Here is a 72,089-nt window from a genome sequence, read left to right on the forward strand (position 1 = left end):
ATACAGTTCGTTTAAAATATAGTCGAGTTGGTGCCCAATCGTCGTCGCCAAATTCCGAGGGACTACTTTTTTTAGCCTATTTGCGGGAATGAGTAACATCATTGGATATGGTCGACACCGCACAAGGAGTATATATGTATATATAGAGAGAGAAACTGGCTATTTAATCATTGTTCATCATTGAAAACGTTTGCGCTTCCTCTAAATGCTTTGCTTGTAGAGTAAATTAAACACAGATCACAATTTGCACCCTAGAAGAGCCGAGATCAGTAGTTTTGAAATGAATATCACCGTTACAGATATTCCTAAGTCTGCGATCCCACGGAGTAAAATTTATTTCAAGACTGTAGATTTAGAACACTACTGGTGTGCCGCATGCACAAGGAACATATGAGATTTTCTATGTCTAAGAAAGTGTTTTTAATCTGTCGCGGTCCACCCCAATACAAAACTCATGGCGTTTTCCGTTTATTTAATATTTTATAATGCCACTTTTACAATAAAGAAATTTTTAGTTACGGATTCACTTCTATATTCTATCTTTAGAATCTTGTCGTTGATGATTATATAATAAAAACCAACTCGTTTTCCTCAGAGGTGTCATTGTTCCATTCGAGAACAAAAAAAGTAATTATAATCGTCTTCGCGGCACAAGAATATGTCGAGGAAAATTTTGGATTTAGGGAGAATAAACACCGTAGAACAAAATGCAATCGCAAACGCCTTAGCGACTTTATTTTTCAGCGGTCAAGGGCCGGGTAAACGTCCACAGGCATAATAACTATTAAAAAATGAACTGCTTTCGAATTTACATAAATTCATTTGCACTTCTCTATTTTGTTTGAAACGTTAGTCAAACGTTAGTATGTAATTGTTTCTTATTTTCAACACACAGTAAATAATTTTTGCATCGCTCAATAGTGATGAAGTAAACAATTGATTAAAATTTTACGTGTCTTATGCAAACGTTTAAGCAGAAAATACATTAATAAAGCATAGGTTTATTGCTTGTTTAGTTTTACTTAATATTTAGTTTGACTTTGCCAGGTATTGCAAACTGAGCTGAAAAAACGAGTATGTATGATGATTGATGACCAACCACTATTTGTCTTTATACATACGACAGTGAATGGCGAAGTTGTACTTCGAGGCGTTTCATGCCTAAACAATCTAAGCAATGACGCTATGAGACCAACACTCTTATAGCGCCATCTTAATATATAACAACCTGTCCATCACAAAAGCATTTTTTCAAAGCAAAAAGAGGGGTGGGGGGCGCGAAGTTTGTAAAATTTTTCAAAGGGGGGCGCGGTTCAAAAAGTTTAAGAACCACTGGACTAGATTGACGGGTACTCGCATCCAAGACCCAAAACCCCGATTTACAAAAAAAAACATCTTTCTTTGGCCTGATCGCTTTTGGGGGCTATGTGGACACTGTGAAAGACCTCCTTGCCAAGTTTAGCACGGATTAGTTTCCTGTAAAATGTTCGTTTGTTCCCGAAACCCTGAACTTTCGTATCAAGTTTCTTGACGCGCAACGATATCTGACTCCGACTGCGCTTTCGAACTAAAGTGCTCTCGGTTGCCTAATCCTAAATGAGTTTCACGTCGAACAGACAATATTAGACCATGCACATGAAAATATGAGACTATTCATTTAAGTATTTTTATACTCGTAATAGATGACACACATTAAAAAAATGACAAAATGACAGTATACATACTGAAAAGTATTTATTAGTATTGCAGTGTATCAGCACTGTTCAGAACTAAAATTTCATCGTCTACAAAATTATATTTTGCGAAGTAATTGCAATTTAAAAAAAATAGATTAGGCTATTTTATTGAGGTCAAAGTGTAACCTGAAAAGAGATCTAATAGCGATATTTTGAAAGTTGTTCATAGTGAAGTTTTGAATACCACATGACAAAATTTCCATAGTTTCATGAACTGGATTATCTGTTAAATGACTTATTGCTGAAAGTTACAAAGTTGTGAGTTAAATTTTAAACACATATAAATCAGCGAATTTTCAAACTTAAATCCTTTTTGCATCAGTCGATGTGTGAATTTTGTATTTAAATCTTAGGGGAGTGGTTTCTATTAACTATTTGACCTTTGACCCCAAAATGGGAAATTTGTTCTATTGCATTTGGATTGCAATTTTTTGTATATTCGGATAGATTTCAACATAAGAAGCTAAAAATGTTATTATCAATAAAATTCGAAAAAATTGGATTTTAAATTTATTTTTTATCGTTTTTTGGCCATAACTTTTGATATATTTAATGAAAACCAATGATCTTAATACCAATCAATTAGTATTTCAGAGACGCATACAACGATACTTGGTGAGATTGGATTCTTAGAAAAGAAATTGAGAACTTTAAAAATTCGCGAATAAATGGGGTCAGAGAACTAATTATCGCATATCGAAGTTACGATAGGGTTTCATCGATTATCTCTATTGTGCTTTCGATGTCGTTTTTGTTGTATTCAAATATATTGTACTATAATAAGTGTATTACACGTGCTTTACATTACTTTTAGGCAAAAAAAAATAGAAAATATCAATGCACGATGGTGAGGGTCTCGAAATCGCCATAATTATTAAGTTTTCTTGCGATAATTTATTGTATTAGCAATTGAAAGTATTTATATGAGCAAGTTGAAAGTACACTTTGTATTTTGGTATTTCCCACCATTAAATCGAACCATCACCTGAAAAATGAACCGTTCTTTAAAATAAAATATATTCTTTCAAATATAGTTACCATTTCTAGAAAAATTTTACCATTACCATAAACTTATCCCAATAAATGCAATATTTCGTGTTCTGATGACCGCACGTTGCATAATTATATAATTAAAACTGGATAGTCCAGCGGATAAGACCTCAAATATGATGGAATTGTGCACTTTTGAATGCAAGCATGAAACTTGGAACACATGTACAGTATCATCCCCTGATCAATTTTGGGTATGGTGCCATCCAAGAAAATACCTCGTTGCCATGGAAACGAGGCATCATCCGTATTGCTATTAAAGGGAAAAAACATTACTTTAGAACGGATATTTTCAAGATAAATAAACCGATGTGTATATAAGAAGTGAAAAATATGATCAGAAGTGCATTTTGACAATTTCCTATGATAACAGAATACCTGTCACCATTGAAACGAGGTATCGTTATAAATCAAACACGATTATGAGTCGCACAACCTGTATTTTCTGTTATTGTCATGGATCACAAATTAAGCTACATTCACTTTCAAAATGTAATTCCTTTTGTGCTCAATCAACTGCCATCGCCAATGGTATACTTTCAAACTCATAGTCACGTAATGTGGTGAAAATATAAAATATATATCTCATAACTGACGGATTACTGTTATCTTGGAGCTATCATATCGTCATCATATATATTAATAAAGATAAATTCATTCTCTTAACTCTGGCATTAGTATCTCAGTCAGATAAAAACGGAAAACTTGCATTACATTTCAGCTCAAACTTGGCTGGAATCGTTGAATATTCTAATGCCTATCTATATCTAACGTCGCCTTATGTAAGTGCTACAAAGAGAAATAAATAGGAAAACGATTGAAATAATTATATTTTCCAAAAATATATTCCACAAAGACTCCCCAATAACTAGTGGGGGCAATTTTACTATTTAGATATATACTCCTGCACTTTTGGATGCAAGCATGAAACTTGGCACACATGTACAGTAGCATCCCCCGATCAAGTTTGCAATGTCAGTCGTTATTTCCGCAATCCCCATCACAGAAACATAGTGATGTACATGCTAAATCAGCACGAAAACATTTGCAGTGAGCAGCACAACCTTTCTTGCAGCCACAATGAATCAGCTCTGTGCAAATTTTTGCTGCTTCAGGAATAGTCATCTATCATGGTAAAAATTTGTCTCTTCCATTTTCCATCCCCATCTCTGTGCATCAGGTGAATTTTGTGAAACCTCTGTTGCTTTGCTCCATACTTCTTCAATCATATATTGAACCTCTTAAACGTCTTTCATTTATTAAACCCTCAAAATGGAAGCAAGGCGCTTTGTTTAACGTCTGTTTTTTAATGTTCCCAGGTTTGCTTGCAGAATTTCCCGTTCCATGATCTTCAAAAAGACTTACACGTTCAATGATCTCCAGTTAGCATCGAAATTCCCCACATCTGCGATTAGTAAAACAAAAATTTAATTTATTTCACAGGATAATATAAAATACATCTTTACAGAAAAATTATTTGACTAAGTTAAAAATACATGACTGGGCCACGCTAACGTTATTTGATCTAAAATTCATTTTGAGCAAAAAATGATTTTGGTGATTTGGTTTGGTAAAATACAATAATGTACCTGTATAAATGTTTGGCTCTCCAGAAGTAAGTGAACCAAGATGGCGGACACCGGTACGTAGTATGTGTACCAGGTTAAGGTTAGGCGATAATTGTATTCTGATTCCCCTTAGTACTATTTAGTACTATTTCAAGGTCGGGGACTAGCCAAGTGAGTCCCGTAGTATATGTTCCTGGAATTATGGCCAAACCCTAACGTTGTACACATACAATAATGTTCCGCCATCTTGGTTCACATACTCTTGCAGTACTAAATGTTTCATATTCATGTACATAGATAGAAACCAGGAACCAGTTTATGGGACGACGTCGCTTCTTTTTTGTTAGCTTTCAAGCAAAATATAAATAAAGTCGGCAATAGTCAAGCATGTTGTTAGGGATATGGAATATGTTGCAAAAATTGTTATCATATGTATTATTAGTTAATTTTCTGATTGAGCAATGCTAGAATGTACAGAATTGATTGGTTTGAAAAATTTAATCTTTAATGCTCAAAACAAAAATTAATCAGGTGTCTATGAAACTAATGGATATTTGACATTATAATATTTTTTTAATAAATTATATTCACCTTCAAGTAACGAATTGAACTTTGGCAACTTCATTCACAAGTTGTGGCAAACAGTGATTAATATCCAGTCGTTGAAATAAAACTATTATTATGCAACTTACTAAATGGTTGGCAGAACAAAACAACATAATAAAGTTTTTATATATGGTCGATTGAACTGATATATCAGCAAACCCTGAAGAGAAACTCTAAACTAATAATAAACTCTTCTAATAATATCACCAAAAGACTCTATTCTGTCGCTCTGGAGAGGATTATCATGTGTGCTCCATATATTCTCATGGCTACCATAATTATAGGTAGTGAGATACCCTGCACACATGACGTGATATCCCCATCAATTCGAATAATGATAGGAAATGCTTGTCAAGTACAGTAAGGCGAGCAGGATCCTTATGCACAAACTGAATTCATCCTTTATTTGAATCAATAACTAAAACCGACTTCTCATCGCTCCTGACTAAGCAGATACATACTATATATGACGTAGTAGGTCCAGTCTGCAAGTTTGCACATTTAGGGTGAAATTTACCATAACAGTATCCCAAGTTCCAGATGTGTTTCCGGCGAATTATTGGAATACAATACGATAGCGAAAAATTTTTCCTGTTAATCCTCGAATTCTTGTCAGAAGATAACCGGGTTCAAAAAGAGAAATCATGATATATTATATTTGTAGCCCCAAATTAGCAAAAATAACTACAGGATAGATAGCTGGTCCTAGAGACTGTCGACAAGAACCAGAATCACAAAAAGTTTCAGACTTTTTGTTCAAAGAATTCCTGAAGAAAATAAAGCCCAAACTATTTGTGCGACAGCAAAATGTGGCCCAAATATTTCCGTCGCCCAAATACAGCGAAAATAACACCGTGTTGTCGACCAAATCGATAAAATAGGAATACATATATATAAATTGGATTTTTGCTATTTTACAACCGAACGTTATAAATATATTCAATGGGTGCAATTGACTTTAACATAATTTTGGTAGCCTAATTTAGAATACTGAGTCACCACGTGCTATTGTTGTCAGTCGGTTTTGGCGTGCTCGTTTCAAACTAATTCGATAAGAAGAGAAGGCTGAAGTTTTAATTGCAGTGCATGTTATGGATTCTTTCAGGATCGCAATAATATATGTAAAGTTCGACTGGCAATATTATAGTAGCGTAAGATACTATTTTCCTCTAAAAGAAGAAATCTAGTATCAATGATTAACGTATTGCAAACCATGTCAAGTCAATCAGTACATTTGTGATCATGGCAATTCTAATATATTGTATTCGAAATTCATAGAATGTGAAAATAGTGGTAAAGTGTAAGAATTATAACAAAAAAGGTCAAAACATCATCAATTTACAACTTTACTCGAAGAATATAAATCAGTACATAGACATATTCTTTTTATTCAGTTGGTAATCTTGGGGATAATACAGGGCTTAGCATTCAGTTTCCGAGATGATATAGCGAAGAGTTTATATTACGTCTGCTACTCGTGAAAAATGATTAGGGTGCTCGCCGCACATGAAGTTTGTGCATTCCTTCCATAATATGCAGCCAGATCAAAGAGTGTGTGTTGGTATAAGCAAATTTACTGAAAGCAAGGTTACGCGCATCACTCAAAAATATAGAAAATAATCTCTAAAAATAATCTAATAAAATAAAGTTACAGAAGACAAATGAAGTTGAGAGAATCACTGATACTTCACTGTTTTCGCACCTTTTAGCAAGGTTTCTAGTGCTTTTTGCTGCAACACGAAATAAAAACTTCATCACAAAACTTAGATTTTGAAATGTTTGTTTGTCGAGTACAAAATTTATGACGATTGTAAAATTCGAATTATTCGTTTGCTGAATATGAAAATATTTATAAAACTTCGAATTCTAAACTCTGTTTACCGAATATGAGATAATAATCTTTACAGCTATTTGCAAGTTCACGAAATGTCTCATTTCAGCACTTGTTTCAGTCCTATAAATCGTTTAAAAGAATTTGAGACAAAATAAGCATATGGTTTGCCTTGAAGTGGTGGGAGTGACGGTGTCGTAGCAATTGTGTTCATCAGACATTGGGTAAAAATTACTAATCGAGTACGCTGTGAACAATCAAATGGAGATAAACAAGAGAGTTATGTTCAAATTATGGGTACTTAGCGCAACATACGGCAAAATTGTGATGACGTCATATCACACATATCATGTTCACTAACGTGTCCAATAATGCAGATTGCAGCCAGCCTTGCACATTGGATACGACGGCAAAATAAATGACATGAAAAAGTAAAAATCTAAAAGTTTGATATCAAGCCCTAGCGGTCTAGATTCACGTTGGATGGATCGTGTACAACATAACGATTTGTATATTTGAAGATTGAAAATGTAGTTATGATAAGTCTCCGCGGTCATTTTCTCACGGTGTTTCGTATTTTCCCTTTGAACGAGGCTTTACGGTAACTGTATCTCTTACGTAAAAACCTGGAACTTGCGGCTTTGGTAAAAATATACTGCTAGACCAAGCAGATTTCGAATCTAAAATACTTAATCCACAACAGCCGTGTATAGAGGCAGGATGTGTGGTAACTACATATGCGTGTTATTTGGGTTTTTAAAAAACTTCGAAGTCTTCTCAATATCCACTGCATATTTTAATCTGTCTCATGTTCATTTTAGTCGGTTCATATATCACTCGATTCCTCACTTTTACGCTTTAAATTGAGCAAATTGACATTCGAGATGTTTATCTTTATTATATGTACGTTTTGACAACGGATAAAATTACTTATCTAGAATTAAAAAAAAGTCGGTGATTGGACAACCATCTTGATTTACAAGTTTACGGCAGACAATAATTTCCACTATAGTTACACTTTAATTACTCATTGTCATTGAGATGTGTATAACAACTGATTCATTTCAACACATTTTTCTTAAATGTGTGATAAATATTATAAAAATACATTCGGTTATTATCGATTGTTTGAGCAAAAATTCATTTCATTTTAAAAGTATTCTAAGATATTAGGAGGAAGTAACAATCTACCACGAAGGGTAATTCATACTTTAGAAAGGATATATAAGTCCATAATATGCACAATTTTTTACGGTGGTGAACGAGATCCGTCAAAGATTTAGGCTAGAGCGAAATGTTAACAGAAAAACATGTTTCTGCCAGGGCCCAAACCACTTTTCGGGGACCGTTTGCAAACGCGATGACCATTACACTATGGAAAGACACCAGGGTCGGTTTTAAGCCGATTCGACGACAAACCCCGGGTACAGGCGTTTTCCTATGTAGAAGTCGGCACGTTCGCCTAACACACGAACAATTATTGTTAAGTCTCTCAAGAGTATTGTTCATTAAAAGATGACCCACCGGCGTATACGTTTCTGTAGTGTAGTGGTCATCACGTTCGCCTTACACGCGAACGGTACGTATCGTTTTCAAAATTAGTATTTATCTAGTTAGTGTTAGAAAGGATTTGAAAATTGGAATTTCTAGCGCAAACTTCTTTTTTAATTTTGAGTGGTAGCGAGGGTGATTATTTTTTCCCCTAAGATCCGAAACTTTGAAACGAACGATTTCATGGCATTTGAAGTAAGACACAAAGTGGTAAGGACGTCTTTTTCAACACTATTTCGCTATATCCTAAATATATCCTAAATATATCCTATATCCTATTGGGTTGCCAAATTTTGTGCTGGCGACGCTCTTACCGACGTAAATAAAGAAGATTATTACCAAAAACATCAATTCTTATCGATACGTGGAAGTATAAGGTTGGGATTTCAAATTTTCACACATTCACACATTCATTTCTTGTAGAAACTAAGCATAAAGAACAGACAGGCTATGAATGGGATGTTTTGTACAAAGCTTCCACCAACGCTAAAAATGAAAAAAGAATTTAAGCATTCAGTTATAAATGCATATTGCTCCGAACATTACAATTGTAATTTCTTCCAAACCAACTGGATAATTATAAGTTTTTGATTCGAAACATGTCAGGATTGTTTCTATCAAATCTTACATTTTGTGTATTAGTGGCGGAGGCTTTGTACAAAAGATTCAATGAGAGTTCCCATAAGATTTGAAAGCAGAATCATGAGTATTTTGCTAACTTCGTGAAGTGAGATATCTTTTGAACCACGTTGGTAGAAAAATATATCAGTAATTATATTCGACATATAAATGCGAAATATATATTGTATTCCAGGCGGAGAAATTGTTTGCAATCCAAATCGATGAAGAATTAATTAATCTGACGGGCACAACCAGCCTTCCTTTCATTTCACTTATTATTATACTCTGGTGCTGACTCTCTGTCTGGTTTTTGCCACTGACCCCAAGTGCGGTAATAATTACCTGGTATCCGAGTTTCTTCATGTGTGTTGCCGGCGGTCTGATTTGTGCCACTGACCCGGTCCCACCAAGATTAAATGGCTTCTTGACTTCCTTATTGTGTTTTTGGCTACTCTGCTTTCTGCCGCTGACCCGGTCCTTCCCACACTGCCTAGTTCACAACTAACTTCCTTCCCGTGCCATGGCCACTCTGTCTTTCCCGCTCACTGTACCTTGTTTCTGACTACATGGCTGTTGCTTTGGCCATTCTGTCTGTTTTCGCCACTAACCCTATCCTTTTCACGCTAACACCTATTTGAGTACCACGCCCTCTTGCCAGGTACCCAGTCCGTGTGGGTTATGAGATTAGTAAATCGGTTATGCTGTCCAGTTAGTCTAATTATCAAACATGAAATCATTTATTGATGCAACCCAGCGTTTTTTTTTTTTTTTTTTTTGTGAGGCATAACCCCAGTGGAACATTTAAGAAGCTTGAGGAATTCAATAGTGCGATAGTTTAGAATCTAAACTTTAGATCCTCTTGTGTTCTTTCTCAGCTTGGAAAGTTTGGAGAGAGCCCTCAAATGATCAATGAAATTGTGCATGAATTAATAAAATCCGACAGTCGATGTTATGGTTGACACGAATCATCCAACTGAGCCAAGTCGGGCCAATTTTTCCAGCCAGTAAAATCTAGGCTAGCCCTACCCGCGTCCAAAGTTATGAAGTTGAGACGTGGAGCCCTAGTTTTGTGAAGAAATGTTTGATCCATGGCTGCAAAAATTATATACCATGAGATTTTTTCCGCCGGCAGTGGGAAAACCTACAAGGAAGACATCTTTTTCATACAGCGTTTGCTTAGGGCTAAATTGGTCGCCATGTCAATCACGCCATCGTAAAGTCGTCGCCCAACTAACGACCGTTGAATATCGCGTCACCGTCGGCCTAAAGCTGACTAACTTTTTGCGGGTGGTGGCATTTTCGTTCACCGTCGGCATAGCTTTTTGATTGTCAGGTTCAAGTCAATATCAAGTTCACAGCTTTAGGATTTGCTGTAGGTGTAGGTAAACATCTAGGCCTGAAGGATAATGGCAAAAGGTCAACTTTTCTTCCTCCAACTCTGCCTGGTTTTACTTTAAAATGCGGAAAAAATTACCCATGTTTGCTAAACTCGATTCTGCGGATAAAAATAATAGGTGGAGCAGATAAATTAAGTAAAGTACTTCATTAATACGTAACATTAAAAGCAAACACTACGTAATGAAAAGTAATCGACATGGAAATGTAAAATGAATTTATTGATTTATATACCCAGCATTTAAATTAAAAAAACTAAAAAAAATATTCAATCATATTTTAGGTATGTTTAACACAATTCTGGTAGTTTTAGCGGCGCATTTTGGGTGAGGCGACATAAAAATTCCAAGTGTTGAGCGGCAAAAAAAGTTTGGGAAATACTGGCTTGGGGTATGGGTGGCGGGAGGAAGCCGCCAGCAATCCTGTGGTACTAAATTATCCCCTACGGGATTTGAACCTGCAAATCCAAGCGGGGTAATCTTAGGATAGAAATCAAGCGTATCCCTAAGGCTTGCATGATGCGCCACTCGACGCGAACGTAATCAACTGCAGTGCACTGGCTGACATAGATTCTAAATACATTAGAATACGTATATAACCTTACACTGGGTGATGAAATCTCAGGATTGTCTTTTACGGCCATACATACCTGTATCATGATCGTTCTTTACCAAGGGATCTAATCTAGAGACAGACTCAAAGTGCTTCATACGGACCTAGGGTCTCCGCGATCTATTCATTTACTCCAAATGGCATTAATAAAATTTAAGAAGCAGCAAATACATCCGAGTTATTAAATACAGTAGTTTCAATTCACTCTTTAATATTGATCGGTAAGTAACAATTTGATTTTGTTACGTTCTTATTGTGAGGCTACGTCAATGACCTCTTCACGAGCTCCATAACACCAAATATTTGAATGGTCTCGACTAGTTGATCTATATATGTTATCAGTTGTTGTCGTCGGTATGCTCTTGTCTTGAGCAGTCAATTATTTACTTCACATAGAACCTTGATTAATGCTGTTGCTGATGTTATGTCTCTGCCGTTTGGTTTGGGCGAAGAAATTACTATTCAGTAGGCATCGAAACAACGACACGTTATGACCTCCCTTTTAATGACATCGCTGGCACGTTATTGTATGAAAACTTGAAATTATTTTTGGCTGCGCAAGTCAATGAGCTAAGATTTGTACGCCAATGCAGAGAATGCATTGATTTAACGCTAAACTTGTACACGCCGGTATTCTTTCATTGAGTTGTAGGAAGGTTAAATTTTTGATGGTATTCACGTGAGCGTTTACTCGACAAATATAAACAAACAGATATAATGGAATTGCTGAATTCTTCGTACTAAGCTTCCGTCACTGATGCAAAACTGTGTGATCTGAGATAAACACCCCTGTCACGTTTTAAAACGTAACGACAACCTGGAGTAATTAAATTAATCAGTTATAACATTTGATTGCCAACAATCAGTTAGCTTTTTTCGTCAAATATTTTTGCGCGGGAAGCCACAAGCAACATCGCTTTTGGTCAGTCACAAATGTTCGTAGTAGGATGAGGTTTGATGTTTTGTAGGATGTATGGATAGGCTGACTATTGGGTTATGACAGTAAGTTCGAAACAATATTCAGGTGAGCTAAATGTTCTTTATACCTATTACTTTCATTGCTATTATATTGCTTTCATTTTACTATTGTATAAGTGGTAAATTAGAGGTTTTCGGGCCTATAAGAATCGGAATTATTAACCTAATACAGAAGTACAGATTGATGGATAATTCTCTTTTGTATCGAACTCACTAACAGCGGGTTCCATCGTTTCGTCACAAATAGGCCAAAATTTAAAGCTATATGGCAATACATAAACTTATCATAATAAGAAACTTAAACGTAATACACTGATCTACATAACCTGCATTCAACATGGTACGCTTTACATGAATGTAATGCATAACTTTTAAAACTTTCGCAAATGTAGCGCAAAATCCATGGTTCAATAGAGATTTGCCGTAGGCCTTTTTACTTTTATATATTATTGTGTATAGATTGGATCTTTGCACAAAGACCCTACCAACGTTCAAAATAAGAGAATGGTAGTAATTATCCAGTTTAAGTTAGGAATGCAGATTGCGCTGGAAATTCAAATTTTTAAATCATTTCTAACCCCAAATGGATAATCACTAATATGTCATTTTAAAACTTGGCTTTGTGCAAAAGATCCGATAGATTCAGTCCCACTGTCCATTAAATATGCTAGCTACAGTTCTGCGACAGTTTATTTATCAATATTTTAACTTTTTTTCAGACTCAGAAATATTAAAAGTTAAAGATTCAAAGACACAAAGTAACGAACGAGGAATATTACAAGTAAATATTATTTGAACAATTTATTGACTCTCGACGCCTATTGATTCCTGTATACCACTGTTTTCGTTCAAATTGGTAAACAATTCGATGCGAGCGCACTACGTCTCAGTTCTTGCAATCAGAGTCAGCATTGTTATGCCACTTATTTGATCGTGTGTTTTCTTTCGAAATTGTAAGATTTAAATTTTCACAAGTTTTAATAATTGTCTTTTGCTTCAAAAGTCCAAAAACGTAAGACCCACGTTCTATAAATATAGTACCTTGTATCAAATTGGTGTACTCTTTGCGACCCCTCAAATTCGTTGCACGCTTCCCTGCTGGAAAGCGATCCCCAGTTTGCGATCCCTACCGTGAACAATGTGGTATTGCTACAAGTTACTTGTCAGAGATAATTAGTCATACATGAAACAGGTATAAAACTTTATTGGGTATTTTATTGTGATTGTGATATTTGCAATTTGTGCAGTTTGAAAACTACACCCGATATGTATATATAAAGTATATATTTGAAATTTAATGGCAATCGCTGAATAAATTTTATTCGACTAAAGTTTTGGATTTTATGAAATTAAATGTCGAAATTTACCCGTTACGTATTTTATTAAAACTAACGTATAATTTTGGAAGAAAATATTCAAAAAAGAGTCTTACTTAAACTAACATATCATTTTAACTAAAGGATGTAATTTCGGTGAAATCAGCGACATAATTGAAAATGACCAAAAATGAACTACAGTGCTGGTTTTTTGTATCTTTAGCATAATCATAGCTTTGCAGTGTCTTTGTCAAATAACATTTGAGTGAATTAACTATACCTGAGAATGGCATAGTTGGCTCAACGAAATTTAGTTCAATTCAAATTTAGAATTGGCTTACACAAAATCACGACCTATATATTAATTTTCAGCGTTTTGAAACACTGCTTGAAAGGTGGCAGGACAATTTATAATTGCACCAGAAGAAATTCGTCGAGATCCAGGTTTTCATCAATGAGCGAGATGGAGGCCTATTACGTCTTAAGAGCAAGTATGTAACCAAATCATTTGAAATCTTCCAATTTACATGTCTATAAATAAATGATATATTGTATTTTTTTTCGGGAAATCTACAGACAAATTATTACCTTTAATATATTGAGTATAAGCTTAGTTTTGTATAAAAGCTTAGTATAAAATTTTCTTAAAATTACAACCTCAAAATTTCATAATAACATGATTTTTTTAATAACACAACTACCGTTTTATTCTGGCTATTGAGTCGGCCCAGTGAATAAGGCGGGGGTCATATTTTAGAAATTAAAATTAGCATTTTTTCGTTCCCGCCCAATAGTCGAGACACAAGAATGCATTTATTGCATTACATTGATTTCTTTTGTCAGTTTAGGCACCAATGCGCGCTCATAATTGTATATGGCAAAATCTGTTTAAACCATACCATGTTCATTTCGTATAATCGCGGAATTAACTGTTGTGTACTACAAATTAACTGTGGCAATATCCGGTGAATAATGGCGTAGTCAGTACAGCGCTGCACGTTCAGTGGGCTAGTTGCTGTGTTGTCCCATCTGCTGTCGTATCGTTTAATCGTCCAACCGAAAGGCCAATTACTATCTTGCAATGTCAGTTTATTACTTATCGATTTTAATCGGTAAGTATGTTAATAAGTATTTGTCTGTCTGTTTGTCTGTCTGTTGTCTGTTAGATGCACACTATATCTCACGAAAGCGAGAATCTGCTCCAGATTTTGCGTGTATATTCATCATATCTCGGACCAGAAGCGTATAACTAGCGAGTTATTAAGTAATTAGTGATGGGACACAGGGTGTCACTATGGAGTAAGAGCGCTGTTTTGGGGATTCCCTAACTTTCGATCGATAAGTCTTCGGTCTCTGACCAATATTCTCGTTTAAAGGTCATTAGGCCAGCATAAATAAAAGGCGTTTCATCGCAATAGGGCGTCACGTTGTGATTACGACAAACAGTGAGAGTTAATCCAGTGTGTATCTGCAGATATACTGAAAGGATTTGAAGTATGCCTCATTAAGTGCAATTCGGGTAAAACACAACCCCAACTTTATAACCATGCGAATATTAAAACTTATTGTTCAACTTGTTGTTTATCATAGGATGCCTATATATACACTAATATGCCTAATTTGTTGAAATCGTAGTCCTGGCCTTTTTTATTAATCTGATGAGCGTTTTTTGCCACAAATGGTAGTCTACACTAACTACCATATTATATAAAGTAATCAGGCTAATTTCCTAAATGTGACTGTGGCTCATCGTGACTTGCACGCACTGGTAGTAAACAGTTGATAACCATGTCATTGATGTTCCTAACTAGTTCAAACTGGAATTTCCAATAATGATATTATCAGAGTGCGTAATACTAACTGTATCAAGATAGCCGTTAATCTTACATCTTAATAGAACTCGCGTCCCAACTAAAATTTCCAAAAGCGATACTGTATAAATTAGAGACATGATTTAGATTGAGAGACATGGTGTCATTTTTTCCCTATTGTTAGTGCGGGTCACGTTATGTCATGGCTAATCATGTGTATTGAGAAGAACTTGATTAATATAAACTGTCCTATATTATCTCTACTGAATGGTGTTAGTTAAATCTTTTGGATCAACTGAAGAAACTGAAAACTCTAGAATTCTTACTTTTATAATCAGATATTAGAAACTTGGGTGTAGATGCTCGATAACCAGTTTGATTCCAAAAATGTTACTATATATATACATGATATCCCACCAAATTGTAAATCAAACTATAGTTAGCATATATTCTCGTTGCTAGTAGTTTTTTGGGGGGAAATCTGTGAATAATTTACCAATGAACTGAAAATTAATATTTTCATTTTTATGTATTTAACTAAAGTATAAGCATAGCTTATCTGTGCTCCTGCCAAATTACATTTTCTGTAACTTATAAATCTAAAACCTAATCATGACATAGTTCGAACAACTATATATAATTCAAATCAATACTATACAAAATTTACCTACATTTTCATCACTTCATATAAATTTCAGCTTTCTGAAACACTTCTTGGAAGCGGGAAAGACAAGCTATCATTATATCTCAAGACATGCGGAGTTATTTGTCCGATTATGCATCACTGAGAGCTGTGGCTGCCTCGAGTCTAAAGAGCAAGTATGTTATTAAAATCTTTTGAATCTTCCTACATTCATCACCATTATTCACGGATCGCCACAAGAAATTTTAAAATTGTTATCTATTTCTATTCTTAAGTATAAGTTAAAATTACTTTACTTGATTTAAATGCTAAACATTTTAATAGGCTCAATACCAGGCATAAATAAATCTAAATTTCACAGATAAATCAAATATATTAAGGATGTAAAATCAACAAACATAGCATCCACTTTGGGGTCGAACACCCTTTTGGTGTTTTTGGAATACTGAAAAAGTCCTAATAACGTACGCGATGGCATTTTTGTAGAATCGCCGATATGTATTGTTCCGCGAGGCCGACAATAACTTTTTTTGTTCTTGTGCGGAATTATGAGTTGCGAAACAAGTTAGAATGCTATAAAAAAAATGCTAAAAATAAATGTCAAAGAGGTGAATCCGCAACCCAATTTCTTGATTGAATACCGGCATTATAAAATAATAAAACTAAAATCTAAAACGGAAGATTTCACCATAAGTTTTGTTCTAGCAGTCTCGCAGCAGATTGAAAACGCTATTTAGACAATGTAAATTTGTGTTATGTTAGGATTTCTTTAAAATGTATACCATATAGTAACTGAAATCGAAACACAGTAAATTGTTCGCGCGATGTACCTTTTATCTATTTTGAAACTACCGATGAAGACCAATACGACTTTTTCTCGGTATGTGACGATATATATATAAGATAATTAATGCAAAATATATCGAACAATTTTTTTTTTGCAATATTTTAAATTACAATCGTTCGTATTTTGTCCATATCTTTAAAATAATTTTGAGTGCCGAAAAAACAAATCAAATTTAACTAACCTCAAAATACGATTCCGGTCTACTTATAAGGGGCATTTTGGGACGTATTTTATTCAGTTTTTAAATAGTAATTTTTCATTTTAATATTCGTAAAAGTTTTCTCGACTAAAATTCGAGAACGCAGAACACAAATGAATTACTATGAAATTACTATGACAAGATATTTTAATTGATCGCACCGGCTATGAATTGAATATTTTACTCGAGAGACAACTTTTTATCCACTGCGATCCTACTTATAGATAATGTCACATTTGAATTTACGCTCGTTGTCATATTTCGACGCTACTGATGTCAAATTTTATTAAGGATGTTATTACTTCTTTGGACAGTCACAAAATTAGCCAAGTCAGTATTTTAATAAGTAATCGAATGGCTCGCGGAGCGCCTAAGTTTCTCTCACAGAGCTCTTTGTCAACCTATGCACTAATAGACCAAGAAAGAAATTTTCGTAAGAGTGTTTGAAGTGTCGTTGTATCGTTGTATAATAGCTGAGTTTTAGGCAGAATATTGTACAATTTCAGCATCTCTTCAAAAATTAGCTGTTTGCATCTAATAATTATATATTCTCTTCAGCTTACCATCTCAAGATTTTGTGGTAACGCTTCCAAATGACCAAAAACTTAATATGAATACGCATTATCGCGATAGTTACCTTATGTCCAAGTATGCCTCATTAAGTGCAATTCGGGTAAAACACAACCCCAATTTAATAACCATGCGAATATTAAAACTTATTGTTAAACTTGTTGTTTATCATAGGATGCCTATATATACACTAATATGCCTAATTTGTTGAAATCGTAGTCCTGGCCTTTTTTATTAATCTGATGAGCGTTTTTTGCCACAAATGGTAGTCTACACTGACTACCATATTATATAAAGTAATCAGGTTAATTTCCTAAATGTGACTGTGGCTCATCGTGACTTGCACGCACTGGTAGTAAACAGTTGATAACCATGTCATTGATGTTCCTAACTAGTTCAAACTGGAATTTCCAATAATGATATTATCAGAGTGCGTAATACTAACTGTATCAAGATAGCCGTTAATCTTACATTTTAATCGAACTCGCGTCCCAACTAAAATTTCCAAAAGCGATACTGTATAAATTAGAGACATGATTTAGATTGAGAGACATGGTGTCATTTTTTCCCTATTGTTAGTGCGGGTCACGTCATGTCATGGCTAATCATGTGTATTGAGAAGAACTTGATTAATATAAACTGTCCTATATTATCTCTACTGAATGGTGTTAGTTAAATCTTTTGGATCAACTGAAGAAACTGAAAACTCTAGAATTCTTACTTTTATAATCAGATATTAGAAACTTGGGTGTCGCTGCTCGATAACCAATTTAATTCCAAAAATGTTAATATATATATACATGATATCCCACCAAATTGTAAATCAAACTATAGTTAGCATATATTCTCGTTGCTAGTAGTTTTTTGGGGGGAAATCTGTGAATAATTTATCAATGAACTGAAAATTAATATTTTCATTTTTATGTATTTAACTAAAGTATAAGCATAGCTTATCTGTGCTCCTGCCAAATTACATTTTCTGTAACTTATAAACCTAAAACCTAATCATGACATAGTTCGAACAACTATATATAATTGAAATCAATACTATACAAAATTTACCTACATTTTCATCACTTCATATAAATTTCAGCTTTCTGAAACACTTCTTGGAAGCGGGAAAGACAAGCTATCATTATATCTCAAGACATGCGGAGTTATTTGTCCGATTATGCATCACTGAGAGCGGTGGCTGCCTCGAGTCTAAAGAGCAAGTATGTTATTAAAATCTTTTAAATCTTCCTACATTCATCACCATTATTCACGGATCGCCACAAGAAATTTTAAAATTGTTATCTATTTCTATTCTTAAGTATAAGTTAAAATTACTTTACTTCATTTAAATGCTAAACATTTTAATAGGCTCAATACCAGGCATAAATAAATCTAAATTTCACAGATAAATCAAATATATTAAGGATGTAAAATCAACAAACATATTATCAACTTTGGGGTCGAACACCCTTTTGGTGTTTTTGGAATACTGAAAAAGTCCTAATAACGTACGCGATGGCATTTTTGTAGAATCGCCGATATGTATTGTTCCGCGAGGCCGACAATAACTTTTTTGTTCTTGTGCGGAATTATGAGTTGCGAAACAAGTTAGAATGCTATAAAAAAAATGCTAAAAATAAATGTCAAAGAGGTGAATCCGCAACCCAATTTCTTGATTGAATACCGGCATTATAAAATAATAAAACTAAAATTTAAAACGGAAGATATCACCATAAGTTTTGTTCTAGCAGTCTCGCAGCAGATTGAAAACGCTATTTAGACAATGTAAATTTGTGTTATGTTAGGATTTCTTTAAAATGTATACCATATAGTAACTGAAATCGAAACACAGTAAATTGTTCGCGCGATGTACCTTTTATCTATTTTGAAACTACCGATGAAGACCAATACGACTTTTTCTCGGTATGTGACGATATATATATAAGATAATTAATGCAAAATATATCGAACAATTTTTTTTTTTGCAATATTTTAAATTACAATCGTTCGTATTTTGTCCATATCTTTAAAATAATTTTGAGTGCCGAAAAAACAAATCAAATTTAACTAACCTCAAAATACGATTCCGGTCTACTTATAAGGGGCATTTTGGGACGTATTTTATTCAGTTTTTAAATAGTAATTTTTCATTTTAATATTCGTAAAAGTTTTCTCGACTAAAATTCGAGAACGCAGAACACAAATGAATTACTATGAAATTACTATGACAAGATATTTTAATTGATCGCACCGGCTATGAATTGAATATTTTACTCGAGAGACAACTTTTTATCCACTGCGATCCTACTTATAGATAATGTCACATTTGAATTTACGCTCGTTGTCATATTTCGACGCTACTGATGTCAAATTTTATTAAGGATGTTATTACTTCTTTGGACAGTCACAAAATTAGCCAAGTCAGTATTTTAATAAGTAATCGAATGGCTCGCGGAGCGCCTAAGTTTCTCTCACAGAGCTCTTTGTCAACCTATGCACTAATAGACCAAGAAAGAAATTTTCGTAAGAGTGTTTGAAATGTCGTTGTATCGTTGTATAATAGCTGAGTTTTAGGCAGAATATTGTACAATTTCAGCATCTCTTCAAAAATTAGCTGTTTGCATCTAATAATTAAATATTCTCTTCAGCTTACCATCTCAAGATTTTGTGGTAACGCTTCCAAATGACCAAAAACTTAATATGAATACGCATTATCGCGATAGTTACCTTATGTCCAAGTATGCCTCATTAAGTGCAATTCGGGTAAAACACAACCCCAATTTAATAACCATGCGAATATTAAAACTTATTGTTCAACTTGTTGTTTATCATAGGATGCCTATATATACACTAATATGTCTAATTTGTTGAAATCGTAGTCCTGGCCTTTTTTATTAATCTGATGAGCGTTTTTTGCCACAAATGGTAGTCTACAGTACACTAACTACCATATTATATAAAGTAATCAGGCTAATTTCCTAAATGTGACTGTGGCTCATCGTGACTTGCACGCACTGGTAGTAAACAGTTGATAACCATGTCATTGTTGTTCCTAACTAGTTCAAACTGGAACTTCCAATAATGATATTATCAGAGTGCGTAATACTAACTGTATCAAGATAGCCGTTAATCTTACATCTTAATAGAACTCGCGTCCCAACTAAAATTTCCAAAAGCGATACTGTATAAATTAGAGACATGATTTAGATTGAGAGACATGGTGTCATTTTTTCCCTATTGTTAGTGCGGGTCACGTTATGTCATGGCTAATCATGTGTATTGAGAAGAACTTGATTAATATAAACTGTCCTATATTATCTCTACTGAATGGTGTTAGTTAAATCTTTTGGATCAACTGAAGAAACTGAAAACTCTAGAATTCTTACTTTTATAATCAGATATTAGAAACTTGGGTGTCGCTGCTCGATAACCAATTTAATTCCAAAAATGTTAATATATATATACATGATATCCCACCAAATTGTAAATCAAACTATAGTTAGCATATATTCTCGTTGCTAGTAGTTTTTTGGGGGGAAATCTGTGAATAATTTATCAATGAACTGAAAATTAATATTTTCATTTTTATGTATTTAACTAAAGTATAAGCATAGCTTATCTGTGCTCCTGCCAAATTACATTTTCTGTAACTTATAAACCTAAAACCTAATCATGACATAGTTCGAACAACTATATATAATTGAAATCAATACTATACAAAATTTACCTACATTTTCATCACTTCATATAAATTTCAGCTTTCTGAAACACTTCTTGGAAGCGGGAAAGACAAGCTATCATTATATCTCAAGACATGCGGAGTTATTTGTCCGATTATGCATCACTGAGAGCGGTGGCTGCCTCGAGTCTAAAGAGCAAGTATGTTATTAAAATCTTTTGAATCTTCCTACATTCATCACCATTATTCACGGATCGCCACAAGAAATTTTAAAATTGTTATCTATTTCTATTCTTAAGTATAAGTTAAAATTACTTTACTTGATTTAAATGCTAAACATTTTAATAGGCTCAATACCAGGCATAAATAAATCTAAATTTCACAGATAAATTAAATATATTAAGGATGTAAAATCAACAAACATATTATCAACTTTGGATTCGAACACTCTTTTGGTGTTTTTGGAATACTGAAAAAGTCCTAATAACGTACGCGATAGCATTTTGGTAGAATCGCCGATATGTATTGTTCCGCGAGGCCGACAATAACTTTTTTTGTTCTTGTGCGGAATTATGAGTTGCGAAACAAGTTAGAATGCTATAAAATAAAAATGCTAAAAATAAATGTCAAAGAGGTGAATCCGCAACCCAATTTCTTGATTGAATACCGGCATTATAAAATAATAAAACTAAAATCTAAAACGGAAGATATCACCATAAGTTTTGTTCTAGCAGTCTCGCAGCAGATTGAAAACGCTATTTAGACAATGTAAATTTGTGTTATGTTAGGATTTCTTTAAAATGTATACCATATAGTAACTGAAATCGAAACACAGTAAATTGTTCGCGCGATGTACCTTTTATCTATTTTGAAACTACCGATGAAGACCAATACGACTTTTTCTCGGTATGTGACGATATATATTTAAGATAATTATTGCAAAATATATCGAACAATTTTTTTTTTGCAATATTTTAAATTACAATCGTTCGTATTTTGTCCATATCTTTAAAATAATTTTGAGTGCCGAAAAAACAAATCAAATTTAACTAACCTCAAAATACGATTCCGGTCTACTTATAAGTGGCATTTTGGGACGTATTTTATTCAGTTTTTAAATAGTAATTTTTCATTTTAATATTCGTAAAAGTTTTCTCGACTAAAATTCGAGAACGCAGAACACAAATGAATTACTATGAAATTACTATGACAAGATATTTTAATTGATCGCACCGGCTATGAATTGAATATTTTACTCGAGAGACAACTTTTTATCCACTGCGATCCTACTTATAGATAATGTCACATTTGAATTTACGCTCGTTGTCATATTTCGACGCTACTGATGTCAAATTTTATTAAGGATGGTATTACTTCTTTGGACAGTCACAAAATTAGCCAAGTCAGTATTTTAATAAGTAATCGAATGGCTCGCGGAGCGCCTAAGTTTCTCTCACAGAGCTCTTTGTCAACCTATGCACTAATAGACCAAGAAAGAAATTTTCGTAAGAGTGTTTGAAATGTCGTTGTATCGTTGTATAATAGCTGAGTTTTAGGCAGAATATTGTACAATTTCAGCATCTCTTCAAAAATTAGCTGTTTGCATCTAATAATTAAATATTCTCTTCAGCTTACCATCTCAAGATTTTGTGGTAACGCTTCCAAATGACCAAAAACTTAATATGAATACGCATTATCGCGATAGTTACCTTATGTCCAAGTATGCCTCATTAAGTGCAATTCGGGTAAAACACAACCCCAATTTAATAACCATGCGAATATTAAAACTTATTGTTCAACTTGTTGTTTATCATAGGATGCCTATATATACACTAATATGTCTAATTTGTTGAAATCGTAGTCCTGGCCTTTTCTATTAATCTGATGAGCGTTTTTTGCCACAAATGGTAGTCTACAGTACACTAACTACCATATTATATAAAGTAATCAGGCTAATTTCCTAAATGTGACTGTGGCTCATCGTGACTTGCACGCACTGGTAGTAAACAGTTGATAACCATGTCATTGTTGTTCCTAACTAGTTCAAACTGGAACTTCCAATAATGATATTATCAGAGTGCGTAATACTAACTGTATCAAGATAGCCGTTAATCTTACATCTTAATAGAACTCGCGTCCCAACTAAAATTTCCAAAAGCGATACTGTATAAATTAGAGACATGATTTAGATTGAGAGACATGGTGTCATTTTTTCCCTATTGTTAGTGCGGGTCACGTCATGTCATGGCTAATCATGTGTATTGAGAAGAACTTGATTAATATAAACTGTCCTATATTATCTCTACTGAATGGTGTTAGTTAAATCTTTTCGATCAACTGAAGAAACTGAAAACTCTAGAATTCTTACTTTTATAATCAGATATTAGAAACTTGGGTGTCGCTGCTCGATAACCAGTTTGATTCCAAAAATGTTAATATATATATACATGATATCCCACCAAATTGTAAATCAAACTATAGTTAGCATATATTCTCGTTGCTAGTAGTTTTTTGGGGGGAAATCTGTGAATAATTTATCAATGAACTGAAAATTAATATTTTCATTTTTATGTATTTAACTAAAGTATAAGCGTAGCTTATCTGTGCTCCTGCCAAATTACATTTTCTGTAACTTATAAACCTAAAACCTAATCATGACATAGTTCGAACAACTATATATAATTGAAATCAATACTATACAAAATTTACCCACATTTTCATCACTTCATATAAATTTCAGCTTTCTGAAACACTTCTTGGAAGCGGGAAAGACAAGTTATCATCATATCGCCGATAGTTTTTGTCAGCGCGACGTGTTTTTAAACAACTTATGTGCTTATTCTCCCTGAATCACAAATTTCCTTGACATATGAATGTATTGTTCCGCGAGGCCGACAATAACTTTTTTTGTTCTTGTGCGGAATTATGAGTTGCGAAACAAGTTAGAATGCTATAAAATAAAAATGCTAAAAATAAATGATAAAGAGGTGAATCCGCAACCCAATTTCTTGATTGAATACCGGCATTATAAAATAATAAAACTAAAATCTAAAACGGAAGATATCACCATAAATTTTGTTCTAGCAGTCTCGCAGCAGATTGAAAACGCTATTTAGACAATGTAAATTTGTGTTATGTTAGGATTTCTTTAAAATGTATACCATATAGTAACTGAAATCGAAACACAGTAAATTGTTCGCGCGATGTACCTTTTATCTATTTTGAAACTACCGATGAAGACCAATACGACTTTTTCTCGATATGTGACGATATATATATAAGATAATTACTGCAAAATATATCGAACAATTTTTTTTTTGCAATATTTTAAATTACAATCGTTCGTATTTTGTCCATATCTTTAAAATAATTTTGAGTGCCGAAAAAACAAATCAAATTTAACTAACCTTAAAGTACGATTCCGGTCTACTTATAAGTGGCATTTTGGGACGTATTTTATTCAGTTTTTAAATAGTAATTTTTCATTTTAATATTTGTAAAAGTTTTCTCGACTAAAATTCGAGAACGCAGAACACAAATGAATTACTATGAAATTACTATGACAAGATATTTTAATTGCTCGCACCGGCTATGAATTGAATATTTTACTCGAGAGACAACTTTTTATCCACTGCGATCCTACTTATAGATAATGTCACATTTGAATTTACGCTCGTTGTCATATTTCGACGCTACTGATGTCAAATTTTATCAAGGATGTTATTACTTCTTTGGACAGTCACAAAATTAGCCAAGTCAGTATTTTAATAAGTAATCGAATGGCTCGCGGAGCGCCTAAGTTTCTCTCACAGAGCTCTTTGTGAACCTATGCACTAATAGACCAAGAAAGAAATTTTCGTAAGAGTGTTTGAAGTGTCGTTGTATCGTTGTATTATAATAGCTGAGTTGTAGGCAGAATATTGTACAATTTCAGCATCTCTTCAAAAATTAGCTGTTTGCATCTAATAAGTAAATATTCTCTTCAGCTTACCATCTCAAGATTTTGTGGTAATGCTTCTAAATGACCAAAAACTTAATATGAATACGCATTATCGCGATAGTTACCTTATGTCCAAGCCTGTCTATGGGACACGTCCCGTGAGATGGAATTGGACAACACACATTTGTATTTCCCAGGGAACACGTGGGACACAAAAAAATCGTATGATTTCCGGGGAAATGATGGTAAAAAATATCGTTATGGATTTCGTGTCGATATATTTGACCATGTCTATATTTCTTATGTTTTTTATTTATACGGGTATTACGTTATTGATAACATTGTCCTTATTATTCTGTGTTGAATTTACTGTTTAATCTTATGAGTCAAACTCGTTTTGCCACAAAATAGTATCATACTAAAAAAAAGAATCCGAATAAGCTCAGAAATGTAACTGTAAATTATCATGGTCTATACCAGTGGTTCCCAAACTTTTTAGTCGCAGTAATATATACAGTAATACATACGCCCCCATTGGTAGCACTTGTTTCATTGTTACAAACCCCTCCTCCACCATATATGAGGTCGTAAATGAAAGAATCCAGGTTTCTGCCGTCTGCCTTTATTGCATATGAAAATCACGCATTGATGCATCTCTCGAATATAACAGGAATTTTATTTCTTCATTTTATTGCATTTCAAGGAGCTACCCTTGGTAGTCCTAGTAACCAATAACCAAACGTTTCATGTTGATATGTGTTCGAAGCTGGCAATCCTCGGTACTCCAAGTAACCATACAATTCCTGTTGATAAGTGTTCGAAGCTGGCAATACTTGGTAGTCCAAGTAACCATACGATTCATATTGATAAGTGTTCAAAGCTGGCAATCCTTGGTAGTCCTAGTGAACACGCGTTTCTTATTGATAAGTGTTCGAAGCTGACAATCCTTGGTAGTCCAAGTAACCATACGATGAATATTGATAAGTGTTCGAAGCTGGCAATCCTTGGTAGTCCAAATAACAATACCATTCATATTGATAAGTGTTCAAAGCTGGTAATCCTTAGTAGTCCAAGAAACCTTACAGTTCATATTGATAGGTGTTCGAAGTTGGCAATCCTTGATAGTCCATGTAACCATACGTTTCATATTGATAAGTGTTTGAAGCTGGCAATTCTAGTTAGTCCAAGTAAACATACGATTCATATTGATAAGTGTTCGGAACAGGCAATCCTTGGTAGTCATTGTAATCATATGTTGCATGTTGATAAGTGTTCGAAGCTGGTAATATTCCTAATGCGCTGTTATTAAGTGCGAGTATTCATATCTTCTATTCATGCGTGTATGTATCTATGTACTCGTATGACGCTGTATTAATGCAAATATTACGACCCTAAAATCGTTTATCATGAGATACCTGAGCTAACATGTCTCACTTCGTTAAAAGCATAGTCTTTATCATTCTATCATTTTACATGGCTTATACCATTTTTCATTAATTTTGAAACCCGTTTCATCACAAATGGTAGATCACGCAAAGTACCATAGTATGTAATGCAGTTGTTAAATATATATTCCCTATTTCTTCATAGTTTATTTCGAGTATTTATATGTTATGTTCTTATAATGAATGTAAAGTGTCTACAATCCCTGTGGCTATTGTAACTTATTGAAAATTATTCGATGAAATATATATTTTTAGTTGTTGGGGGGAAAAACAAGAAAGGACCTGAATATTAAAGTAAATATAACATGCAATGCCTGTGGTACACATACATTTTGAGCTGCCCAAGCTTGGAATTTCTCAAGTCTCGCGCTCCACCTCAAAATACCTAGTTAACAATGTGCTACAAAAACACAGATAGTTGGGGCGGAAGTTTTATCAAGAATCACGTTGCAAATACGTGTATGGGACGTATATAATGATATAAATTAAGAAAATAAGACAGTGAAAATTTTATGCTATTTTTTAAGTTTCATCAATCAGCTTCACGTCCTCTTACAATGTTTACGCCACCATGTGATGTGCGCCCCGCCATTTGAAAACAACTGCACTGGTAAATAATTGACTAGTCGATATTCATATGATGAGATTGACAGATCATTGACAGATCATTCAAATTAAGTGAAAACTGTAATTATCGTGGAAATAAGCAAATAATTTTATATTAAACGAAAAATTAATATTTTCATTATTTTCAAACCTCTAGTATAAGCTTAGCTTCTCATGTCCCTGTTAATTTTAACTCCAAAGAAAAAAGAACAACAAAGTTCGAACAACTATATCTCTTCTCTGTATTCCTGTTAAATAACAATTTTTGTGATTCAAATAACTTGATAGTGTCTTAGGTCAACGAAATTTAGTTTCACCTAAAGATAGATAGACTCGGACACATGATCATGACATTGAACTGATTTTTTTTTATGTATTTGCAATATAAGCTTACCCTTGCTTTACCTCTGTCAAAGCATTTTTTCTCTAATTTATAAATCCAAAACTTGATAATGAAATTATATATTTATTTTCAGTTTTCTAAAACACTGCTTGGAAGAGTCATGAATCAAACGGAATCCACATTGTTAATAGTCTGGTGCATCACGGAGTAAGATGGAAGCCTATATAGTCCAAAGAGTGAAGAGCAAGTATGTAATCTTATAAATCTTTCAATTCATATTTTGTCAGGTATAAACGGATATATCATGTTAAATCCCGCAAGTCTGGAAGATCTGTAAATATTTGAATTATCCTCACAAGATGTCCAAAATATTTTTCCCAATTTTAATTATATAATTTCGTGAAGTCATGTAATGCAATCGTTAGTTCACGGGCAGGTGTGCAGTTTTTAGCTGGTATGCAATAAATTTTGCTGCTTTGTTATTTTCGTATACATAATTCCAGAAAAGACGCGGACTATATTCCTTTTTGGGCGTTCTCCCATCGTTTGACAAGTATTGAAGTATGCGCCAGTCGCCAGCAATGGGATTATAATAGTGGCAATGGCGCATAATTACAAGTGGTCGGTCCTCATTTTATAGTATTTATTGTATTCGTACTTTATGGGTTTGTTTCGTTTCCATAGCGTTTTGTCAGTTTTTCAATAGTCTAGAACAGTAGTTTTTAACCTTGGTTTCATCGAATTTTTTTTGGTTCATTGGAACTGTTCAAGGTTTTCGACTAGGGTCCTTTGAATTAAAACAGTTTTGTATTATAGGACTTTTCTATCACATCGTCTGCTAATTATGCAAATTTAACTACAGTTCATCTCGAATATTTAAACCCAACAACTAATAATAAAAAAGCGTTGCTTGTTGTATAGCGTTGCGCAGTTGTAAGTTTTAGTGAACCCGTCATCTCCACGGATGTCGCGCGTTTTGGTGTTTGGGCTTATATGATAGTGCCCTCAGATGCTTTCTGCTTATGACTTTGAAACATCTTGGATTGTTATGGCAAACCAAAGATTTTCAAGCTGAATCTCACTGCAATAGAGTATTTGTAAGTTTGTATTAAAGCACCTAAATAAGGTTAACTAGGATTTGAAATATCACACAGCGTTACGTAGTATTATTTTATTTGATGTTGCCATTTAAGAAAGAAATGAAATGGTCACTTCTACTTCTCTGATAAAGCGTAATAAATTGGTAGATTTGAAAGCACGCAACATCAAGACTTTTAATAAATTTTAGAATTTTTAAATTTTGTCGTATCGATGCTGACCAGTTTGTTCTTCGTTAAGACTTGCGAGTGCTTTACAGAGCAATGCTGTATTTCATAATGGTATTTTGCAAAAATCTTAAGCTATGTGGTGAAGAGAAGGAACTGCAAAATTCGTGTTCCTTATAAAATGTTCTATTTATACAAGATTCCCCACACTATATCTCTGCCATGACAAAAAAGCTTGATCAGATGTTTGGAAGCGATGCACAACAACAGATTCATAAAAAACGCAATTTACTGGTGCAAATATTTGACTGAAAAATTTATTAATAATTGAAAGCGAAAGTTTTTCGGATTTTGTCTCCCTTAGTGTGAATTAATTAGAACCGTTAAGTTTCAATGTCAGACACGACATAGTTTTGGTGGTAAAAAATGTAAATCAAACAGGGGTGTACAACTTGTAATACAGGAGGACCAGACACAAATAACTGGGTGAAAAGTAATTACTTGTTATCTCACGGGCCAACATTGAGTTACTCGCGGAATTTTATCGTATTTTCAATCCTAAATATCAACTTTTTAACATGCTTGTAGGGAGTACAATGATATTTTCCGTTGTTTGCGGGCTAGTTCTGTTTTGAATAGCTGAACTGTTATTTATCCGACGTGCCACTGGACATTCATAGTTTCTAATATGTGTATTGAAAAGGGATATTTTTGAACGCAAAGTTAACGGTTTTGGGCAAACTGACAAGACAGACAAATCATAGTTACACTGCGCGCATGCCAAGTCATATTTATTAATTCCTCGCCTAATCGTTCGTTTTTCTTTTTTAGCTGATTCTTTGCTAATAAGTGGTCATTTTGTACACGAAACTGGAAATAATAAAATACAATGATATACAGCAATAATCGCAAAAGTCGTTCAGGTTCATTCGCGGGCCGTTTTTCCGAAGTCCCTAATATTTCCTATTTTTCATTATGTCAATACTAGTTTTTTATTCCACAAATTGTTTTCTCTCTGTTTAAAACATTTTATATAGTTTTTGATTGGTATCAAATTGTTGTGTTTGATTATTACTCTATCTGTTCATCCTCGTTTGTGCGCTTGATATTCCAACGGTTGATGTTCTGATTCCTTTTTAGAAGGTGCATGCAGTCCGTCTGTCGGGTATCCAATACAGCAAAGAAAAATGATTTCTTGTGATTGGTTGCTAAATCTGTTGTAGGTTGCACTGTTGTATATTTGACGCTTACACTGGATATTCATATTTTCGAGCGCATAGAAAACAGTTCCAAACATGCTAGCAAGCCAGAAAACATCCAATTTACACTGCACACATCCCGAGTCATATTAATTAAATCCTCGTTTAATCGTTTGTTCGTTTATTTTAGCTGATCCTCTGCTGATAGGTGGACATTTATAAACTTGTTTTGGTATTCCAAGGGCATGACAATGTAATCTTGTTCTACCATACAGTTCGTCAAATAGCCGCGTTTTATTACTGTAACTTGTTTCTAATTTTAATGTTGGAGAGTGTTAGAATAATTTTAGGTTAAAACACGTCCAACTAACTGTTAACAGAAAGCGCCTAAATTCACCCAATATGCTAGATAATGCCTCTGTACAAATGCGAAGCACTGGTCAAACTTGTGCCTGCACTGAAAAATATACACAAAAGGCAAACTAATTCATAACATAAAGCCGAGATTAAATAATGATTATGAAACAGAACGTGTTTGTGCGTTAAACTGTGTTTGGAAAGACGAAAATTAAGTATGAGCAATGCAGTTTCCCAATCTCGCGAATAGAAACGAGAATAGGATTATAACTTGATTTTAGCCATTTATTAGCAACTAGCTCAACTAATTTGGCTATTTTTGCAGCCACTTTTTCATATTGACATTTTTAAAATTACATGGAAATTATGAAGAAATATATCAGTTAAACAGAATGGGTGAACATTTATTTATTTCACCACTCACAGTAGCCAAACCCGATGAGTTTTCTAGCCGAACCGATATTATTAGCGTCAGTGTGCAATGTATGCAAATCAAAAAACGTATCAGGATTCAAAACATTAATTTCTTATTATACGAAATATGTCTTTTTCAATCTGAAAAATTGTGTGGCATGAATAATGCTTGCAAACTGTTACTTTAACTAGTTTTGACTGCACACTTGAGATAAAAATTACATAGCATGTAAATGTCAACAATTTCTGCTTTAAAATATTGATATCGGCGTTTTTTCGTTGTGGTATCGGTACATCTCTCTAGTTGGAATCTCTAGTATATTGTAATGACCGTTAATGTAATGTTTAAGATAGATATCCACTTCATGCGTTATTGTATCAAATGATAGGTTGTAAATTACATAGCATGTAAATGTCAACAATTTCTGCTTTAAAATAATGATATCGGCGTTTTATCGACAAGTGTTATCGGTACATCTCTCTAGTTGGAATCTCTAGTATATTGTAATGGCCGTTAATGTAATGTTTGAAATAGATATTCCCTTCATGCGTTATTGTATCAAATGATAGGTTGTAAGACAATGTACTATTTTACTGCAAACATTAAAAACTCCATTTTAAGCATGTAGTTGGTTACACATACTACTACTAAGATTCATTTCCTCAGCTACAGACAAAGTTTAATTGCTTCATTTCGTATATATATATTTGACCCGGGGTTATTTCAAAAGTTATCGGGCATTGTATTTTTTATGAATGACCGAATGAATAGACTACTCCATTTAAGGCAATTTCATCTTCTGTTCGTGGTAAGAAAATAGGCATGTTCACGTAAACAAAATCTTGTATCGGTCTTGTCTTCTCAAATTCTTGTTTGTTTATTATTATTTCGGATCATTGCGAGTCGGCTATTTAAGTGCTAAGTTGCATTAGAAGTTTGTCGTTTAAGTAGTGTTAATTTATTTGCCCTAAATAGCAATATTTTTTGTGCAAGAATTTCTGCACCATTCATAAATGAAGAAATTGTTTTTCTTAAACGGATTGTTTGCTTGTATTAAATTTTGGTTATGATAGGGTTCATTCATATTGCATAAATTAATGTAGCTATTGTTTGCATCTTTTGGAATTGAGTATGTTGTCGACATACTTAGGTCGGTCGTAAACTTTAGGAGCCTTATACAATAATAGTTTTGGCTTCTACATTATACGTTTCGACCTCTACAATAATAATTTTATCACCACACTATTTGTCGTATTTCATCACATATTATTCGTCTCTCGTACTTTGTTCATGTAGACTGAATATTTCACTGCCAGTAATGGACTACAATCATATTCAAAGTTGTGAAGTTGTTAATATCGAGAAAACTGGCAGGTTATATGTTTAAGGGATGATCGCGCGAAGCATCACCGCCCAGAACGTGATAGGCGTCATGTAGAGCCTCATCATACGTAATAAGTAGCTCATAATTTACTTCCTTTACTATAAAAAGTATTCGTATTTTGTCCATATCTTTAAAATAATTTTGAGTGCCGAAAAAACAAATCAAATTTAACTAACCTCAAAATACGATTCCGGTCTACTTATAAGTGGCATTTTGGGACGTATTTTATTCAGTTTTTAAATAGTAATTTTTCATTTTAATATTCGTAAAAGTTTTCTCGACTAAAATTCGAGAACGCAGAACACAAATGAATTACTATGAAATTACTATGACAGGATATTTTAATTGCTCGCACCGGCTATGAATTGAATATTTTACTCGAAAGACAACTTTTTATCCACTGCGATCCTACTTATAGATAATGTCACATTTGAATTTACGCTCGTTGTCATATTTTGACGCTGCTGATGTCAAATTTTATTAAGGATGTTATTACTTCTTTGGACAGTCACAAAATTAGCCAAGTCAGTATTTTAATAAGTAATCGAATGGCTCGCGGAGCGCCTAAGTTTCTCTCACAGAGCTCTTTGTGAACCTATGCACTAATAGACCAAGAGAGAAATTTTCGTAAGAGTGTTTGAAGTGTCGTTGTATCGTTGTATAATAGCTGAGTTTTAGGCAGAATATTGTACAATTTCAGCATCTCTTCAAGGATTAGCTGTTTGCATCTAATAATTAAATAATCTCTTCAGCTTACCATCTCAAGATTTTGTGGTAACGCTTCCAAATGGCCAAAAACTTAATATGTATACGCATTATCGCGATAGTTACCCTATGTCCAAACTTGTCTATGGGACACGTCCCTCGAGATGGAATTGGACAACACACATTTGTATTTCCCAGGGGACACGTGGGACACAAAAACCGTATGATTTCCGGGGAAATGATGGTAAAAAATATCGTTATGGATTTCGTGTCGATATATTTGACCATGACTATATTTCTTATGTTTTTTTATTTATACGGGTATAACGTTATTGATAACATTGTCCTTGATATTCTGTGTTGAATTTACTGTCTTATGAGTCAAACTCGTTTTGCCACAAAATAGTATCATACTAAAAAAAAGAATCCGAATAAGCTCAGAAATGTAACTGTAAATTATCATGGTCTATACCAGTGGTTCCCAAACTTTTTAGTCGCAGTAATATATACAGTAATACATACGCCCCCATTGGTAGCACTTGTTTCATTGTTACAAAACCCTCCTACACCCTATATGAGGTCGTAAATGAAAGAATCCAGGTTTCTGCCGTCTGCCTTTATTGCATGGTTTGTCAATTTATGAGAGGGGGGGGGGATATCGCCCACTTTGGGAATCACTGATTTATACCATCTCGTAGTAATCAGTTAATAACCATGCCATTCATGTTCCAATCCAGAATCGCAATAAATTTTCAATACTGGCAATATTGGAGTGACTGTAATCAAGTACTACATAAATATGACCGTGAATCTTACTGTCTTCGGTACTGGTTAACCATGTAATTCTTGTCCCAAACTGAAATTTGCAATAAGGATAATATATAAATTAGGCCAATTGCACCAATGTAGCCGCAAATCCCCTACACTCGAATTATACTTCCCTTGGTAGTCCTAGTAACCAATAACCAAACGTTTCTTGTTGATATGTGTTCGAAGCTGGCAATCCTCGGTACTCCAAGTAACCATACAATTCTTGTTGATAAGTGTTCGAAGCTGGCAATACTTGGTAGTCCAAGTAACCTTACGATTCATATTGGTAAGTGTTCAAAGCTGGCAATCCTTGGTAGTCCTAGTGAACACGCGTTTCTTATTGATAAGTGTTCGAAGCTGACAATCTTGGTAGTCCAAGTAACCATACGATGAATATTGATAAGTGTTTGAAGCTGGCAATCCTTGGTAGTCCAAATAAAAATACCATTCATATTGATAAGTGTTCAAAGCTGGTAATCCTTAGTAGTCCAAGAAACCTACAGTTCATATTGATAAGTGTTTGAAGCTGGCAATTCTAGTTAGTCCAAGTAAACATACGATTCATATTGATAAGTGTTCGAAGCTGGTAATATTCCTAATGCGCTGTTATTAAGTGCGAGTATTCATATCTTCTATTCATGCGTATATGTATCTATGTACTCGTATGACGCTGTATTAATGCGAATATTACGACCCTAAAATCGTTTATCATGAGGTACCTGAGCTAACATGTCTTACTTCGTTAAAAGCATAGTCTTTATCATTCTATCATTTTACATGGCTTATTACATTTTTCATTAATTTTGAAACCCGTTTCATCACAAATGGTAGATCACGCAAAGTACCATATTATGTAATGCAGTTGTTAAATATATATTCCCTATTTCTTCATAGTTTATTTCGAGTATTTATATGTTATGTTCTTATAATGAATGTAAAGTGTCTACAATCCCTGTGGCTATTGTAACTTATTGAAAATTATTCGATGAAATGTATATTTTTAGTTGTTGGGGAGAAAAACAAGAAAGGACCTGAATATTAAAGTAAATATAACATGTAATGCCTGCGATACACAAACATTTTGAGCTGCCCAAGCTTGGAATTTCTCAAGTCTCGCGCTCCACCTCAAAATACCTAGTTAACAATGTGCTACAAAAACACAGATAGTTGGGGCGGAAGTTTTATCAAGAAGCACGTTGCAAATACGTGTATGGGATGTATATAATGATATAAATTAAGAAAATAAGACAGAGAAAATTTTACGCTATTTTTTAAGTTTCATCAATCAGCTTCACGTCCTCTTACAATGTTTACGCCCCCATGTGAGGCGCGCCCCGCCATTTGAAAACCACTGCACTGGTAAATAATTGACTAGTCGATATTTATATGATGAGATTGACAGATCATTGACAGCTCATTCAAATTAAGTGAAAACTATAATTTTCGTGGAAATAAGCAAATAATTTTATATTAAACGAAAAATTTATATTTTCATTTTTTTCAAACCTCTAGTACAGGCCTGCACATCTCAAATCACGAGGGCCACAAGCATAAATCTGAAGTCCCGGCGGGCCGCAAACTTTGCCACATACATATTTCACAAATGAACTCAAAAATCAAAATAATTTTGAAAAACACCTAAATTAAATGAACACTTTCATTACTGGGGAGCTTAAAAATATGAAGAATCTTATTTTCTTGAGTAAAAACCTTGAAAACCCACCCTTCATTTTCAATACTTCTTTTGTATTAGAATTAGGTATTGTGTGTTGCAGTATAAACTAACTGCAGGAAATTATTTTACTCTGGTTAAGTTTTGTAAAATCGTACCAAATATATGTATGACAATTTATTTAGTCATATGTATCATTATTGGATATTTCCATTGTATGCTAGACTAGACAAACAATCCGCTTAGTAGCAATAGATTCTCCTCTGTTGTACTTTTTGACTGTTAAATTACATTTTTCTACAAAATCTGTTCCAATTTATTTGAAATTTTACAGTAAATAGCATTATCTTTTGTGCGAGAATTTCTGCACCATTCATAAAAAAAGGAATTTTTTTTTTAAGTTTGAAATTCGAATCAAAAAAGAAACTTCAGTTTTATAAACTGCTAGTAAAAAATGATGGGGTTAATAATAGGTTGCTAATATGCACTAATGGGTGTGAGATTGTATATCGATATTGTTTTAAGCGTGATTCAGTCTGAATACTGAGATATCTAAATCGGGGTTTCCCAAACTGGGGGTCGAGGATCGAGCGACGAATTTTAGGGGTCACGAAGGGCACACCAATTTCACACAAAGTTCGATATTTATATAAACTAGTGCAAAACATAAATCTCACGATTTTGAATATGACCGGAGTAGCGACGGGATTGCATAACAATGCCGGCTTTGATTGATAGACACGAGAAGTGGCGTGTTTCCAAATCACCCGTGGGCCGCACAGAAGTATCTAGCGGGCCGTATGTTGTGCGGGCCTGCTCTAGTATAAGCTTAGTTTCTCATGTCCCTGTTAATTTTAACTCCCAAAGAAAAAAGAACAACAAAGTTCGAACAACTATATCTCTTCTCTGTATTCCTGTTAAATAACAATTATTGTGATTCAAATAACTTGATAGTGTCTTAGGTCAACGAAATTTTGTTTCACCTAATGTTAGATAGACTCGGACACATGATCATGACATTGAACTGATTTTTTTTTATGTATTTTCAATATAAGCTTACCCTTGCTTTACCTCTGTCAAAGCATTTTTTTTCTAATTTATAAATCCAAAACTTGATAATGAAATTATATATTTATTTTCAGTTTTCTAAAACACTGCTTGGAAGAGTCATGAATCAAACGGAATCCACATTGTTAATAGTCTGGTGCATCACGGAGTAAGATGGAAGCCTATATAGTCCAAAGAGTGAAGAGCAAGTATGTAATCTTATAAATCTTTCAATTCATATTTTGTCAGGTATAAACGGATATATCATGTTAAATCCCGCTAGTCTGGAAGATCTGTAAATATTTGAATTATCCTCACAAGATGTCCAAAATATTTTTCCCAATTTTAATTATATAATTTCGTGAAGTCATGTAATGCAATCGTTAGTTCACGGGCAGGTGTGCAGTTTTTAGCTGGTATGCAATAAATTTTGCTGCTTTGTTATTTTCGTATACATAATTCCAGAAAAGACGCGGACTATATTCCTTTTTGGGCGTTCTCCCATCGTTTGACAAGTATTGAAGTATGCGCCAGTCGCCAGCAATGGGATTATAATAGTGGCAATGGCGCATAATTACAATTGGTCGGTCCTCATTTTATAGTATTTATTGTATTCGTACTTTATGGGTTTGTTTCGTTTCCATAGCGTTTTGTCAGTTTTTCAATAGTCTAGAACAGTAGTTTTTAACCTTGGTTTAATCGATTTTTTTTTGGTTCATTGGAACTGTTCAAGGTTTTCGACTAGGGTCCTTTGAATTAAAACAGTTTTGTATTATAGGACTTTTCTATCACATCGTCTACTAATTATGCAAATTTAACTACAGTTCATCTCGAATATTTAAACCCAACAACTAATAATAAAAAAGCGTTGCTTGTTGTATAGCGTTGCGCAGTTGTAAGTTTTAGTGAACCCGTCATCTCCACGGATGTCGCGCGTTTTGGTGTTTGGGCTTATATGATAGTGCCCCCAGATGCTTTCTGCTTATGACTTTGAAACATCTTGGATTGTTATGGCAAACCAAGGATTTTCAAGCTGAATCTCACTGCAATAGAGTATTTGTAAGTTTGTATTAAAGCACCTAAATAAGGTTAACTAGGATTTGAAAAATCACACAGCGTTACGTAGTATTATTTTATTTGATGTTGCCATTTAAGAAAGAAATGAAATGGTCACTTCTACTTCTCTGATAAAGCGTAATAAATTGGTAGATTTGAAAGCACGCAACATCAAGACTTTTAATAAATTTTAGAATTTTTTAATTTTGTCGTATCGATGCTGACCAGTTTGTTCTTCGTTAAGGCTTGCGAGTGCTTTACAGAGCAATGCTGTATTTCATAATGGTATTTTGCAAAAATCTTAAGCTATGTGGTGAAGAGAAGGAACTGCAAAATTCGTGTTCCTAATAAAATGTTCTATTTATACAAGATTCCCCACACTATATCTCTGCCATGACAAAAAAGCTTGATCAGATGTTTGGAAGCGATGCACAACAACAGATTCATAAAAAACGCAATTTACTGGTGCAAATATTTGACTGAAAAATTTATTATAAATTGAAAGCGAAAGTTTTTCGGATTTGTCTCCCTTAGTGTGAATTAATTAGAACCGTTAAGTTTCAATGTCAGACACGACATAGTTTTGGTGGTAAAAAATGTAAATCAAACAGGGGTGTACAACTTGTAATACAGGAGGACCAGACACAAATAACTGGGTGAAAAGTAATTATTATCTCACGGGCCAACATTGAGTTACTCGCGGAATTTTATCATATTTTCAATCCTAAATATCAACTTTTTAACATGCTTGTAGGGAGTACAATGATATTTTCTGTTGTTTGCGTGCTAGTTCTGTTTTGAATAGCTGAACTGTTATTTATCCGACGTTGCCACTGGACATTCATAGTTTCTAATATGTGTATTGAAAAGGGATATTTTTGAACGCAATGTTAACGGTTTTAGGCAAACTGACAAGCCAGACAAATCATAGTTACACTGCGCGCATGCCAAGTCATATTTATTAATTCCTCGCCTAATCGTTTGTTTTTCTTTTTTAGCTGATTCTTTGCTAATAAGTGGTCATTTTGCACACGAAACTGGAAATAATAAAATACAATGATATACAACAATAATCGCAAAAGTCGTTCAGGTTCATTCGCGGGCCTATTTTACGAAGTTCCTAACATTTCCTATTTTTCATTATGTCAATACTAGTTTTTTATTCCACAAATTGTTTTCTCTATGTGTAAAACATTTTATATAGTTTTTGATTGGTATCAAATTGTTGTGTTTGATTATTACTCTATCTGTTCATCCTCGTTTGTGCGCTTGATATTCCAACGGTTGATGTTCTGATTCCTTTTTAGAAGGTGCATGCAGTCCGTCTGTCGGGTATCCAATACAACAAAGAAAAATGATTTCTTGTGATTGGTTGTTAAATCTGTTGTAGGTTGCACTGTTGTATATTTGACGCTTACACTGGATATTCATATTTTCGAGCGCATAGAAAACAGTTCCAAACATGCTGGCAAGCCAGAAAACATCCAATTTACACTGCACACATCCCGAGTCATATTAATTAAATCCTCGTTTAATCGTTTGTTCGTTTATTTTAGCTGATCCTCTACTGATAGGTGGACATTTATAAACTTGTTTTGGTATCCCAAGGGCATGACAATGTAATCTTGTTCTACCATACAGTTCGTCAAATAGCCGCGTTTTATTACTGTAACTTGTTTCTAATTTTATTGTTGGAGAGTGTTAGAATAATTTTAGGTTAAAACACGTCCAACTAACTGTTAACCGAAAGCGCCTAAATTCACCCAATATGCTAGATAATGCCTCTGTACAAATGCGAAGCACTGGTCAAACTTGTGCCTGCAATGAAAAATATACACAAAAGGCAAACTAATTCATAACATAAAGCCGAGATAAAATAATGATTATGAAACAGAACGTGTTTGTGCGTTAAACTGTGGTTGGAAAGACGAAAATTGGGTATGAGCAATGCAGTTTCCCAACCTTGCGAATAGAAACGAGAATAGGATTATAGCTTGATTTTAGCCATTTATTAGCAACTAGCTCAACTAATTTGGCTATTTTTGCAGCCACTTTTTCATATTGACATTTTTAAAATTACATGGAAATTATGAAGAAATATATCAGTTAAACAGAATTGGTGAACATTTATTTATTTTACCACCCACAGTAGCCAAACCCGATGAGTTTGCTAGCCGAACCGATATTATTAGCGTCAGTGTGCAATGTATGCAAATCAAAAAACGTATCAGGATTCAAAACATTAATTTCTTATTATACGAAATATGTCTTTTTCAATCTGAAAAATTGTGTGGCATGAATAATGCTTGCAAACTGTTACTTTAACTAGTTTTGATGCACACTTGAGATAATAATTACATAGCATGTAAATGTCAACAATTTCTGCTTCAAAATATTGATATCGGCGTTTTTTCGTTGTGGTATCGGTACATCTCTCTAGTTGGAATCTCTAGTATATTGTAATGGCCGTTAATGTAATGTTTAAGATAGATATCCACTTCATGCGTTATTGTATCAAATGATAGGTTGTAAATTACATAGCATGTAAATGTCAACAATTTCTGCTTTAAAATAATGATATCGGCGTTTTATCGACAAGTGGTATCGGTACATCTCTCTAGTTGGAATCTCTAGTATATTGTAATGGCCGTTAATGTAATGTTTGAAATAGATATTCACTTCATGCGTTATTGTATCAAGTGATAGGTTGTAAGACAATGTACTATTTTACTGCAAACATTAAAAACTCCATTATAAGCATGTAGTTGGTTACACATACTACTACTAAGATTCATTTCCTCAGCTACAGACAAAGTTTAAGTGTTTCATTTCGTATATATATTTGACCCGGGGTTATTTCAAAAGTTATCGGGCATTGTATTTTTTATGAATGACCGAATGAATAGACTACTCCATTTAAGGCAATTTCATCTTCTGTTCGTGGTAAGAAAATAGGAATGTTCACGTAAACAAAATCTTGTATCGGTCTTGTCTTCTCATATTCTTGTTTGTTTATTATTATTTCGGATCATTGCGAGTCGGCTATTTAAGAGCTAATTTGCATTAGAAGTTTGTCGTTTAAGTAGTGTAAATTTATTTGCCGTATTAAATAGCAATATCTTTTGTGCAAGAATTTCTGCACCATTCATAAATGAAGAAATTGTTTTTCTTAAACGGATTGTTTGCTTGTTTTAAATTTTGGTTATGATAGGGTTCATTCATATTGCATAAATTAATGTTGCTATTGTTTGCATCTTTTGGAATTGAGTATGTTGTCGACATACTTAGGTCGGTCGTAAACTTTAGAAGCCTTATACATTAATAGTTTTGGCTTCTACATTATACGTTTCGACCTCTACAATAATCATTTTTATCACCACACTATTTGTCGTATTTCATCACATATTATTCGTCTCTCGTACTTTGTTCATGTAGACTGGATATTTCACTGCCAGTAATGGACTACAATAATATTCAAAGTTGTGAAGTTGTTAATATCGAGAAAACTGGCAGGTTATATGTTTAAGGGATGATGGCGCGAAGCATCACCGCCCAGAACGTGATAGGCGTCGTGTAGAGCCTCATCATACGTAATAAGTTGCTCATAATTTACTTCCTTTACTATAAAAAGGCATAATAACTAAAATATTTTTACAGGATTCCTCAATTATGGAACTTGACGACACTTTCTATTTCCAGAAAGAAATGAAACTGAATTATTCAAATATGAGGAAGAGTTTTGTTAAAGATAACTAAGATGTGCTAGCCAACAAATGCATTGGGTCCACACACAGGACTTTGATATAGAGAAATAGACTGTTTGAGACTGTATCCCATTGCCATACGTACTTAAAGCTCATATGCATGTGCATTGGTTACTAATATTTGGTCGCAAACAAATGCATGGGGGAGCACATGCAAATACACTTTATATCAAATAAGACTGTTAATTAAAACTATACCAGTACAGTACCATACATACTGTAAAAGGATTAAATGCGGAAGTTTAAGAGAGTCGACCCATGAGGAACTAACTATTTATGTAATTTGAATTATTGCAAACGGATTCTTGATTATAGATTTATTAATGAATTGAATCATAGCTCAGAAAACTAAATTCGTTTGTTATTTGTATTTTAACACCCTGCAATGCAATCCTGTATTTGATAACCTGGAAGGAAAAATTTGAAATAATTCTTTTGTTTTACGTTATTCTTACTTCAGAATATTTTTACCTGTTAGTTCATATCACTGATTTATTATTTATTTTATTGTTTATTACTGATATTGTATATTTTTTAAAGAGGCGTTTTTTGTATGCTCTCTCATTATTTGGCTATCCCATTGTATTTTTTGAGATTATTTCCACAGGAAACATGATATCGTGACACCGACAAAGAAAGAAAAATATTAACAGGGCTTGCCATGGATTTTTGTTTTTATTATTTTATTTTTTATAGATAGATTTAGACCCATTCCCGCCATTAGGAATATTAGAGATAATATTAGGATTAGATATTTTTAATGATATTCTAGCTTCACAGGCACAGAATTATGAAGACGATGAAGAAATTGAGAAAAGACGGACACACGGAAAATCTACTCAATAAATGTAAACATTTTACGAATTTTTTTAGGCTTAGATATTTTTAATGTTATTCTAGCTTCTCAGGGGCAGAATTATAGAGGCATTGAAGAAATTAAGAATAGACGAATACACGGAAAATCTACACATTACAAGTAGATAATTTCACGAATTTTATTAGCATTAGATATTTTTGATATTCTAGATTCTCAGGCACAGATTTCTTAAGACAATGAGGAAATTAAGAAAGGTCGGATACAAGGAAATTCTACACAATGAATGTGAATAATGTACGAATTTATTTAGCCTTAGATTTTTTTTATAATATTCTAGCTTCTCAGGCACAGAATTCTGAAGGCATTGAGAAATTAAGAAAAGACGGATACAATGAAATTCTACACAACGAATGTGAATATTTTTCGATTATTTTTAGGCTTAGATATTTTTAATGTTGTTTTAGCTTCACAGGCACAAAATTGTGAAGACAATGGAGAAATTAAGAAAAGACGGACAAAAGAAAATCCTACACAATGAATGTAAATATTTTACGAATTTTTTTAGGCTTACATATTTTTAATGATGTTCTAGCTTCTCAGTTACCGAATTCTGAAGACAATGAGAAACTAAGAAAAGACGGACACAAGGAAATTCTACACATTGAATGTAAAATTAAATGTTATTCCAGATTCACAGGCACAGAATTATGAAGACAATGAAGATATTAGTGTTACAGGTGTTTCATTAAACAGGCTTACTCTTTCCAACTAGTGCTTATTTTAATTTTAGTTCGATATAATATTTTCCTGATTATATTAATACTGATACAATATTGCACGTATCGCACGAGTATTATGTTTATTAATGATATTGAAAATTTATTAATAAAGTTTTTTCAGTATTATGCTGTCTCCATATTTGCCTATCTTATTTGTCATAATCATTATTTTCACTTCTATTTTTGAGATATTTTCCACAGGAAACAAGATATCGTGACACCAACAAAAGAAGAGAAATATTAACAGGGCTTGTCATGGCATTTTTGTTTTTAATATTTTATTTGTTATAGATAGCTTTAGACCCATTCCCGCCATCAGGAATAATAGGGATATTATTAGGCTTAGATATTTTTAATGTTATTCTAGCTTCACAGCCACAAAATTGTGAAGACAATGGGGAAATTAAGAAAAGACGGACACAAGGAAATTCTACACAATGAATGTAAATAGTTTACGAATTTTTTTAGGCTTAGATATTTTTAATGATACTTTAGCTTCACAGGCACAAAATTGTGAAGACAATGGAGAAATTAAGAAAAGACGGACACATGGATAATCTACTTCACAAAATGTAAATGTTTTACAAATTTATTTTAGGCTCGGATGATTTTAATGTTATTCTAGCTTCAAAGGCACAGAATTATGACGACAATGAAGAAATCGAGAAAAGAGGATATAAGGTAAATCTACAAAATAAATGTAAATATTTTACAAATTTTTCTTTAGGCTTAGAAACTTTTAATGTTATTCCAGCTTCACAGGCACAGAATTATGACGACAAAGAAGAAATTGAGAAAAGGCGGATACAAGGAAAATCTACACAATAAATGTAAATATTTTACGAGTTTTTCAGGCCCAAATATTTTTAATGTTATTCTAGCTTCAAAGGCACAGAATTATGACGACAATGAAGAAATCGAGAAAAGAGGATATAAGGTAAATCTACAAAATAAATGTAAATATTTTACAAATTTTTCGTTAGGCTTAGTAACTTTTAATGTTATTCCAGCTTCACAGGCACAGAAATATGACGACAAAGAAGAAATTGATAAAAAACAGATACAAGAAAAATCTACACAATAAATGTAAATATATTACGATTTTGTTTAGGCTTAGATATTTTTGATGTTATTCTAGATTCACAGGCACAGAATTATGAAAACAATGAAGAAATTAGGAAAAGAGAATACAGGTAAATATGTTACATGTGTTTCATTAGGCAGGCTTACACTTTCCAACTAGTGTTTATTTCAATTTTAGTTCGATATAATATTTTCCAGATTATGTTAATACGGATACAATATTGCACGAAGTATTATGTTTATTAATGATATTGAATATTCAATAGTAAAGCTTTTTTTAGTATTATGCTATATCCATCTTTGCCTATCTTTTTGTCATAATCATTATTTTCACTTCTATTTTTGAGATATTTTCCACAGGAAACAAGATATCGTGACACCGACGAAAGAAGAAAAAGATTAACAGGGCTACCCATGACTTTTTTGTTTTTAATATTTTATTTGTTATAGATAGACTAGTTTAGACCCATTCCCGCCATTAGGAATAATAGGGATATTGTTAGGCTTAGATATTTTCAATGGTATTCTAGCGTTTCAGGGGCAGAATTATGAAGGCCATGAAGAAATTAAGAAAAGAGGATAAAAGCAAAATCTACACATTGCAAGTGAATATTTTTACGAATTTTAGTAAGATTAGATATTAATAATATTCTCGCTTCTCATGCACAGACTTTTGAAGGTAAAGAGGAAATTAGGAAAAGACGGATACAAGGTAAATCTACACATTACATGTAAATATTTTAACGAATTTTATTAGGATTAGATATTATTAATATTCTCGTTTCTCAGGCATAGAATTCTGAAGTCAATGAGGAAATTTAGAAAAAACGGATAGAAGGAAAACCTACACATTACATGTAAATATTTTTAAGAATTTTCTTAGGCTTAGATATTTTCAATATTATTCTAGATTCACAGGCACAGAATTATGAAGACAATGAGGAAATTAGGAAAAGAGAATACAGGTAAATATGTTACATGTGTTTCATTAGGCAGGCTTACTCTTTCCAACTAGTGTTTATTTTAATTTTAGTTCAATATAATATTTTCCTGATTATGTTAATACGGATACAATATTGCACGAAGTATTATGTTTATTACTGATATTGAATATTTAATAGTGAATCTTTTTTTTAGTATTATGTTGTATCCATATTTGCCTATCTTTTTTATCATAATCCTTATTTTCACTTCTATTTTTGAGATATTTTCCACAGGAAACAAGATATGGTGACACTGACGAAAGAATAAAAATATTAACAGGGCTACCCATGGCTTTTTTTTTTAATATTTTATTTGTTATAGATAGATTTAGTTCAGACCCATTCCCGCCAATAGGAATAATAGGGATAATATTAGGCTCAAATATTTTTAATGTTATTCTAGCTTCACAGGCACAGAATTATGCAGACAAGGAAGAAATTGAGAAAAGACGGATACAAGGAAAATCTACACAATAAATGTAAATATTCTAGAAGTTTTTTTAGGCTGAGATATTTTTAATGATATTTTAGCTTCACAGGCACAAAATTGTGAAGACAATGGGGAAATTAAGAAAAGACGGACACAAGGAAATTCCACACAATGAATGTAAATATTTTACGAATTTTTTTAGGCTTAGATATTTTTAATGATACTTTAGCTTCACAGGCACAAAATTGTGAAGACAATGGAGAAATTAAGAAAAGACGGACACAAGGATAATCTACTTCACAAAATGTAAATATTTTACAAATTTATTTTAGGCTAAGATAATTTTCATGTTATTCTAGCTTCAAAGGCACAGAATTATGACGACAATGTAGAATTCGAGAAAAGAGGATATAAGGTAAATCTACAAAATAAATGTAAATATTTCACAAATTTTTGTTTAGGCTTAGAAACTTTTAATGTTATTTCAGCTTCACAGGCACAGAATTATGACGACAAAGAAGAAATTGAGAAAAGACGGATACAAAGAAAATTTACACAATAAATGTAAATATTTTACGAGTTTTTTTAGGCCCAAATATTTTTAATGTTATTCTAGCTTCAAAGGCACAGAATTATGACGACAATGAAGAAATCGAGAAAAGAGGGATATAAGGTAAATCTACAAAAAAAATGTAAATATTTTACAAATATTTCTTTAGGCTTTGAAACTTTTAATGTTATTCCAGCTTCACAGGCACAGAATTATAACGACAAAAAAGAAATTGAGAAAAGACGGATACAAGGAAAATCTACACAATAAATGTAAATATATTACGATTTTGTTTAGGCTTAGATATTTTTGATGTTATTCTAGATTGAAAGGCACAGAATAATGAAAACAATGAAGAAATTAGGAAAAGAGAATACAGGTAAATATGTTACATGTGTTTCATTAGGCAGGCTTACACTTTCCAACTACTGTTTATTTCAATTTTAGTTCGATATAATATTTTCCAGATTATGTTAATACGGATACAATATTGCACGAAGTATTATGTTTATTAATGATATTGAATATTCAATAGTAAAGCTTTTTTTAGTATTATGCTATATCCATCTTTGCCTATCTTTTTGTCATAATCATTATTTTCACTTCTATTTTTGAGATATTTTCCACAGGAAACAAGATATCGTGACACCGACGAAAGAAGAAAAAGATTAACAGGGCTACCCATGGCTTTTTTGTTTTTAATATTTTATTTGTGATAGATAGACTAGTTTAGACCCATTCCCGCCATTAGGAATAATAGGGATATTGTTAGGCTTAGATATTTTTAATGGTATTCTAGCGTTTCAGGGGCAGAATTATGAAGGCCATGAAGAAATTTGGAAAAGAGGATAAAAGAAAAATCTACACATTGCAAGTGAATATTTTTACGAATTTTATGAAGATTAGATATTATTAATATTCTCGCTTCTCATGCAGAGACTTTTGAAGGTAAAGAGGAAATTAGGAAAAGACGGATACAAAGAAAATCTACACAATAAATGTAAATATTTTACGAGTTTTTTTAGGCCCAAATATTTTTAATGTTATTCTAGCTTCAAAGGCACAGAATTATGACGACAATGAATAAATCGAGAAAAGAGGATATAAGGTAAATCTACAAAATAAATGTAAATATTTTACAAATTTTTCTTTAGGCTTTAATGTTATTCCAGCTTCACAGGCACAGAATTATGACGTCAAAGAAGAAATTGAGAAAAGACGGATACAAGGAAAATCTACACAATAAATGTAAATATTTTACGAGTTTTTTTAGGCTTAGATGTTTTTAATGTTATTCTAGCTTCACAGGCACAGAATTATGAAGACAACGAAGAAATTGAGAAAAGAGAATACAAGGAAAATATACAAAATAAATGTAAATTTTTTACAAATTTTTTTTAGGATTAATTATTTTTAATGTTCTTCTAGCTTCTCAGGCTCAGAATTCTGAAGGTAAAAAAAATTAAGAAAAGAAGACGGATACAAGGAAAATCTACAAATTACATGTAAATATTTTAACGAATTTTATTAGGATTAGATATTATTAATATTCTCGTTTCTCAGGCATAGAATTCTGAAGTCAATGAAGAAATTTAGAAAAAACGGATAGAAGGAAAACCTACACATTACATGTAAATATTTTTAAGAATTTTCTTAGGCTTAGATATTTTCAATATTATCCTAGATTCACAGGCACAGAATTATGAAGACAATGAGGAAATTAGGAAAAGAGAATACAGGTAAATATGTTACATGTGTTTCATTAGGCAGGCTTACTCTTTCCAACTAGTGTTTATTTTAATTTTAGTTCAATATAATATTTTCCTGATTATGTTAATACGGATACAATATTGCACGAAGTATTATGTTTATTACTGATATTGAATATTTAATAGTAAATCTTTTTTTTAGTATTATGTTGTATCCATATTTGCCTATCTTTTTTATCATAATCCTTATTTTCACTTCTATTTTTGAGATATTTTCCACAGGAAACAAGATATCGTGACACTGACGAAAGAATAAAAATATTAACAGGGCTACCCATGGCTTTTTTGTTTTTGATATTTTATTTGTTATAGATAGATTTAGTTCAGACCCATTCCCGCCATTAGGAATAATAGGGATAATATTAGGCTCAAATATTTTTAATGGTATTCTAGCTTCACAGGCACAGAATTATGAAGACAAGGAAGAAATTGAGAAAAGACGGATACAAGGAAAATGTACACAATAAATGTAAATATTCTAGAAGTTTTTTTAGGCTGAGATATTTTTAATTGTATTTTAGCTTCACAGGCACAAAATTGTGAAGACAATGGGGAAATTAAGAAAAGACGGACACAAGGAAATTCCACACAATGAATGTAAATATTTTACGAATTTTTTTAGGCTTAGATAATTTTAATGATACTTTAGCTTCACAGGCACAAAATTGTGAAGACAATGGAGAAATTAAGAAAAGACGGACACAAGGATAATCTACTTCACAAAATGTAAATATTTTACAAATTTATTTTAGGCTAAGATAATTTTAATGTTATTCTAGCTTCAAAGGCACAGAATTATGACGACAATGTAGAATTCGAGAAAAGAGGATATAAGGTAAATCTACAAAATAAATGTAAATATTTTACAAATTTTTCTTTAGGCTTAGAAACTTTTAATGTTATTTCAGCTTCACATGCACAGAATTATGACGACAAAGAAGAAATTGAGAAAAGACGGATACGGATTTTACGAGTTTTTTTAGGCCCAAATATTTTTAATGTTATTCTAGCTTCAATAGCACAGAATTATGACGACAATGAAGAAATCGAGAAAAGAGGGATATAAGGTAAATCTACAAAATAAATGTAAATATTTTACAAATTTTTCTTCAGGCTTTGAAACTTTTAATGTTATTCCAGCTTCACAGGCACAGAAATATAACGACAAAAAAGAAATTGAGAAAAGACGGATACAAGGAAAATCTACACAATAAATGTAAATATATTACGATTTTGCTTAGGCTTAGATATTTTTGATGTTATTCTAGATTGAAAGGCACAGAACTATGAAAACAATGAAGAAATTAGGAAAAGAGAATATAGGTAAATATGTTACATGTGTTTCATTAGGCAGGCTTACACTTTCCAACTAGTGTTTATTTCAATTTTAGTTCGATATAATATTTTCTAGAATATGTTAATACGGATACAATATTGCACGAAGTATTATGTTTATTACTGATATTGAATATTTAATAGTAAAGCTTTTTTTAGTATTATGCTATATCCATCTTTGCCTATCTTTTTGTCATAATCATTATTTTCACTTCTATTTTTGAGATATTTTCCACAGGAAACAAGATATCGTGACACCGACGAAAGAAGAAAAAGATTATCAGGGCTACCCATGGCTTTTTTGTTTTTAATATTTTATTTGTTATAGATAGACTAGTTTAGACCCATTCCCGCCATTAGGAATAATAGGGATATTGTTAGGCTTAGATATTTTTAATGGTATTCTAGCGTTTCAGGGGCAGAAATATGAAGGCCATGAAGAAATTAAGAAAAGAGGATAAAAGAAAAATCTACACATTGCAAGTGAATATTTTTACGAATTTTATTAAGATTAGATATTATTAATATTCTCGCTTCTCAGGCACAGACTTTTGAAGCTAAAGAGGAAATTAGGAAAAGACGGATACAAGGAAAATCTACACATTACATGTAAATATTTTAACGAATTTTATTATGATTAGATATTATTAATATTCTCGTTTCTCAGGCATAGAATTCTGAAGTCAATGAAGAAATTTAGAAAAAACGGATAGAAGGAAAACCTACACATTGCATGTAAATATTTTTAAGAATTTTCTTAGGCTTAGATATTTTCAATGTTATTCTAGATTCACAGGCACAGAATTATGAAGACAATGCGGAAATTAGGAAAAGAGAATACAGGTAAATATGTTACATGTGTTTCATTAGGCAGGCTTACTCTTTCCAACTAGTGTTTATTTTAATTTTAGTTCAATATAATATTTTCCTGATTATGTTAATACGGATGCAATATTGCACGAAGTATTATGTTTATTACTGATATTGAATATTTAATAGTAAATCTTTTTTTTAGTATTATGTTGTATCCATATTTGCCTATCTTTTCTGTCATAATCCTTATTTTCACTTCTATTTTTGAGATATTTTCCACAGGAAACAAGATATCGTGACACCGACGAAAGAATAAAAATATTAACAGGGCTACCCATGGCTTTTTGGTTTTTAATATTTTATTTGTTATAGATAGATTTAGTTCAGACCCATTCCCGCCATTAGGAATAATAGGGATTTTATTAGGCTTAAATATTTTTAATGTTATTCTAGCTGCACAGGCACAGAATTATGAAGACAAGGAAGAAATTGAGAAAAGACGGATACAAGGAAAATCTACACAATAAATGTAAATATTCTAGAATTTTTTTTAGGCTGAGATATTTTTAATGATATTTTAGCTTCACAGGCAAAAAATGGTGAAGACAATGGGGAAATTAAGAAAAGACGGACACAAGGAAATTCTACACAATGAATGTAAATATTTTACGAATTTTTTTAGGCTTAGATATTTTTAATGATACTTTAGCTTCACAGGCACAAAATTGTAAAGACAATGGGGAAATTAAGAAAAGACGGACACAAGGAAATTCTACACAATGAATGTAAATATTTTACGAATTTATTTAGGCTTAGATATTTTCAATGATACTTTAGCTTCACAGGCACAAAATTGTGAAGACAATGGAGAAATTAAGAAAAGACGGACACAAGGATGATCACTTCACAAAATGTAAATTTTTTACCAATTTATTTTGGGCTCAGATAATTTTAATGTTATTCTAGCTTCAAAGGCACAGAATTATGACGACAATGAAGAAATCGAGAAAAGAGGATATAAGGTAATTCTACAAAATAAATGTAAATACTTTACAAATTTTTCTTTAGGCTTAGAAACTTTTAATGTTATTCCAGCTTCACAGGCACAGATTTATGACGACAAAGAAGAAATTGAGAAAAGACGGATACAAGGAAAATCAACACAATAATTGTAAATATTTTACGAGTTTTTTTAGGCCCAAATATTTTTAATGTTATTCTAGCTTCAAAGGCACAGAATTATGACGACAATGAAGAAATCGAGAAAAGAGGATATAAGGTAAATCTACAAAATAAATGTAAATATTTTACAAATTTTTCTTCAGGCTTAGAAACTTTTAATGTTATTCCAGCTTCACAGGCACAAAATTATGACGACAAAGAAGAAATTGAGAAAAGATGGATACAAGGAAAATCTACACAATAAATGTAAATATTTTACGAGTTTTTTTAGGCTTAGATGTTTTTAATGTTATTCTAGCTTCACAGGCACAGAATTATGAAGACAACGAAGAAATTGAGAAAAGAGGATACAAGGAAAATATACAAAATAAATGTAAATTTTTTACAAATTTTTTTTAGGATTAATTATTTTTAATGTTCTTCTAGCTTCTCAGGCCCAGAATTCTGAAGGTAAAAGAAATTAAGAAAAGAAGACGGATACAAGGAAAATCTACACAATAAATGTAAATATATTACGATTTTGTTTAGGCTTAGATATTTTTGATGTTATTCTAGATTCACAGGCACAGAATTATGAAAACAATGAAGAAATTAGGAAAAGAGAATACAGGTAAATATGTTACATGTGTTTCATTAGGCAGGCTTACACTTTCCAACTAGTGTTTATTTCAATTTTAGTTCGATATAATATTTTCCAGATTATGTTAATACGGATACAATATTGCACGAAGTATTATGTTTATTAATGATATTGAATATTCAATAGTAAAGCTTTTTTTAGTATTATGCTATATCCATCTTTGCCTATCTTTTTTTCATAATCAATATTTTCACTTCTATTTTTGAGATATTTTCCACAGGAAACAAGATATCGTGACACCGACGAAAGAAGAAAAAGATTAACAGGGCTACCCATGGCTTTTTTGTTTTTAATATTTTATTTGTTATAGATAGACTAGTTTAGACCCATTCCCGCCATTAGGAATAATAGGGATATTGTTAGGCTTAGATATTTTTAATGGTATTCTAGCGTTTCAGGGGCAGAATTATAAAGGCCATAAAGAAATTAAGAAAAGAGGATAAAAGAAAAATCTACACATTGCAAGTGAATATTTTTTACGAATTTTATTAAGATTAGATATTATTAATATTCTCGCTTCTCAGGCACAGACTTTTGAAGCTAAAGAGGAAATTGGGAAAAGACGGATACAAAGAAAATCTACACATTACATGTAAATATTTTAACGAATTTTATTAGGATTAGATATTATTAATATTCTCGTTTCTCAGGCATAGAATTCTGAAGTCAATGAAGAAATTTAGAAAAAACGGATAGAAGGAAAACCTACACATTACATGTAAATATTTTTAAGAATTTTCTTAGGCTTAGATATTTTCAATGTTATTCTAGATTCACAGGCACAGAATTATGAAGACAATGCGGAAATTAGGAAAAGAGAATACAGGTAAATATGTTACATGTGTTTCATTAGGCAGGCTTACTCTTTCCAACTAGTGTTTATTTTAATTTTAGTTCAATATAATATTTTCCTGATTATGTTAATACGGATGCAATATTGCACGAAGTATTATGTTTATTACTGATATTGAATATTTAATAGTAAATCTTTTTTTTAGTATTATGTTGTATCCATATTTGCCTATCTTTTCTGTCATAATCCTTATTTTCACTTCTATTTTTGAGATATTTTCCACAGGAAACAAGATATCGTGACACCGACGAAAGAATAAAAATATTAACAGGGCTACCCATGGCTTTTTGGTTTTTAATATTTTATTTGTTATAGATAGATTTAGTTCAGACCCATTCCCGCCATTAGGAATAATAGGGATTTTATTAGGCTTAAATATTTTTAATGTTATTCTAGCTTCACAGGCACAGAATTATGAAGACAAGGAAGAAATTGAGAAAAGACGGATACAAGGAAGATCTACACAATAAATGTAAATATTCTAGAATTTTTTTTAGGCTGAGATATTTTTAATGATATTTTAGCTTCACAGGCAAAAAATGGTGAAGACAATGGGGAAATTAAGAAAAGACGGACACAAGGAAATTCTACACAATGAATGTAAATATTTTACGAATTTTTTTAGGCTTAGATATTTTTAATGATACTTTAGCTTCACAGGCACAAAATTGTAAAGACAATAGGGAAATTAAGAAAAGACGGACACAAGGAAATTCTACACAATGAATGTAAATATTTTACGAATTTATTTAGGCTTAGATATTTTCAATGATACTTTAGCTTCACAGGCACAAAATTGTGAAGACAATGGAGAAATTAAGAAAAGACGGACACAAGGATGATCTACTTCACAAAATGTAAATTTTTTACCAATTTATTTTGGGCTCAGATAATTTTAATGTTATTCTAGCTTCAAAGGCACAGAATTATGACGACAATGAAGAAATCGAGAAAAGAGGATATAAGGTAATTCTACAAAATAAATGTAAATACTTTACAAATTTTTCTTTAGGCTTAGAAACTTTTAATGTTATTCCAGCTTCACAGGCACAGATTTATGACGACAAAGAAGAAATTGAGAAAAGACGGATACAAGGAAAATCAACACAATAAATGTAAATATTTTACGAGTTTTTTTAGGCCCAAATATTTTTAATGTTATTCTAGCTTCAAAGGCACAGAATTATGACGACAATGAAGAAATCGAGAAAAGAGGATATAAGGTAAATCTACAAAATAAATGTAAATATTTTACAAATTTTTCTTCAGGCTTAGAAACTTTTAATGTTATTCCAGCTTCACAGGCACAAAATTATGACGACAAAGAAGAAATTGAGAAAAGATGGATACAAGGAAAATCTACACAATAAATGTAAATATTTTACGAGTTTTTTTAGGCTTAGATGTTTTTAATGTTATTCTAGCTTCACAGGCACAGAATTATGAAGACAACGAAAAAATTGAGAAAAGAGGATACAAGGAAAATATACAAAATAAATGTAAATTTTTTACAAATTTTTTTTAGGATTAATTATTTTTAATGTTCTTCTAGCTTCTCAGGCCCAGAATTCTGAAGGTAAAAGAAATTAAGAAAAGAAGACGGATACAAGGAAAATCTACACAATAAATGTAAATATATTACGATTTTGTTTAGGCTTAGATATTTTTGATGTTATTCTAGATTCACAGGCACAGAATTATGAAAACAATGAAGAAATTAGGAAAAGAGAATACAGGTAAATATGTTACATGTGTTTCATTAGGCAGGCTTACACTTTCCAACTAGTGTTTATTTCAATTTTAGTTCGATATAATATTTTCCAGATTATGTTAATACGGATACAATATTGCACGAAGTATTATGTTTATTAATGATATTGAATATTCAATAGTAAAGCTTTTTTTAGTATTATGCTATATCCATCTTTGCCTATCTTTTTTTCATAATCAATATTTTCACTTCTATTTTTGAGATATTTTCCACAGGAAACAAGATATCGTGACACCGACGAAAGAAGAAAAAGATTAACAGGGCTACCCATGGCTTTTTTGTTTTTAATATTTTATTTGTTATAGATAGACTAGTTTAGACCCATTCCCGCCATTAGGAATAATAGGGATATTGTTAGGCTTAGATATTTTTAATGGTATTCTAGCGTTTCAGGGGCAGAATTATAAAGGCCATGAAGAAATTAAGAAAAGAGGATAAAAGAAAAATCTACACATTGCAAGTGAATATTTTTTACGAATTTTATTAAGATTAGATATTATTAATATTCTCGCTTCTCAGGCACAGACTTTTGAAGCTAAAGAGGAAATTGGGAAAAGACGGATACAAAGAAAATCTACACATTACATGTAAATATTTTAACGAATTTTATTAGGATTAGATATTATTAATATTCTCGTTTCTCAGGCATAGAATTCTGAAGTCAATGAAGAAATTTAGAAAAAACGGATAGAAGGAAAACCTACACATTACATGTAAATATTTTTAAGAATTTTCTTAGGCTTAGATATTTTCAATGTTATTCTAGATTCACAGGCACAGAATTATGAAGACAATGCGGAAATTAGGAAAAGAGAATACAGGTAAATATGTTACATGTGTTTCATTAGGCAGGCTTACTCTTTCCAACTAGTGTTTATTTTAATTTTAGTTCAATATAATATTTTCCTGATTATGTTAATACGGATGCAATATTGCACGAAGTATTATGTTTATTACTGATATTGAATATTTAATAGTAAATCTTTTTTTTAGTATTATGTTGTATCCATATTTGCCTATCTTTTCTGTCATAATCCTTATTTTCACTTCTATTTTTGAGATATTTTCCACAGGAAACAAGATATCGTGACACCGACGAAAGAATAAAAATATTAACAGGGCTACCCATGGCTTTTTGGTTTTTAATATTTTATTTGTTATAGATAGATTTAGTTCAGACCCATTCCCGCCATTAGGAATAATAGGGATTTTATTAGGCTTAAATATTTTTAATGTTATTCTAGCTTCACAGGCACAGAATTATGAAGACAAGGAAGAAATTGAGAAAAGACGGATACAAGGAAAATCTACACAATAAATGTAAATATTCTAGAATTTTTTTTAGGCTGAGATATTTTTAATGATATTTTAGCTTCACAGGCAAAAAATGGTGAAGACAATGGGGAAATTAAGAAAAGACGGACACAAGGAAATTCTACACAATGAATGTAAATATTTTACGAATTTTTTTAGGCTTAGATATTTTTAATGATACTTTAGCTTCACAGGCACAAAATTGTAAAGACAATGGGGAAATTAAGAAAAGACGGACACAAGGAAATTCTACACAATGAATGTAAATATTTTACGAATTTATTTAGGCTTAGATATTTTCAATGATACTTTAGCTTCACAGGCACAAAATTGTGAAGACAATGGAGAAATTAAGAAAAGACGGACACAAGGATGATCTACTTCACAAAATGTAAATTTTTTACCAATTTATTTTGGGCTCAGATAATTTTAATGTTATTCTAGCTTCAAAGGCACAGAATTATGACGACAATGAAGAAATCGAGAAAAGAGGATATAAGGTAATTCTACAAAATAAATGTAAACACTTTACAAATTTTTCTTTAGGCTTAGAAACTTTTAATGTTATTCCAGCTTCACAGGCACAGATTTATGACGACAAAGAAGAAATTGAGAAAAGACGGATACAAGGAAAATCAACACAATAAATGTAAATATTTTACGAGTTTTTTTAGGCCCAAATATTTTTAATGTTATTCTAGCTTCAAAGGCACAGAATTATGACGACAATGAAGAAATCGAGAAAAGAGGATATAAGGTAAATCTACAAAATAAATGTAAATATTTTACAAATTTTTCTTCAGGCTTAGAAACTTTTAATGTTATTCCAGCTTCACAGGCACAAAATTATGACGACAAAGAAGAAATTGAGAAAAGATGGATACAAGGAAAATCTACACAATAAATGTAAATATTTTACGAGTTTTTTTAGGCTTAGATGTTTTTAATGTTATTCTAGCTTCACAGGCACAGAATTATGAAGACAACGAAGAAATTGAGAAAAGAGGATACAAGGAAAATATACAAAATAAATGTAAATTTTTTACAAATTTTTTTTAGGATTAATTATTTTTAATGTTCTTCTAGCTTCTCAGGCCCAGAATTCTGAAGGTAAAAGAAATTAAGAAAAGAAGACGGATACAAGGAAAATCTACACAATAAATGTAAATATATTACGATTTTGTTTAGGCTTAGATATTTTTGATGTTATTCTAGATTCACAGGCACAGAATTATGAAAACAAGGAAGAAATTAGGAAAAGAGAATACAGGTAAATATGTTACATGTGTTTCATTAGGCAGGCTTACTCTTTCCAACTAGTGTTTATTTCAATTTTAGTTCGATATAATATTTTCCAGATTATGTTAATACGGATACAATATTGCACGAAGTATTATGTTTATTAATGATATTGAATATTCAATAGTAAAGCTTTTTTTAGTATTATGCTATATCCATCTTTGCCTATCTTTTTTTCATAATCAATATTTTCACTTCTATTTTTGAGATATTTTCCACAGGAAACAAGATATCGTGACACCGACGAAAGAAGAAAAAGATTAACAGGGCTACCCATGGCTTTTTTGTTTTTAATATTTTATTTGTTATAGATAGACTAGTTTAGACCCATTCCCGCCATTAGGAATAATAGGGATATTGTTAGGCTTAGATATTTTTAATGGTATTCTAGCGTTTCAGGGGCAGAATTATAAAGGCCATGAAGAAATTAAGAAAAGAGGATAAAAGAAAAATCTACACATTGCAAGTGAATATTTTTTACGAATTTTATTAAGATTAGATATTATTAATATTCTCGCTTCTCAGGCACAGACTTTTGAAGCTAAAGAGGAAATTGGGAAAAGACGGATACAAAGAAAATCTACACATTACATGTAAATATTTTAACGAATTTTATTAGGATTAGATATTATTAATATTCTCGTTTCTCAGGCATAGAATTCTGAAGTCAATGAAGAAATTTAGAAAAAACGGATAGAAGGAAAACCTACACATTACATGTAAATATTTTTAAGAATTTTCTTAGGCTTAGATATTTTCAATGTTATTCTAGATTCACAGGCACAGAATTATGAAGACAATGCGGAAATTAGGAAAAGAGAATACAGGTAAATATGTTACATGTGTTTCATTAGGCAGGCTTACTCTTTCCAACTAGTGTTTATTTTAATTTTAGTTCAATATAATATTTTCCTGATTATGTTAATACGGATGCAATATTGCACGAAGTATTATGTTTATTACTGATATTGAATATTTAATAGTAAATCTTTTTTTTAGTATTATGTTGTATCCATATTTGCCTATCTTTTTTGTCATAATCCTTATTTTCACTTCTATTTTTGAGATATTTTCCACAGGAAACAAGATATCGTGACACCGACGAAAGAATAAAAATATTAACAGGGCTACCCATGGCTTTTTGGTTTTTAATATTTTATTTGTTATAGATAGATTTAGTTCAGACCCATTCCCGCCATTAGGAATAATAGGGATTTTATTAGGCTTAAATATTTTTAATGTTATTCTAGCTTCACAGGCACAGAATTATGAAGACAAGGAAGAAATTGAGCAAAGGCGGATACAAGGAAAATCTACACAATAAATGTAAATATTCTAGAATTTTTTTTAGGCTGAGATATTTTTAATGATATTTTAGCTTCACAGGCACAAAATTGTGAAGACAATGGGGAAATTAAGAAAAGACGGACACAAGGAAATTCTACACAATGAATGTAAATATTTTACGAATTTTTTTAGGCTTAGATATTTTTAATGATACTTTAGCTTCACAGGCACAAAATTGTAAAGACAATGGGGAAATTAAGAAAAGACGGACACAAGGAAATTCTACACAATGAATGTAAATATTTTACGAATTTATTTAGGCTTAGATATTTTTAATGATACTTTAGCTTCACAGGCACAAAATTGTGAAGACAATGGAGGAATTAAGAAAAGACGGACACAAGGATGATCTACTTCACAAAATGTAAATATTTTACAAGTTTATTTTAGGCTCAGATAATTTTGATGTTATTCTAGCTTCAAAGGCACAGAATTATGACGACAATGAAGAAATCGAGAAAAGAGGATATAAGGTAAATCTACAAAATAAATGTAATTACAAATTTTTCTTTAGGCTTAGAAACTTTTAATGTTATTTCAGCTTCACAGGCACAGAATTATGACGACAAAGAAGAAATTGAGAAAAGACGGATACAAGGAAAATTTACACAATAAATGTAAATATTTTACGAGTTTTTTTAGGCCCAAATATTTTTAATGTTATTCTAGCTTCAAAGGCACAGAATTATGACGACAATGAAGAAATCGAGAAAAGAGGATATAAGGTAAATCTACAAAATAAATGTAATTACAAATTTTTCTTTAGGCTTAGAAACTTTTAATGTTATTTCAGCTTCACAGGCACAGAATTATGACGACAAAGAAGAAATTGAGAAAAGACGGATACAAGGAAAATTTACACAATAAATGTAAATATTTTACGAGTTTTTTAGGCCCAAATATTTTTTATGTTATTCTAGCTTCAAAGGCACAGAATTATGACGACAATGAAGAAATCGAGAAAAGAAGATATAAGGTAAATCTACAAAATAAATGTAAATATTTTACAAATTTTTCTTTAGTCTTAGAAACTTTTAATGTAATTCCAGCTTCACAGGGACAGAATTATAACGACAAGAAAGAAATTGAGAAAAAACGGATACAAGGAAAATCTACACAATAAATGTAAATATTTTACGAGTTTTTTTAGGCTTAGACGTTTTTAATGTTATTCTAGCTTCACAGGCACAGAATTATGAAGACAACGAAGAAATTGAGAAAAGACAGATACAAGGAAAATATACAAAATAAATGTAAATTTTTTACAAATTTTTTTTAGGATTAATTATTTTTAATGTTCTTGTAGCTTCTCAGGCCCAGAATTCTGAAGATAAAAGAAATTAAGAAAAGAAGACGGATACAAGGAAAATCTACACAATAAATGTAAATATATTACGATTTTGTTTAGGCTTAGATATTTTTGATGTTATTCTAGATTCACAGGCACAGAATTATGAAAACAATGAAGAAATTAGGAAAAGAGAATACAGGTAAATATGTTACATGTGTTTCATCAGGCAGGCTTACACTTTCCAACTAGTGTTTATTTCAATTTTAGTTCGATATAATATTTTCCAGATTATGTTAATACGGATGCAATATTGCACGAAGTATTATGTTTATTAATGATATTGAATATTCAATAGTAAAGCTTTTTTTAGTATTATGCTATATCCATCTTTGCCTATCTTTTTGTCATAATCAATATTTTCACTTCTATTTTTGAGATATTTTCCACAGAAAACAAGATATCGTGACACCGACGAAAGAAGAAAAATATTAACAGGGCTACCCATGGCTTTTTTGTTTTTAATATTTTATTTGTTATAGATAGACTAGTTTAGACCCATTCCCGCCATTAGGAATAATAGGGATATTGTTAGGCTTAGATATTTTTAATGGTATTCTAGCGTTTCAGGGGCAGAATTATAAAGGCCATGAAGAAATTAAGAAAATAGGATAAAAGAAAAATCTACACATTGCAAGTGAATATTTTTTACGAATTTTATTAAGATTAGATTTTATTAATATTCTCGCTTCTCAGGCACAGACTTTTGAAGCTAAAGAGGAAATTAGGTAAAGACGGATACAAGGAAAATCTACACATTACATGTAAATATTTTAACGAATTTTATTAGGATTAGATATTATTAATATTCTCGTTTCTCAGGCATAGAATTCTGAAGTCAACGAAGAAATTTAGAAAAAACGGATACAAGGAAAACCTACACATTACATGTAAATATTTTTAAGAATTTCCTTAGGCTTAGATATTTTCAATGTTATTCTAGATTCACAGGCACAGAAATATGAAGACAATGAGGAAATTAGGAAAAGAGAATACAGGTAAATATGTTACATGTGTTTCATTAGGCAGGCTTACTCTTTCCAACTAGTGTTTATTTTAATTTTAGTTCAATATAATATTTCCCAGATTATGTTAATACGGATACAATATTGCACGAAGTATTATGTTTTTTACTGATAATGAATATTTAATAGTAAATCTTTTTTTTAGTATTATGTTGTATCCATATTTGCCTATCTTTTTTGTCATAATCCTTATTTTCACTTCTATTTTTGAGATATTTTCTACAGGAAACAAGATATCGTGACACCAACGAAAGAAGAAAAAGATTAACAGGGCTACCCATGGCTTTTTTGTTTTTAATATTTTATATGTTATAGATAGACTAGTTTAGACCCATTCCCGTCATTAGGAATAATAGGGATATTGTTAGGCTTAGATATTTTTAATGGTATTCTAGCGTTTCAGGGGCAGAATTATGAAGGCCATGAAGAAATTAAGAAAAGAGGATAAAAGAAAAATCTACACATTGCAAGTGAATATTTTTACGAATTTTATTAAGATTAGATATTATTAATATTCTCGCTTCTCAGGCACAGACTTTTGAAGCTAAAGAGGAAATTAGGAAAAGACGGATACAAGGAAAATCTACACATTACATGTAAATATTTTAACGAATTTTATTAGGATTAGATATTATTAATATTCTCGTTTCTCAGGCATAGAATTCTGAAGTCAACGAAGAAATTTAGAAAAAACGGATACAAGGAAAACCTACACATTACATGTAAATATTTTTAAGAATTTCCTTAGGCTTAGATATTTTCAATGTTATTCTAGATTCACAGGCACAGAAATATGAAGACAATGAGGAAATTAGGAAAAGAGAATACAGGTAAATATGTTACATGTGTTTTATTAGGCAGGCTTACACTTTCCAACTAGTGTTTATTTCAATTTTAGTTCAATATAATATTTTCCTGATTATGTTAATACGGATACAATATTGCACGAAGTATTATGTTTATTACTGATATTGAATATTTAATAGTAAATCATTTTTTTAGTATTATGTTGTATCCATATTTGTCTATCTTATTTGTCATAATCATTATTTTCACTTCTATTTTTGAGATATTTTCCACAGGAAACAAGATATTGTGACACCGACGAAAGAATAAAAATATTAACAGGGCTACCCATGGCTTTTTTGTTTTTAATATTTTATTTGTTATAGATAGATTTAGTTTAGACCCATTCCCGCCATTAGGAATAATAGGGATATTATTAGGCTTAGATATTTTTAATGTTATTCTAGAGTTTCAGGGGCAGAATTATGAAGGCCATGAAGAAATTAAGAAAAGAGGATACAAGAAAAATCTACACATCGCATGTTAATATGTTTACGAATTTTTTTAGGATTAAATATTATTAATATTCTCGCTTCTCAGGCACAGACTTTTGAAGCTAAAGAGGAAATTAGGAAAAGACGGATACAAGGAAAATCTACACATTACATGTAAATATTTTAACGAATTTTATTGGGATTAGATATTATTAATATTCTCGTTTCTCAGGCATAGAATTCTGAAGTCAATGAAGAAATTTAGAAAAAACGGATAGAAGGAAAACCTGCACATTACATGTAAATATTTTTAAGAATTTTCTTAGGCTTAGATATTTTCAATGTTATTCTAGATTCACAGTCACAGAATTATGAAGACAATGAGGAAATTAGGAAAAGAGAATACAGGTAAATATGTTACATGTGTTTCATTAGGCAGGCTTACTCTTTCCAACTAGTGTTTATTTTAATTTTAGTTCAATATAATATTTTCCTGATTATGTTAATACGGATACAATATTGCACGAAGTATTATGTTTATTACTGATATTGAATATTCAATAGTAAATCATTTTTTTAGTATTATGTTGTATCCATATTTGTCTATCTTATTTGTCATAATCATTATTTTCACTTCTATTTTTGAGATATTTTCCACAGGAAACAAGATATCGTGACACCGACGAAAGAATAAAAATATTAACAGGGCTACCCATGGCTTTTTTGTTTTCGATATTTTATTTGTTATAGATAGATTTAGTTTAGACCCATTCCCGCCATTAGGAATAATAGGGATATTATTAGGATTAGATATTTTTAATGTTATTCTAGAGTTTCAGGGGCAGAATTATGAAGGCCATGAAGAAATTAAGAAAAGCGGATACAAGAAAAATCTACACATTGCATGGTAATATGTTTACGAATTTTTTTAGGATTAGATATTATTAATATTCTCGATTCTCGGGCACAGATCTTTGAAGGTAATGAGGAAATTAGGAAAAGACGGATAGAAGGAAAATCTACATATTACAAGTAAATATTTTTACGAATTTTCTTAGGCTTAGATCTTTTAAATGTTACTCTAGCTTCTCAGGGGCAGAATTATGGAGGCAATGAAGCAATTAAGAAAAGATGGATACAAGGAAAATCTCCAAATTACATGTAAATATTTTCAATTTTTTTAGGCTTAGATATTTTTGATGTTATTCTATCTTCACAGTTACAGAATTATGAAGGCAATGAAGAAATTAAGAATAGAAGATACAGGTAAATATGTTACATGTGTTTCATTGGGCAGGCTTACTCTTTCCAACTAGTGTTTATTTTGATTTTAGTTCGATATAATATTTTCCTGTATATATATTTAAACCGATACAATGATGCACGTAGTATGATGTTTATTGCTGATATTGAGTATTTCCTAATAAAGCTTTTTTTAGTATTATGCTGTACCATCTTTGCCTATCTTATTTGTCATAATCAATATTTTCACTTCTATTTTTGAGATATTTTCTCAGGGAACAGGATATCGTGACACCGACGAAAGAAAAGAAATATTAATAGGGCTACCCATGGCTTTTTTGTTTTTAATATTTTATTTGTTATAGATAGATTTAGTTTAGACCCATTCCCGCCATTAGGAATAATAGGGATATTATTAGGCTTAGATATTTTTAATGTTATTCTAGCGTTTCAGGGTCAGATTTATGAAGGCCATGAAAAAATTAAAAAAATACGGATACAAGGAAAACCTACACATTGCATGTAAATATTTTCACGATTTTTATTAGGTTTAGATATTTTTAATGTTAAGAGGTTCAATTAAGTGAATTTTATTAATAATTTCAATTGTATTGAATATTTTTATTAAATGGTATTTGTTTTCAGAAGAAAATTACCGAGATATAGAAGAAGCCGAACAATATCTGTGAAGACAATCACGATAAGGTATTATATAATGGAGTATTGACTGTTTTTTTTTAAATTTTGACAAGCCACTTTTTGTGTCCATTGTGATTTTATTGGTATAGTCCGGTTTCTCATATTTTTTAAAATAGTTAATTCGTTTGGCATTTAAATATGGGCATAGGGCGTTTCAGATTTTTCTGGAGCGCGATAGGACCCCATCAACAAGTCCTAGCGAGTGGGAAAATCGACACCTCTTGGGTCCACATGGAAGTTCGGTATTTTTTTTTGACAATTTAGAAAATTCTTTATTATTTAAATTGTTAAAAAAAAACAATGATACTATATGCAATGAATATTTTATACTTACAAATCTATTTAGAATATTTAATTAGATATGTGACTATCGGTTACTTTGCAATTTGTTTTAGTTGTATTTTTCATACAGGGTGTTAAAATAGTCTTGTTTATTGGTAGTTTTGAAAAAGCCAAGAAGTTTACTTAATAAATTTATTTGAAATCCAAGTAAATAGCTTACTGAAACGTCTTTTTATTTTGGTAATTTTAATTAGGATCATAAAAGTTAAAAAAGTAACGCTAAACTTAACCTTTAATAGTTTTATTTATTTCATAAATTGCATTGAGCTAATTTGAAATATGAATTAAATTATTCGTTTGTGTGTTTCATCCCTCTCGTTCTGGAAATATGAAGCGCGCGCGAGAGAAAGAGAGACAGAGCCCGTCAGCTGTGACTGTGGAAGTACGAGGTGGGTTCTCATCACCGTGATTGCAATGTTTACAGATGAGTAGTAATTTCTCACCAGTTCAATCCTTGATATGCACAACTGGGAGACTACAAAGTGTATTGTATTAGCTTTTTATTGTAAAGAGTTTAATTGGAATATATAGATATATATATATATAACATGGTATGTTGCAATGAAAAAAAATTTTGCTTTACTTCTTTTAACACCCTGGAGATATGATAAATGGAAAAAAAATATATCTGTATAATAAAATAAAACTATTTGATTTGTTCGATTTTGACAGTATTGTTTTATTCCGTTACGAAATGGCAGATCTAGTCAGGCTAATGTTGAAATGACATAATTAGACAAATATTGAATAAACAATCAGATAAACAGATAAACAACTCGCAATTGACGAGGGTTTCCGAAAGACTACCAGAATAAATGCAGTAAAGGCCAACATGGGTGTCAGTTTTACTTTGTAACGACATGAAATGATTGACATCATGCATGGAGTCTGTTTTATTTTATTGCAGTTAGTAACGTCATGCATGACTGAGCGTAGTCAGTTTTACTTTGTACCGTCATGCATGACTCAGTGCAGTTGGTAACGTTTCTCCTTGGCATGATTGAGCATAGTCAATTTTAACTCCATGCATGGGAATGAGCGTAGTCAGTTTTATTTTGCAACTCCATGCATGGGGATGAGCGTAGTCAGTTGTACTTTGTAACGTCATCCATTGGGTCAGCGTTGTCGGGTGTACTTTGCAGTCATGGGTGAGTGTAGGCGGTTTACTTTGTAACTTCATGCATGGGTGAGTGTAGTCAGTTCAACTTCGTAACTTCATGCATGGGTGAGCGTAGTCAGTTTTACTTGTAACTTCATGCATAAGTGAGCGTAGTCAGTTTTACTTTGTAACGTCATGCATGGTTGAGCGAAATCAGTTTTTCATTTTAACGACATGCATGAGTGAGCGCAGTAAGTATTACTTTGTAATGTCATGTTGCTTGCATGAGTGCGCGTAGTCAGTTTTACTTTTGCAACGTCATTCATGAGTGAACATAGTCATTTATTTGTAACTTCATGCATGGGTGAGCGTAGTCAGTTTTACTTTGTAACATCATGCAAGAGTGAGCGTAGATACACCAAAGTAAATGCTGACTACCATGACGCAGGTAAAAACCACGTAGGGGGAGAATTCGTTTGCTTGAGGAGAATCAATAATTTTTTATATTTGACAAGAGAGTCGTGCTTGCGGAGAACCAATGAAATTTATATTTGGCCATACAGTATATCTCATTCTGCATGTGAACTTGTGGAAGTGATCATTTCTATAGATCATTTTCTTTCTAGGGTCACTTTGGCTATTCAAGCCAGAAGCTTGACAACAGAGAGTGTCGATATGTTATGTAGAATATAAACGACTTAGTGCTCATGATGAGGCTCTATAACGTGTTAGGCGTTGACACTTTGCGCTATTAACTTCCTTTGATGTTAACCTGTCAGGTTTCTCGTGATTAACAACTCCATCACTTTGAATATGATTGAAATATATTGCGGTCGATGAAATACCATCTACATGCACAAGTGCCATATAGACAAGTAAATGTGATGAATGAAACGACAAGATTGTGTGAGGATAAAAACAAATGATTCCAGTATCGTAAATATAGATGTGTAAATAATTCTTGCAATGTATAGGTCCAAATAAATATTGATATAGTAAAGTTGAGGGTTGCTAAAGTTTACGACCAACCCAACAGGCAGGTTAGTAACAAACCTAATTCTAAAATATGCAAACAATAGCAACATTAAACTAGAGCTGCGTGCAGCTTTAACAGGCTTCCCGCGTAAAAAAACTGAAGACGCGTTTTGTTTACTGGAGCGTGAAAGCGTGGTCAGTCATGCATAAAATTTGCAGTTTACGATGGGGGACTTATTATCTGCATGTGATGTAAATTTCAAGTCTCTAAGTAGTGTCGTTCTCGAGAAGAAGATGAAAATGTGAAATCCTATATTGCTCACTGGAGCGTATCGCCGAGGTCACTCATGCGTATCCTTGACATATCGTATCCGGAACATGTCCATTAATCATTGTTATGAATTTCAACCCAATAGCATGTATCAATTTTGAGGAATCGCAAAAAAACTGAAAACGCGTTTTGCTCACTGGAGCGTGAAAGCGTGGTCAGTCATGCATAAAATTTGCAAATTATGATGGGGGACTTATTGTCTGCATGCGATGTAAATTTCAAGTCTCTAAGTAGTGTCGTTCTCGAGAAGAAGATGAAAATGTAAAATCCTATATTGCTCACTGGAGCGTATCGCCGAGGTCACTCATGCGTATCCTTGACATATTGTTTCCGGAACATGTCCATTAATCATTGTTATGAATTTCAACCCAATACCATGTATCAATTTTGAGAAATCGCAAAAAAACTGAAGACGCGTTTTGCTCACTGGAGCGTGAAAGCGTGGTCAGTCATGCATAAAATTTGCATTTTATTGCTAGCTGAGAACTTCTGCACATTTGAGGTGAATTTCAAGTTTGTAGGACTAATTTGAAAAAAAAAATAATAATAATAATAAATAATAATAATAAATAATAATAATAAAACACAGGAATACAATAGGTTTCCTGCTGACAAGCAGCGGGAAGCCTAATTATGCAAACTAAATCAAACCCTATCATTCAACTTAAAGACAAGAAAACAAACCCGCTCATTGCGACAAGTAAATTAGCACTACCTAACGGCAAACTCCGAACACTAAATGAACTGTAAACACCCGACTGGCAATGGTTCGAAATAATAAATAAACAAGAATGAGAGAAAACGAGAAGATAAAAAAAAAAGATAAAAGGTTTTGTTTACGCCGACATGCCTATTCCTGACCTAAGTTAATAATTCATAAATAGTCAATAATAAATAAATAATTATTTATTTATTCCAGTATCGTAAATAGGTAATTATTTATTATTTCGACGTAACATGTTACGAACAAAGTTTCTTTGTTTATTTTGTACATATTTGACCGGGTTTATTTCAAGAGATATCGGTCATTGCGCTTTGTTAAATGACCGCTCATAAATTATTCCCTACCTGCTCCACCAGGAGTAGCGCATGCGAGAAATTCTATACGTTTTGCAAACCATGAGATCTGGAATGTCTGTTATGGTCTTGCTCGTAAGAAAAGCTAATTTCATACGCAGCAATGTACGAAAGAACGTTATATGACATTTGGAAGTGATATGGCTCACATCAAGAAAAATAGTTCAATAAACCTTAGCGTTGCGCGCTAACTAATAACACAAGCAAGTCTGATAATTTCTTATTTTGAATTTCATTTCATATGCTACCAAACATAAAAGAGTTGACCTTTCACAACATATGGGAAGGTATGAAAATAACGAGTCATTTGATCGCAGCTGCCCTTACAGAAAAGAGTGAGTTTATCGCTTAAATTTTCAGTGTTCCACGATTATATGCTTGGAACGCGATCGCCTCGCGCTATCTGCACACTTCTAGTAGCGTATAAAACACAAAACCAATACGCAGTCAACTGTATAGTCACATTTGAGCTTTATAAGCTGACAGAATGAGAAAGATGTTAGTCTCAATCATGTACATTTTTGCACTTGCACCCCCGTAATTTTGCAACCGAGTACATTTGCACCCGCGTAAGTAAATTAAATCAACGTGGAGGGTAGGATTGTGCGAATTACTAACGTTCGCACATAAGATATGACTAAGTATTTGACTTCCGTACACCCAAACCAATATTGTGGACGGTTGGGGTTAGGCCATAATTTTAATCCAATTTTCCTTATTTTGGTATATTACGAGTTCGGGGACTAGCAAAGTGACTCCAGTAGTATTTGTACCTGAAATTATGGTGATCGTACATTTGAACCCACGCACATTTGAACCCATGCGTATATCCACCGGTTCAATCTATATGCGGGTGCTAAAACCCATGGGTTAGGGTTAGTATAGGTTTAACTATCCGTGAAACAAAAAAAATTCCATAGGTGCAATAGCATACAGGTGCAATTGTCATGGGTTCAAATGTACGTGGGTTCAAATGTAATGGAACCGAAATTATACCCTAACCCTAACGTGTAACATATACTATGTTCCGCCATCTTGGTACGCATACCTAAAGAGCACCGACTATCGTGTCCATATATTTGAGTATCCTTCTCTTATTAATTAAAATTTAGTCTGATGGTGAAGACGAATAGAAGAAAGTAAAGTAATTGCTGATGTGTAAGTATTTGCGTGGTGCAATATCAACCAACGCAATACTGCAAGAAAGTATTGGCTGAAGCAATGAGGCAGCTAGTGGCACATTGTAGAGCGTATATGTTGTAAGCAATATGCTTTGTGTATAAAAAAATTTATGTCAAGTGCAAAGCAAAATGAAGATCGCAGAAAATCGACTTTTTCAAACTATACAATGCGTATTCAATTTCTAGTAGACTACGTAGAACCACTGTCAATATTATAACATCCTTCAGTTATGATAAATGACGATATTTTATTTTCATTATCACCATTGCTACAATTATAATTCTATCATTTAAAAATAATTTATCCCGTATAATTTGTTGGTCGATCAAATCCAAATGAAGACATTCCAACCAATGGTTACATAAGAAATGGATTTTTTTCCACCAGAAATTCTGCTGGGGATTTTTCTAATTCTGTGCGGTCAAACCCATTATCGATGAAATCTAATAAATGTTTCTCAGTTGGTTTCTATTTGTTTAGTTCCCCCAATAGGCTGTCGTCGTCCGTCGAGTACATTTTTGTTTTCAACTTCATGATTTACTTGCTAGGTTGTAGACACATCACTGTTTGTCTTCTCCTCTGAAATTTGTTTTCCTACTGCAACGTTCAAATATATATACGTCGTAGAATAGATCAGTTGTATCTTGTTGCAACGAAAAATCCTTCATAGTGTTATCCATAGATTGTGCCAAATTGACATACATTTTGTAATATTTTTCCTCATTGGCTTCATTCGGATTTTTTTTTTGTCACTTCGCAATTCTTGCGCAATTCCAGCTGAGTTGATGTAATGTAATCATTTCAAAATGGGCACGTGTCATTTTTTTTCGATTTCGTTCGGCCGCTTTCATATGTAATGACAGTCTGGAGATACCATCTGCCCAGACTATCCACATGTGAAACTGTCCAATATTGTTTTTGTTAGGAAATATTCGCTTTTCCCTGAAATTGATGAACCAATAAGTGCACTTCAAATTTAGAGTACTGAAAAATAGGCGAAGTCGCTAGAAAGCTAAATGTTTTATTTCAACAAATTATATCTGAGTCCCACGTGACGCCAGATATTTCATCTAAATGCTAATGTCGTATTTATTTATTTCCTGATAACACGTTTGTGTGATGCAAGAGAATAAGTCATTCTACCAGCATATTCATAGCATCCCGGTCGGACCAATTCAAGTTATTTATCATCCAATGCCAAATTAGTATCTGGTTTGAGCTCACTGAAACTATTGCCCAAAATTAGGCACAATTTTCTAAATATAATACATACTGTTCGCTCCCAACTTCTTTTCAACATCATACAGAATGACAAGGAGATTACCCCCAAAAAAGAGGTAAAAATTGCTGATTAGCAAGAATCATGTAAATCCGTGATGAAAATTCAGCTACGAATGTTTTCCTCAGAGCGTCCGCTCCTTGGTCTTCCTGATCTTTGTGCATCAGCTACAGATCCAGTTTCCATGAATTTATTAGTGAATTTTATGCGTAATTTTATGCCTTACTGTTTTATTTGCCCCTTGCCAAACAGCAATTTATTTTTCATCTCATTTCTTGGGTTAATCTACTTGTCATTCTGTGGTTTGTTGAAAAATGCAAACAATACCTGAATTTTACTACTTGTTCATACTATGTTTCCTGAAGAAATGAACACTCTATGATGGGTACCTGAAAAGCAAATCAAAATTAAAAGTGCATACTTACTTGTGAGACACCCTGTATAAACAAACTTTAATTTGATAAGTTTGTGAAAAGTTTTTGCCAATAACCAATGGAGGAAAGGAAAGTGGCCGCCATCTCCGTTTTTTATGCTATCTCTTCTTTTCCAACACGACTTAAGTGCTCAAAGGCTTAGTAATTCATTATGTTTTGTATTACATTATTTTTTCAAATGGCATTCAACAGAGTATTTGACGTTTATGGCTTTTTTAACAAAAAACTGTCATTGTCAAGAATGGAGGTTACAAAACTCAGTTTCAATTGAAATTAGACATCAAACAAAAGTAAAACAATAATTTTAATCCAGATTTACTCATAAGAATCTTAAATACTTACTAGTAATTCAATAAAGACTCTTTAGATAAGCATGTCTCTAAAATAGTTGTATGTCGCCGATGTGGAAAATATTTTTGAAAGAAGATCGTAAATATTTCTGTTGAACTTTTTCAAACATTCCTTTTGTTATCAACGATCAGCTTTTGTGGGGTATTATGACATCATAGATTGGGGCCTAATGGATATTTATCAAGAACTACGCGCACCGGCAGTTTTATGTTTCATATATTCCACCAAGCGTTAATTTGATTATTTAGTGGACAGATTATAGCTAATAGCCGAAAAATAATTCTTTCAAATAAGATTTTCAGCCATCACATTGCTCGTATTATCAACCATCAGCTGTTGTGGGGTACTATGACATCATAAATTGGCGCCTATTGGATATTTCAGAAGAGCTAAGTTGGGGCATATTGGATATTTCTCAAAAACTACGCACTGTCAGTTTTATGTCTTATGTTAAATGATGCTCATATCATGATATTTTATTCCTTGTACTTTACGCTTGTTGCAAGTTATTTCTCATATTTCAATCAAAAGTTGTTTTCGAGTTTCCGTAAGTGTAACGATAGAAGTCTCATCCCACTAAATACAATGACGATTCGTCCTGAATTAAACAAACTGCAGGGTGTGCAATGATAGTTTCCGACAAACGTTAGATTGATAAATTTTTCAAAGATTTTCAGCCAGCGCATTTCTCGCGCTATCCAAAATGAGCCGTTGTGGAGTATTATGACATCATAGATTGGGGCCTATTGGATATTTATCAAGAACCACGCGCACCAGCAGTTTTATGTTTTATATATTCCACCAAGCGTTAATTCGCGTACTTTGTGAACAGATTATTGCCAATCGCCGAAAAATAGTTCGTTCAAATAAGATTTTCAGTCAGCACAGTTTTCGTATTATCAACGATCAACCGTTGTGGGGTATTATGACATCATAAATTGGCCCATATTGGATATTTCTCAAAAACTACGCACCGGCAGTTTTATGTCCTATGTTAAATGATGCTCATATCATGATATTTTATTCCTTAGACTTTGCGCCTGTTACAAGTCATTTTTCATATTTCAATCTAAAGTTGTTTTTGAGTTTCTGTAAGTGTAACGGTAGTAGTCTCATCCTACTAAATACAATGACGATTCGTCTTAAATTACACAAACTGCAAGGTGGAACGGAACCACGGCATGCAAATATTTAATTCGGATGAGGTTGCACAAAATTTCAAAGTTGAAAACATTTTCTATTGAGCCGACAGATATTTTTAAAATAAATAAAAGCAATAGCGACAACAACAAGCTTTAACCACGGAAAATTTCAAATCAATTGGCCCATTAGTTACAGATAAAGGCAATTTTTTCACAACAACAACACAATAATAAAACGATCCATAGGTCTACTTTGTGTCCAATAATAAAACGATGCATATGCACATTTCATGTCCAATTCAC

General features: G+C 32.4%; 2 long non-coding RNA genes across 2 annotated transcripts; both read left to right on the top strand.

Moving 5' to 3' along the window:
* The first annotated feature begins 11,934 nt into the window (after nt 1–11,934).
* Nucleotides 11,935–13,745, top strand: LOC120337371 (uncharacterized). Its single transcript, XR_005568949.2, has 3 exons — nt 11,935–11,994; nt 12,668–12,729; nt 13,637–13,745. It is a non-coding gene; the product is annotated as an uncharacterized LOC120337371 (long non-coding RNA).
* Nucleotides 13,746–20,910: 7,165 nt separating this feature from the next.
* LOC120337350 (uncharacterized) lies at nt 20,911–41,563 on the top strand. Its single transcript, XR_013478325.1, has 4 exons — nt 20,911–21,207; nt 27,475–27,588; nt 36,291–36,404; nt 40,909–41,563. It is a non-coding gene; the product is annotated as an uncharacterized LOC120337350 (long non-coding RNA).
* The last annotated feature ends 30,526 nt before the right edge of the window (nt 41,564–72,089 follow it).

The sequence above is a fragment of the Styela clava genome, chromosome 10 (genome assembly GCF_964204865.1).
Source record: "Styela clava chromosome 10, kaStyClav1.hap1.2, whole genome shotgun sequence".
Taxonomy (NCBI): Eukaryota; Metazoa; Chordata; class Ascidiacea; order Stolidobranchia; family Styelidae; genus Styela; species Styela clava.